This window comes from Macaca thibetana, chromosome X, assembly GCF_024542745.1.
Source record: "Macaca thibetana thibetana isolate TM-01 chromosome X, ASM2454274v1, whole genome shotgun sequence".
Classification (NCBI taxonomy): Eukaryota; Metazoa; Chordata; class Mammalia; order Primates; family Cercopithecidae; genus Macaca; species Macaca thibetana.
Genome location: NC_065598.1, coordinates 113957816 through 114029904, shown reverse-complemented (window position 1 = coordinate 114029904; position 72089 = coordinate 113957816). Strand labels below are relative to the sequence as shown.

Genomic DNA, 72089 nt, shown 5'->3' with positions numbered 1-72089 from the left:
ACCAGGGCATGATCCAGGCATATTTATGAAATAGGCAAAGTTTGTACTCAGCATGCCCCCACTCCTCCTTTGGCACTTTCCTCCCCTTCTGGCCCACCTGTCTGAGTCCCAGCATCTCCTGCTGACACCTGGCTGGGCAGGATCATTCCCTGTCCCACCTCTTAATGTAAACTGGAGTTCCTATTTCTTAGCATTGAGCACCATTTCAGACCTTTCACACAGCTCAAATCAAAAGGTATCATTTTAATCCCACAGAGCCGAACTTCATCATAGAATGTCCTCATAAGTGACACATCTGCATTTTTAGGGAGGTCTTCTGGAATTCCTTAGTCCAGACAAATGATTCTGATGCTGGAAAGTTCAGACATGATTAAACTTTAGCAAGAGACATTTTGGGGTACTCAGGAGGGCAGTTTAAGAATTCCTTAAAATATGACTTCCTGAGGCAGTTGTACCTATTTTGTGTGTGTGTGTGTGTGTGTGTGTGTAGGACTGGCTCTAGAATCACATGGAGGCTCCTGGGCAAGAACCATATATATGTACAGAAGTCAGCTGGCTTCTTCTGTCCTGGAAGTTTCCCCAGTTGGTGAGAGAAGTGATCTGAGAATAGTTCAGGCAGCCCAAGATGCTGATTTCTGGTTTCAGAACTCTATAATGAGGGTGGAATAATACACATTGGAGAAGACTCCAAAAGGTAGGAGGGTGGGAGGTGGGTGAAGGATGAGAAAGTACCTATTGGGTACAATGTATACAATTCGGATGATAGGTACACTAAAAGCCCAGACTTCATCAACTATGCAGTATAACTGATAGAGTTTGTATATTTGTCCTCACCCAAATCTCATGTTGAAATCTAATCCCCAATGTTAGAGGTGGGGCCTGGTGGGATGTGTTTGGATCATGGGGACAGATCCCTTGTGAATGGCTTGGACCACCCCCTTGGTGATAAGTGGGCTCTCACTCTGAGTTCACATGAGATCTGGTCATTTAAAATTGTGTGGTGTCTCTCTCTCTCTCTCCACACACACATACACACTTCCCTCTCTCGGTCCTGGCCACTCCATTCTCACCATGTGATATGCCTGCTCCTGCTTTGCCTTCCACCATGATCAGAAGCTTCCTGAGGCCTCCCCAGAAGCAGATGCCACTATGCTTCCTGTACAGCCTGCAGAACCATGAGCCAATTAAATCTCTTTTCTTATAAATTACCCAGCCTCAGGTATTTCTTTATAGCAATGCAAAATTGACCCTGTCAAAAAACAAACCTCTCAAAACTCAAACAATCCAATTAGAAAATGAGCAAAACATATGAATAGATATTTCACCAGAAAGGATATATAGATTGCAAACACACATGACAAGATGCTCAATCAACATCATTAGCCATAAGGGAAATACAAATTAAAATCACAATGAGATATCACTAAACACCTATCAGAATAGCTAAAAGTAAAAAATAGTTAACAACACACATGCTGGCAAATAAGTAGAAAAACTGTATCATTCATACATTGTTGGCATTCTTCAACAGATTAATGATTAAACAAATTATAATTCATCCATGCCATGGAATACTATGCAGCAATAACAAGAAATCAGGGGCCAGACACAGTGGCTCAAGCTTATAATCCAAGCACTTTGGGAGGCTGAGGAAGGAGGATTGCTTGAGCCCAGGGGTTCGAGATGAGCCTGGGCAACATAGTGAGACCCTGTCTCTACAAAAAATTTAAAAATTAGCTGGGTGCGGTAGCACATGCTTGTAGTCCCAGCTAATCAGAAGGCTGAGGTGGGAGGATTGCTTGAGTGAGTTCAAAGCTGCAGTGAGCCATGATCACATCACTGCACTCCAGCTTGGGTGACAGAATGAGACTCTGTCTCAAAAAAAGAAAAAAAGAAATCAGGTATTGGTTCATGCAATAACTTGAATGAACTCCTGGGAATTTTGCTTAGTGAAACAAAAAAAAGCCAATCTTAAAAGGTTATAAACTGTATGATTATTTATATAACACTCTTGACAAAAATATAGAGATGGGGAACAGATTAGTGGGTACCAGGCATTAGGGAATGGATCATATAGGAGGTAGGCATGGCAGCCGGGTGCGGTGGCTCATGCCTGTAATCCCAGCACTTTGGGAGGCCGAGGGGGTGGATCACCTGAGATCAGGAGTTCCAGACCAGCCTGGCCAACATGGTGAACCCTGTCTCTACTAAAAATATAAAAATTAGCTGGTCATGTTGGCAGGTGCCTGTAATCCCAGCTACTCAGGAGGCTGAGGCAGGAGAATCGCTTGAACCTGGGAAGCAGAGGTTGTAGTGAGCCAAGACTGCACCACTGCACTCCAGCCTGGATGACAAGGGCAAAACTCCGTCTCAAAAAAAATGTAAGCATGGTTGCAAAAGCTTCCTTGTGGTGAAAGTACACCTCTGTATTGTGTTGGTGGATACATGAACCTACACGTGATACAACTGCATAAAACTTCTAGTGAAAAAGATCTGTTATTTTAAAAAATGCATATAACGAAATACATAGAACACATAAACAGAAACAAATGATTACAAGTAAAACTTGGGAAATCTGGACAAGAGTGATAGGTTGTAGCAATGTCCTGGTTGTGATACTATAGTACAGTTTTATAAGATGTCACCACTGAGAAAAACTGGATAAAGGGTACATAATATCTCAATGTGCTCTTTCTGACTGTTGCACGTGAACCTACAGTCATCTCTAAATAGAAAGTTTAATTTTTAAAAAAAGATAAAAACAAAAATTCGGGGCCTTGAACATTTTCTGGCTCATTGTGCAGGCATGAAACTCATTGGCCGTCTGGCTACCAGGTTGGATAGTTACAAAGAAGAATGACTCCCCAAACCTGAGTATGTAGCACATTAGGGCCCCTGGTAATCCAAAGAAGAATTGTTTGCCTTCTGGAATTTCTCAGTAACCAAGTTTAATTGAACATCACTTTAATGAAAAAAACAGGCCTTTGCTATATAAATCTTCATACCCGGGTACAGCACTAGGAAATCAAAATAGGGTGTCTTAATCTATCTCCACCCCAGAGGCAGGGTCGCCCAGGCTGGAGCGCAGTGGTACCTCCTGTCTCGACCTCCTGGGCTCAAGCAATTCTCCTGCCTCAGTCTCCTGAGTAGCTGGGACTACAGGCACGCGCCACCACACCCAGCTAATTTTTATATTTTTTTGTAGAGATTGTAGCTTGCCATGTTGCCCAGGCTGGTCTCCGACTCCTGGGTTCCAGTGATCTGCCTGCCTTGGCCTCCCAAAGTGCTGGGATTACAGGTATGATCCACCATGCCTGGCCCAAAAGTTCTTCATGTATCCTAGATACGAGTCCTTTGTTGGGTATGTGACTTGCAAATATTTTCTCTTAGTCTATAGCTTGTCTTTTCATTCTCTTAATAGGACCTTTCATAGATCAAAGCTTTTAATTTTTTATGAAGTCCAATTTAATGTATTTTTTCTTACATGGATAAACCTTAGTGTCAAGCCTAAGAACACTTTGCTAGGCCCTAAATCATGAAGATTTTCTCCTGTGTTTTTCTTTTTTTTCCCTCTAAAACGTTTTATAGCTGTATGCTTTACACTTAAGTCTGTGATCCATTTTGAGTTATTTTTGTATGAGGTGGGATGTTCAGGTAAAAAGTACACTTTTTTGGCCTATGGATGTCAATTGCTCCTGAACTGTTTGTTGGAAACGCTATCCTTCCTTCATTAAGTTGCTTTTATACCTTTGTCAAAAATCAGTTGAGCAAGTTTGCATTGGTATATTTCTGGGTTTTTTGTTCCATTGATCTATGTGTGTACTCTCTGCCATTACCACACTCTCTTTTCTTTTTATTTGTACAATATTGGTGTACATGTGCAATTTTATTATATGCATAGATTGCTCAGTGGCCAAGTTAGGGCTTTGAGTGTATCCATCACATGAATAACATACATTGTACCCATTAGCCAATTTCTCATCATCTTCCTCCCTTCTACCCTTCACCCTTCCAAGTATCCATGATCTATCATTTCCACTCTCTATATCCATGTACCACAGTATCTTGATTACTATAGCCATACATGGTAACCCTTTACATTGGGAAGAATGATTCCCCCCAATTTGTTCTTTATGAAAATCACTTTAACTACTCTAGGTCCTTTGCCTTTCCATGTAAATTTTAGAAGAAGCTTTTCTATGTCTATGAAAATCCTTGCTGAGATTTTGATAGGAATTTCATTTGCCTATAGATCAATTTGGAGATAATTGATATCTTTACTGTGTTGAGTCTTTTAACCCACAAACACAGTATGTCTCTGCAATTATTAAGGTCTTCTTTGAGTTCTTTCCTCAGTGTTTTATAATTTCCTACATACAGATCCTTGCATGTTTTGTTAAGTTTATACCTGCTCTTTGGCACAAGTATGAATGGTATTGTGTTCTTTATTTAGATTTCCACATCGTTAGTATATATATGTGATTGATTTTTATGTGTTTATCTGGTATCATATGACCTTACTGAATTCAGTGAATACTTCTACGAGGTTTCTTTTTTCTTTTTTTTTTTAAAGATTCCCTGTGATTTTCTACGTAGACAATTAAGTCTTCCACGAATCAAGACAGTTTCACTTGATCCTTTCCAATCCATATACCTTTTATTTCCTTTTCTTGCCTTGTTGTGCAAGAGCTACTTTCCCCCCTTTCTTGCCATTGTACTGGATAGAACTTACAGTACAATATTGAATAAAAGTAGTGAGAACAGCCAGGCGCGGTTGCTCATGCCTATAATCCCAGCACTCTGGGAGGCCAAGGCAGGTGGATAACCTGAGGTCACGAGTTCAAGACCAGCCTGGCCAACATGGCGAAACCCCATCTCTACTAAAAATACAAAAATTAGCTGGGTGTGGTGGTGGGCCCCTGTAGTCCCAGCTACTTGGGAGGCTGAGGCACAAGAATCGCTTGAACCCAGAAGGCAGAGGTTGCAGTGAGCCGAGATCGTGCCACTGCACCCCAGTCTGGGTGACAGAGTAAGACCCCACCTCAAGAAAAAAAAAAAAAAAAAAAGAAGTAGTGAAAACAAACATGCTTGCCTTGTTTTGACTTGAGAAAGAACTCAATCTTTCACCATTAAGTATAATGTTAGTTGTAGGTTTTTCGTAGATGTTCTTTATGAGATTAAGGAAGTTCTCCTCTATGCCTAGTGTACTGAGAGTTTTTAATCATGAATAAATGTTGAACTTTAGGCTGGGTGTGGTGGCTTATGCCTGTAATCCCAGCAATTTTGGGAGGCTGAGGTGGGCAGATTGCCTGAGCTCAGGAGATCGAGACCAATCTGGACAACACGGTGGAATCTTGTCTCCACAAAAAAATACATTAGCTAGGCATGATGGCACACACCTACAGTACCAGTTACTGGGGGGACTGAGGAGGGAGGATCACTTGGGCCCAGGAGGTTGAGGCTGCAGTGAACCATGTTTGTGCCACTGCACTCCAGCCTGAGTAACAAAGCGAGACCCTGTCTCAAAAAAAAAAAAAAAAAAAAAAAAAGTTGAATGTTACTATCAAATGCTTTTTCTGTGCCAGTTGATATGGTCAAATGATTTTAGTCTGCTGATATGGTGGATTACATTGATTAATTTTAAAATATTGAAATATGCATACATGGGAATAAACCCCAGAGTATAATTATTTTCTACATTGTTGGGTTCATCTGGCTATTATTTTGTGGCAGTTTCTGTGTCTAAGTCCATGAAAGATATTCATCTATAGTTTTCTTGCTTTGTACTGTCTTCGGTTTTGGTATCCTTCTGGGAATCTGATTATATGAATGTTGGATCTTTTGTTATTTCCAACAGGTCCCTGAGGCCCTATCCATCTTTTTTTTTCAGTCTATTTTCTCTCTGTTGTTCAAGCTGGGTAAATTCTATTGATCTATACACAAGTTTACTGATTTTGTCCTCTGCCATCTCCACTCCATAATTGATCCTATCCAGCAATTTTAAAAAATCTATTTTTCAGTTCTGTAATTTTCATTTGGTTCTTTAAAAAAATGTGAACAGGTGTTTTAATCATGTATAAAATGCCTGATTATGTATGAGTTTGAAGGAAGAAGAGATCAAAGGATTCCTGGAGGAAGGAGTGTCAGAAGGGGCCTTCAAGTAAAGAGGCACAGACTATCCCCGCCTAGGGCTGCTCTGAGCGTCTTCCCATTTCTTCCTCACAACAACCCAACAATGATTATAGCAATACTTACACCCATTTTACAGATGAGGAAACTGAGGTTTAGTCAGGTTAAGGTTTTTTCTTTTTCTTTTTTTTTTTTTTTTTTTTTTTTTTTAGGTTAATTTATTTAACCAAGGTCCCATTGCCAAGAAGCAAAGGAGTTGGGACTTGAATCCAAGTCTTCCTGATGCCAAAGCCCATGCTTTCACCAGTATTTGGAAGCTGAAGTTAAATACCCTGCCAAGGGGAAATCTTCCCAAACACTCCCATAATGTGGCCACTTGTTCCTTGGGATCCCCATGTTGTTCCATCCCAGGAACTTGCTTGCCCCCCACCTGCTGTGAGCTCTAGTCACGTGTGTCTATGAAGGGTGTCATCACAGTATCACTTATACCTGTATCTGGCACAGGGCTTTGTAACTGGTAGCTACCCCAGCTGTCTACTGAGGGAACTTTAACACAATTAAACCTGACATCTCAAAACTGCCCTCAGTGGATGGCTGCTGTGAGGATTCCATGAATGGATGCTTACAAAGAGATCTAGTTCAGTGTTTGGCACACAGTGAGTACTCACTGAAAGGAAGGGTTGCCATTGGGCTGTTGATTGTTATTTGTATTTGACCAGCCTCCCTTCCTGGATTCGAAGTAGTTCCTATTCTCAGAAAGAGGCAGATGAGAGATAGTCACACAGCCACACAAAGGTCAAAACCAAGTTTCCCAATTCCTGACTCCCCAGGAAGTGCTCAATGCCCCTCAGAAAACTACTCAGTCAAGGTTCAGGTCTGTGTCCTTTGACAACATAAGAGCCCCTTGTGATGAAATAATTCAGCTGCAGCTCCATCACAGAACCACACATGTATTTCCCATCTTATCCTGTCCTTGCCCTACTCCACGTTCCTAATCAGAGACTGAATGTGCCATGTCAGGCTGGCCTGGAGTATATTTGATTCTTTTGTATAACTTCTATTGCTATGCTAAGATTTTATATTTTTTCCATTTATTTCAAGAGACTTTGCAATTACTTATTAAAGCATTTTTGTGGTGGCTACATTAAAACCCTTGTCAGATAATTTCAACATCTAATTCATCTTGGTGTTGGCATTGGTTGATTGTTTTAGGGTGATTTTTATCATATTCTGGATATGTTGACTATTATGTTAGAAGACTCTAATTCCTACTTAAATATTTGACTTTAGCAGGCAGTCAGTTTGTTTAGGTTTAGCATAAAAATAGGTTTAGGTCCTGGCCTACTTTTGAAGGCTGTGATTCCAATGACAATTTAGTTTCAGAGCCTCTGTAGTGCTATTTTGGTCTGCTTGATTCATGTGGTGCTGATGGGTCCACTCTTCCCTGCTGGTGCTGCCTGAGGAAGCAGTGTTCCTCAGATAGGGTTGCCTGGTGCCTCTAGGTGGGGGAAGTGATTTTTCTAGTCTGTGGAAACAAAGAATCTTTCTTGTCTCTGCTGGTTCTGGTGGGACTCCCCTGACTTTGCTGCTTGCCTTCCTGGTATCTCTCAGAGGAAGAGAGAAGCCTCAAGACCATGAAGACAAACAGGCTTCCTGGGCCAGGCTACTTGTCATGGTCATGTTTCCCCTTGATGGTGTGCTTGCTTGGAGAGTATCTTTCAGTGGGGTAGGGGAGTCTCCGATCTTGGTGGGAAAGGACAGCACTTCTGCTGGCTACTTATTGTCAGTGGGGCGCCTTGCTAAATCCCACTTGCTGGAGTTTCTAGGCTTACCTGTTGATGTCCCATTCAATGCAGAGGAGAAAGGAACTCACAGGAACCATTTTCTGTTGCTAGGCTGGGGTTTAAGAAATGCTGGGCCTGGGTCACATTCTTTGGTTGGCTTGAGAGTCATAAGGTACCCTGCTACTATGGTGTTCCTCCAGTTCTGGGATTCCTAATCATTCTGCCTTCCCCTTTACACCTTTTAGAATTCTCCAGGATTTCTGGTTGGGCTTACCTGGGAGAAGCAGGGAGAAATGAGTCTGTGCCATCTTGTCCAGACTGAAAGTGGAAAACCAATTCTGCATTGGTATCTGCTGCTGCTTCTCCTAGGAATGATTCAGACTTTCATTTATCATCCTTTTTTGGGGGCAAAAAGAAGCTCAGAAGACTTTGCTTTGGTTAATATATGAAGCCCCCAGTTTTTTGTTGGTGGGTGCATCCATATCAGTGTGTGTGTGTGTGTGTGTGTGTGTGTGTGTGTGTATGTGTGTGTGTGTGTGTGTATGTGTGTGTGTGTGTGTGTTTGAGAAGAAAAGCTGGCAGAGATTAACCCTGAAATGACTGTATTACAGTAACCAAACACTCTGATAGGATATTGAGTTAGCTGTGGATTTGTCTTGCTGATAAGATACTCCTATACCACTATACTCACAGAATCATCATATTTTGAGAGTCAGAACAATCATATTTTGGTATTTCCATATAGGCCAAAGGCAGAAAATATGAGAAACACATTCACCCATCCAAACCCAAAGAATGGACTCAGAGGCACGAAGAACAGTGGAATCAAGACTTTTAAAGGCAGTATTACAAAATCGGGTGTCTGGTAGGCAGATAAATCTGGGGCAGTTACAGCAGGTAATTTATCTCTAGCATGCAAGTCCCTCCCCCAGTTCCTCATTGGTCAAGTACTATGGGGTTACAATTGTCCCAGACATCACCTAAGTTTCATTATCTTTTATAAGATGATACCCCAGTCCCCTACCCCACTTACATTTCGATTTCCCAATAACAAAACTTTCTTCCCTTTTATGGGCTGACCCCTGCTCTACATTCTGTTTCCTTATCATGACTTTCTAGGTACATGAGCCATGTGGTTTGTCATGTCCACAGGCTGGTTGCCAGTACTTAGATTTATCATACCTTGAAAATTGACCACATAAAATGTTTTCTCACAAATTCCTTCCTCTTTTTTATTTACTTCCTCTGGTCTCATTTTCATCTAAACCCTTTTGGTCTTTGAATCACTCTAGAAGTTGTCTACTTTCTTCCTTATAGGAGAGTGAGTTTAATTTGGTTTCTAACAGTAGCAGGTTATTTTGCTGGTAAGTCATTGGTATTTGTTTATTAATAGCTGTTTCAATTAATCTCTGTGCTACTCCCTTCACACAAGGGATAATACAACATCCTACTGCAGTTAAGACTCCTGCCACAATTATGAGAGATGTAAGGATTGAAGCTATAATGTCTTTCCATTTTCCAAACCAACCTTCTAGCTAGCCTGTAAATGGGTCATCAATTCCAGCATTTTCTGCCAGTTTGTTGGCTAGAGTTGCCAGTCCTTGTAAAACTTTGGTGATGGTCCCATCTGGGGCAATACTGTTGGGAATGAAAGTACAACATTTCCCATCCAACATAACACATACGCCCCCTTTTTCTGCTAGTATCATGTCTAGCACAAGTCTGTTTCCCAGGCCATTTGGCTGGTGGCATCTAACTCGCTAGCCACCTCTTTGAGGGCGTCCTGAGTAGAATTGATGAATCTCTGTTGATTATAACAGATGTAGTTAATCCAATCCACATTCTTATTAATAGTTGATCACCAAAAGAGTGCTGACTCAAACTCAGCAGCTATTTGGCTTCGGGCCTTAAATTCATTAGGCACCCCCTTAGGGACTCCTATCGAGTCAATATATACATTGGGATCAAAAGAATTTGTCAAATCTCTCTGGTTTTGGTGGCCATGTGTATTTTCGGGTATCTTATGAAATGCCAGGGTGAAAGGAATGGCCAATTGGACTAAAGCACAAGTCCTGGTCCAATTGGACAGTAACTAACAGGTTATGGAGGTCCCTTTTCCCACAATACCACCAGACATCAGCCCAGAGTATACGGAGAGCTGAGTAATTGCCATTGCCTGACTCACCAGTGATGATTAGGATGGGGGTACAAGTATGAGAGTTCTCCCACAGGCTTATTGAACTCTGCCCCCTGCCTAGAGAGACAAGAGGAGTGCCTAGGTTCATATTCCCTGTAGAGAATGAGGGGATTGCTCTGGGATCTGACCTCTACAATGCGGGAAAGAGCAATGACAGGCTCTTACAAGTCTCATTTCCCCATGCATCTTCGTCCTGGTATACAGCCACCATGCAATGCATGCCTTCAGGATCGGTATCCCATCCTCGGGGAAATGGAACCACCTGTGCTTGAGGTCGTCCCGCAGCACACACATAGCAATTACTTCTTTTTTTGTGTGACGGACTCTCGCTCTGTCACCCAGGCTGGAGTGCAGTGGCGTGATCTCGGCTCACTATAACCTCCGCCTCCCGGGTTCAAGCGATTCTCCTGCCTCAGCCTCAGCCTCCCGAGTAGCTAGGATTACAGGCACGTGCCACTATGCCTGGCTAATTTTTTGAATTTTTAGTAGGGACAGGGTTTCACCGTGTTAGCCAGGATGGTCTCGATCTCCTGACCTTGTGACCCGCCTATCTCGGCCTCCCAAAGTGTTGAGATTACAGGCATGAGCCACCGCGCCCAGCCAGCAATTAGTCTTGTTGAGGGCTTGTACCGAAAATTTGACCCATTTGACCCAGGCATTCACATCCCTGTATGCTGTCTCAATTTCTAAAGTTTGCCTTAAATCCTTTACCTCAATTATTTCTACGCTTTTAGAGTCATTATTTGGTTAACTAAAGTATTTATTTCCATCAATAACAGCATAACTATTATGTCTCTTGCCATTTGTCACTTGGGACGACCCATCCACAAACAGCCTTATCCCACCATATAGTGGAGCTTCCTTAAGGTCTGGTCTAACTTTGACTTGGTATTCTATGATATCTAAGCAGTTATGGTCTGATGTCTCTTTGTTCTCCTCTCCTTTCCATCGGAAACTGGCTGGATTCAGGCAAGTATCTGTTGTTACAACCAAATTATCTTTTTCTAGTGATATGGCTTCATATTTTAGAATCCAAGAATCCTTTAACCACCTCCCGGCTTTTTGATTTAATATATTCCTGACTTGATGTGGGGTGCTTACTATTAGGGCCCCACCAAAGGTTAGCTTTTGACTCTACCAGCAGAGCTGTGGCAGCTACTGCTTGCACACATTCAGGCCACCCCCGAGAGACAGGCTCAAGAAGCTTGGAGACAAAAGCAACAGGTTGTCTCTTCCCTCCCCAGGTTTGAGTGAGCACCCCAAGGCCACACCCTGGTCTACTGTTACAAACAGATGGAATGGTTTCTTTAAAGATGGGAGGGCCAGGACCGGGGCTGTAATGAGGGCCTGCTTTAGCTCTTTCACTGCCTGAATTTCCTCTGGGGACCATTGCATGCGATCAGGCTCCTATTCTAGTAACTTGAGATACAGAATTTTTGTCTTTTGAGCATATGAGTCAATTCATAACCTACAGTAGCCAGTTGAACCTAAAAATTTTCGGAGTTCTCTCTGTCTTAGGCAAAGGCAGGCCCATTATTCCAGATATTCTCTCTGGGTTTATTATCTGCTTCCCTTCACTAATCAGGTGTTCTAAATATTTAACTTCTTTTTCTACAAACTGCAATTTGTTCTTAGAGACTTGCAATCCCCTTTCTCCTAGGAAATTAAGAAAGCTTATGGTGGTTTCTAATACCTTGGCCCTCCTCTCACCAGAAATTAAAAGATTATCTACATATTTTAATGACTGCATTCCCCTGGAAGGTTGGAATTCCTCCAGGACTTTTTCTATGATTTGACCAAATGCGTTTGGGGCTTCCATGAAACCTTGTGGCAGCACAGTCTAGTGGTACTGTTGTTTTCTCCCAGTTATAGGATTTTCCCATTCAAAGGCAAAGAGGTCCCTATTCCTAAAATCTAGGGGACATGCCCAGAATGCATCTTTTAGACCCACCACACTGAACCACTTATGTTCATGGTATCTTATTAAGGAGGGTGTAGGGGTTAGGCGCCACAGGATGGTGGGTCTGGACAATTTGATTCATATCCCCTAGATCTTGCACCAATCTAGGGAACCCATCAGGCTTTTTGACTGGGAAAATTGGAGTATTGTATGGTGACATGCAGGATTCTAATAGTCCATCTTTAATCAATCCGTCTATTATCAGTTGGAGATCTTTTCTCCCTTCAACAGAAATGGGATATTGTTTTCTTTTTTTCTTTTTTTTTAAACGGAGTCTCACTCTGTCGCCAGGCTGGAGTGTAGTGGCATGATCTCGGCTCACTGCAACCTCCTGGGTTCAGGTGATTCTCCTGCCTCAGCCTCCTGAGCAGCTGAGACTACAGGTGCGTGCCACCATGCCGAGATAATTTTTGTATTTTTAGTAGAGACGGGCTTTCACCATGTTGGTCAGGATGGTCTTGATCTCTTGACCTCATGGTCCGCCCACCTCGGCCTCCCAAAATGCTGGGATTACAGGCGTGAGCCACTGCGCATGGCCTGTTTTCTGAAAACTACTTCTCCTGGTTGTTTTAGTTTAATCTGTAAGGGTGTGATTTTTAACCATCCCCTGTTGCCTTCCCTAATCCACACAAAAGGATTAATTTTTTTTCTCTTCCTTTGTTAGGAGGCCCATCAGTACTTTTATTTGTCCTTCCTCTATTCCTAATCCTAAACCCAATCTCACAATCAGGTCTCAACCAAGGAGGTTAGTTTCTGCTTCAGGAACATGTAAGAGTGACCCCTCAATTTGTTCAGGTCTCAATCTAATTAACATTTCCTTGAATATCTGAACCTGCAATCCCTCCCCTTTTGCCCCTGATACTGTCAATTTTTCCTTAGAGAGTTCTGTACCCCTTGGTTGGTGAATTAGGGAAGAGCAAGCCACCCCAGTATCAACAAAAAATGTCACTTCTTCTCCCTCGGGTCCCACCTTCACATTTATCAAGGGTTCCTGGAGGGTCCTACTCAGAAGGAACCCCTGACCCCTCTTGTCTTCATCAACGGTCATAAAGGGGATCACCTTTTCTTCTTTTTTCCCTTCAGGACATTCTCTCTTAAAAGGCCCTGGTTTTCCACACTTGTAACGTCCACTCATAGTCTTAGGAGCTTTTCCCTTCTTTCTCTGTGTCGAAATCTATTATTCCATTGTCTCCTTCAAGAGGGATATTGATCTAACCTTTTTCTGACTACCTCTTCCACAGCAGAAACCATGATTCTCACTTTTTGTTTCAGCTTCCCTTCCTCTCTCCTTACAAAGACCTTCTGAGCTTCCCTCAGTAATTCCTCAATTGGTTTCTCATCCCATTCATCACCCTTTTGTAATTTTTTTGTAATGTCTGGCCAGATCTTAGTTACAAAGTTAACCTTCAAAAGGCCTTGCCCGATCAGGAGCAAGGCGGCCGAATAGGAACAGCTCCAGTCTCCAGCTCCCAGCACAAGCAACACAGAAGACGGTTGATTTCTGCATTTTCAACTGAGGTGCTGGGTTCATCTCACTAGGGAGTGCTGCAGAATCGGTGCTGGTCAGCTGCTGCAGCCTGACCAGCAAGAGCTGAAGCAGGGCGAGGCATCACCTCATCTGGGAAGCACAAGGGGGAAGGGAATCCCTTTTCCTAGCCAGGGGAACTGAGACACACAACACCTGCAAAATTTGGTAACTCCCACCCCAATACTGCGCTTTACCAAGGGTCTTAGCAAACGGCACACCAGGAGATTATATCCCACACATGGCCGGGAGGGTCCCACGCCCGTGGAGCCTCCCTCATTGCTAGCACAGCAGTCTGCTATCTAACGGCAAGGCAGCAGCGAGGCTGGGGGAGGGGCACCCGCCATTGCTGAGGCTTCAGTAGGTAAGCAAAGCCACTGGGAAGCTCGAACTGGGTGGAGCCCACAGCAGCTCAAGGAGGCCTGCCTGTCTCTGTAGACTCCACCTCTGGGGAGAGGGCACAGCTAAACAAACAAACAAAAAAAAGCAGCAGAAACCTCTGCAGATGCAAACAACCCTGTCATTTTGAAGTCTTTGAAGCTTTGAAGACAGCAGTGGATCTCCCAACACGGAGATTGACATCTGAGAATGGACAGACTGCCTGCTCAAGTGGGTCCCTGAACCCTGAGTAGCCTAACTGGGAGACATCCCCCACTAGGGGAAGACTGACACCCCACACCTCACACAGCAGGGTACACCCCTGAGACGAAGCTTCCAAAGCAAGAATCAGACAGGTACACTCGCTGTTCAGCAATATTCTATCTTCTGCAGCCTCTGCTGCTGATACCCAGGCAAACAGGGTCTGGAGTGGACCTCAAGTAATCTCCAACAGACCTACAGCCAAGGGTCCTGACTGTTAGAAGGAAAACTAACAAACAGGAAGGACACCCACACCAAAACCCCATCAGTACGTCACCATCATCAAAGACCAAAGGCAGATAAAACGACAAAGATGGGGAAAAAGCAGGGCAGAAAAGCTGGAAATTAAAAAAATAAGAGCTCATCTCCCCCTCCAAAGGAACACAGGTCATCGCCAGCAACAAATCAAAGCTGGATAGAGAATGACTTTGATGAGTTGAGAGAAGGCTTCAGTCCATCAAACTTCTCAGAGCTAAAGGAGGAATTATGTACCCACTGCAAAGAAACTAAAAATCTTGAAAAACGAATGAAAGAATGGATAACTAGAATAATCAATGCAGAGAAGGCCATAAACGAACTGACAGAGATAAAAACTATGACACGAGAAATACGTGACAAATGCACAAGCTTCAGTAACCAACTCAATCAACTGGAAGAAAGAGTATCAGCGATTGAGGATCAAATGAATGAAATGGAGCGAGAAGAGAAGTCTAAAGAAAAAAGAGGAAAAAGAAATGAACAAAGCCTTCAAGAAGTATGGGATTATGTGAAAAGACCAAATCTACATCTGATTGGGGTGCCTGAAAGTGAGGGGGAGAAAGGAACCAAGTTGGAAAACACTCTGCAGGATATCATCCAGGAGAACGTCCCCAACCTAGTAAGGCAGGCCAACATTCAAATTCAGGAAATACAGAGAACACCACAAAGATACTCCTCGAGAAGAGCAACTCCAAGACACATAATTGTCAGATTCACCAAAGTTGAAATGAAGGAAAAACTGTTAAGGGCAGCCAGAGAGAAAGGTCGGGTTACCCACAAAGGGAAGCCCATCAGACTAACAGCAGATCTCTCGGCAGAAACTCTACAAGCCAGAAGAGAGTGGGGGCCAATATTCAACATTCTTAAAGAAAAGAATTTTCAACCCAGAATTTCATATCCAGCCAAACTAAGTTTCATAAGTGAAGGAGAAATAAAATCCTTTACAGATAAGCAAATGCTTAGAGATTTTGTCACCACCAGGCCTGCCCTACAAGAGACCCTGAAGGAAGCACTAAACATGGAAAGGAACAACCAGTACCAGCCATTGCAAAAACATACCAAAATGTAAAGACCATCGATGCTAGGAAGAAACTGCATCAACTAACGAGCAAAATAACCAGCTAATATCATAATGACAGGATCAAGTTCACACATAACAATATTAACCTTAAATGTAAATGGACTAAATGCTCCAATTAAAAGACACAGACTGGCAAACTGGATAAAGAGTCAAGACCCATCAGTTTGCTGTATTCAGGAGACCCATCTCACATGCAGAGACACACAGGCTCAAAATAAAGGGATGGAGGAAGATCTACCAAGCAAATGGAGAACAAAAAAAAGCAGGGGTTGCAATCCTAGTCTCTGATAAAACAGACTTTAAACCATCAAAGATCAAAAGAGACAAAGAAGGCCATTACATAATGGTAAAGGGATCAATTCATCAGGAAGAGCTAACTATCCTAAATATACATGCACCCAATACAGGAGCACCCAGATTCATAAAGCAAGTCCTTAGAGACTTACAAAGAGACTTAGACTCCCAAACAATAATAACGGGAGAATTCAACACTCCAGTGTCAACATTAGACAGATCAACAAGACAGAGTGTTAACAAGGATATCCAGGAATTGAACTCAGCTCTGCACCAAACAGACCTAATAGACATCTACAGAACTCTCCACCCCAAATCAACAGAATATACATTCTTCTCAGCACCACATTGCACTTATTCCAAAATTGACTGCACGATTGGAAGTAAAGTACTCCTCAGCAAATGTACAAGAGCAGAAATTATAACAAACTGTCTCGCAGACCACAGTGCAATCAAACTAGAACTCAGGACTAAGAAACTCAATCAAAACCACTCAACTACATGGAAACTGAACAATCTGCTCCTGAACGACTACTGGGTACATAATGAAATGAAGGCAGAAATAAAGATGTTCTTTGAAACCAATGAGAACAAAGATACAACATACAAGAATCTCTGGGACACATTTAAAGCAGTGTGTAGAGGAAAATTTATAGCACTAAATGCCCACAAGAGAAAGCTGGAAAGATCTAAAATTGACACTCTAACATCACAATTAAAAGAACTAGAGAAGCAAGAGCAAACACATTCAAAAGCTAGCAGAAGGGAAGAAATAACTAAGATCAGAGCAGAACTGAAGGAGATAGAGACACATAAAACCCTCCAAAAAATCAATGAATCCAGGAATTGGTTTTTTGAAAAGATCAACAAAATTGATAGACCACTAGCAAGACTAATAAAGAAGAAGAGAGAAAAGAATCAAATAGATGCAATAGAAAAATGATAAAGGGGATATCACCACCGACCCCACAGAAATACAAACTACCATCAGAGAATACTATAAACACCTCTACACAAATAAACTAGAAAATCTAGATGAAATGGATAATTTCCTGGACACTTACACTCTCCCAAGACTAAACCAGGAAGAAGTTGAATCCCTGAATAGACCAATAGCAGGCTCTGAAACTGAGGCAATAATTAATAGCCTACCAACCAAAAAAAGTCCAGGACCAGATGGATTCACAGCTGAATTCTACCAGAGGTACAAGGAGGAGCTGCTACCATTCCTTCTGAAACTATTCCAATCAATAGAAAAAGAGGGAATCCTCGCTAACTCATTTTATGAGGCCAACATCATCCTGATACCAAAGCCTGGCAGAGACACAACGAAAAAAGAGAATTTTAGACCAATATCCCTGATGAACATCAATGCAAACATTCTCAATAAAATACTGGCAAACCGAATCCAGCAGCACATCAAAAAGCTTATCCACCATGTTCAAGTGGGCTTCATCCCTGGGACGCAAGGCTGGTTCAACATACACAAATCAATAAATGTAATCCAGCATATAAACAGAACCAAAGACAAAAACCACATGATTATCTCAATAGATGCAGAAAAGGCCTTTGACAAAATTCAACAGCCCTTCATGCTAAAAACGCTCAATAAATTCGGTATTGATGGAACGTATCTCAAAATCATAAGAGCTATTTATGACAAACCCACAGCCAATATCATACTGAATGGGCAAAAACTGGAAAAATTCCCTTTGAAAACTGGCACAAGACAGGGATGCCCTCTCTCACCACTCCTATTCAACATAGTGTTGGAAGTTCTGGCCAGGGCAATCAGGCAAGAGAAAGAAATCAAGGGTATTCGGTTAGGAAAAGAAGAAGTCAAATTGTCCCTGTTTGCAGATGACATGATTGTATATTTAGAAAACCCCATCATCTCAGCCCAAAATCTCCTTAAGCTGATAAGCAACTTCAGCAAAGACTCAGGATACAAAAATAATGTGCAAAAATCACAAGCATTCTTATACACCAGTAATAGACAAACAGAAAGCCAAATCATGAATGAACTTCCATTCACAATAGCTTCAAAGAGAATAAAATACCTAGGAATCCAACTTACAAGGGATGTAAAGGAGAACTACAAACTCTTCAAGGAGAACTACAAACCACTGCTCAGTGAAATAAAAGAGGACACAAACAAATGGAAGAACATACCATGCTCATGGATAGGAAGAATCAATATCGTGAAAATGGCCATACTGCCCAAGGTAATTTACAGATTCAATGCCATCCCCATCAAGCTACCAATGAATTTCTTCACAGAATTGGAAAAAACTGCTTTAAAGTTCATATGGAACCAAAAAAGACCCCGCATTGCCAAGACAATCCTAAGTCAAAAGAACAAAGCTGGAGGCATCACGCTACCTGACTTCAAACTATACTACAAGGCTACAGTAACCAAAACAGCATGGTACTGGTACCAAAACAGAGATATAGACCAATGGAACAGAACAGAGTCCTCAGAAATAATACCACACATCTACAGCCATCTGATCTTTGACAAACCTGACAAAAACAAGAAATGGGGAAAGGATTCCCTATTTAATAAATGGTGCTGGGAAAACTGGCTAGCCATAAGTAGAAAGCTGAAACTGGATCATTTCCTTACTCCTTATACAAAAATTAATTCAAGATGGATTAGAGACTTAAATGTTAGACCTAATACCATAAAAACCCTAGCAGAAAACCTAGGTAATACCATTCAGGACATAGGCATGGGCAAGGACTTCATGTCTAAAACACCAAAAGCAACGGCAACAAAAGCCAAAATTGACAAATGGGATCTCATCAAACTAAAGAGCTTCTGCACAGCAAAAGAAACTACCATCAGAGTGAACAGGCAACCTACGGAATAGGAGAAAATTTTTGCAATCTACTCATCTGACAAAGGGCTAATATCCAGAACCTATAAAGAACTCAAACAAATTTACAAGAAAAAACCAAACGACCCCTTCAAAAAGTGGGCAAAGGATATGAACAGATATTTCTCAAAAGAAGACATTCATACAGCCAACAGACACATGAAAAAATGCTCATCATCACTCGCCATCAGAGAAATGCAAAGCAAAACCACAATGAGATACCATCTCACACCAGTTAGAATGGCAATCATTAAAAAATCAGGAGACAACAGGTGCTGGAGAGGATGTGGAGAAATAGAAACACTTTTACACTGTTGGTGGGATTGTAAACTAGTTCAACCATTATGGAAAACAGTGTGGCGATTCCTCAAGGATCTAGAACTAGATGTACCATATGACTCAGCCATCCCATTACTGGGTATATACCCAAAGGATTATAAATCTTGCTGCTATAAAGACACATGCGCACATATGTTCATTGTGGCACTATTCACAATAGCAGACTTGGAATCAACCCAAATGTCCATCAGTGACAGACTGGATTAAGAAAATGTGGCACATATACACCATGGAATACTATGCAACCATAAAAAATGATGAGTTCGTGTCCTTTGTAGGGACATGGATGCAGCTGGAAACCATCATTCTTAGCAAACTATCGCAGGAACAGAAAACCAAACACTGCATGTTCTCACTCATAGGTGGGAACTGAACAATGAAATCACTTGGACTCGGGAAGGGGAACATCACACACCGGGGCCTATTATGGAGAAGGGGGAGGGGGGAGGGATTGCATTGGGAGTTATACCTGATGTAAATGACAAGTTGATGGGTGCTGATGAGTGGATGGGTGCAGCACACCAACATGGCACAAGTATACATATGTAACAAACCTGCACGTTATGCACATGTACCCTAGAACTTAAAGTATAATAATAAAAAAAAAATAAATAATAATAATAATAAAAAATATAAAAAAGGCCTTGCCCTATGGAGTCCTCCAGATCTAATCTAGAGTATTTTCTCAGGAGCCTCTGCAGGAATGCAGAGGGAGTTTCCTCTTTTTCTTGTTGAATCTTGAATGCCTTTGAGACATTTTGTGTCCTAGGAGTGGACTCTTTGATCCCTTTAATTATTAGTTCCCTGAGGTCCTGCATTTGGGCCCAGTTCCTGGGATCATTATTATCCCATTTAGGATCGACATTTGGAAATTTTTGTTTGGTTGGCAAGACTCCTTGCCCGGGAGGGTGTTGCCTCTCCCAGATGGTCATGGCTGCTCTCCTAATCATTCCTTTTTTCTGCTGTGAACAGGATATTCATGATAGACATCATTTCAGCCCAGGTGTAAAAGCTGGGTCCTAGGAATTTGTCCAGCTAGTCTGTTAAACCGAGGGGCTCTTCTAGGAGTGGTTTCATCTCCTTCTTGAAATTCCTAACTTCAGTACTTGTAAGAGGAGCATTTACAAAGCCAGTCTCTCCCTGTCCCATGGGAACTTCCTTAAGAGGGAGCATGCTCGATGCCTGCTGTGTGGAAAGGATAGGGAAGTTCTCAATATCCCTCTCACACTGTTCTTTTCCTTAAATTTGGATAAGGACTTAAAGGAGCAATTGGTTCAGCTCCCCCATGGTCTCCAGGTTTTTCTTCCTCTAACCCTCCTGTTGCCCCCTTGATCCTCCTGTCCCCTATTTTGTGAGCTGTATGGAAGGGCAAGCATGATAGGGGGTCCCAGGGCTTTTCACTGGGCAAGGGCTTTTTACTGGACTCTTTTTCTTCTTCTTTGATGGGGAACATGGGGGTTAATTCTTTGACCCAGCAGAGAGCATAATGTATCTCTTCTTGTGAGGATTTTTTTTTTTTTTTTGAGTGGAGTCTTGCTCTGTCGCCCAGGCTGGAGTGCAGTGGCATGATCTCAGCTCACTGCAAGCTCCAACTCCCAGGTTCACATCATTCTCCTGCCTCAGCCTCCTGAGTAGCTGGGACTACCGGCGCCCGCCACCACATCTGGCTAATTTTTTGTATTTTTAGTAGAGACGGGGTTTCACCATGTTAGCCAGGATGGTCTCGATCTCCTGATGTCATGATCCACCTGCCTCAGCCTCCCAAAGTGCTGGCATTACTGGCATGAGCCACCGCACCTGGCCTAAGATGGGGTTTTATCATTCATATAGAGAATTAAAGCTTGGCACACCCAATCCTCATCTGAGCCAAACTTAAACCAAAAGACTGAAGGCTTATGAATGGGGTCTTTGGGACAGATAAAACAGCAATACTTTATCATCTTTTGCTTTTCCTTGAGCCTGGCTCAAGGGTTGTCCCTCCAAACCTGCAGCATTCTCCCCAAAGGACTATCTGGGGGAATGTCAGAGGGAGTCTCTTTGGCTCCCTCTTTCCATCGTCCCCTAGGCCTAGAATTTCTGTTTCCCATTTTCGTCAGTCTCTGTGTCTGAGCTTTTCCCTGTGTACTCAAGCCCCCCACTGGAGGTTTCTTGCACACACCGAGAATCATTCCATCCTTCTCTGGTTGTTTCCCTTGGCAGAGAACAGAACCGTAAATTGGGTCTCCACACTTGCTTCATACCTAGGACACATCTCAGTCACACACACTCAACCTCCAAAAATGCCCAACCACCAAGGCAATACTGACAGTCCAATTTTCCTACCTTGGCTCGTACATGAGGTTGCCTGGTTGCCACGGTGCCTGCTTTTCTTCCTGTGTCACCTCCACTGCCTCCTGAATAACAGTCTCTATGGCCTCTGCAGGAAGCCGGGCTTCCAGGAAGCCAGACAGAGCAGGCCACTTAAATCAGGTGGGATGCGTGTCCCCTCTCAGCCGGAGTCCAACTCCACGCAGGCACAGAGATCCCAGATGGGCCCCCAAGTTTGTGAGAAACACATTCATCTGTCCAAACCCAAAGAATGGACTCAGAGACACAAAGAACAGTGGAAGTGAGATTTTTAACGGTGATCTTGCAAGATTGGGTGTCTGGTAGGCAGGCACACCTGGGGCAGTTACAGCAGGTAATTTATCTCCTAGCACACAAGTCCCTCCCTCCCCCTGTTGCTCACTGGTCAAGTACTATGGGGTTACAATCTTCCTGGATGTCACCTAAGTTTCATTATCCCTTATAAGGTTATAACCCAGTCCCCTTCTCTGCCTAAGTTTCGATTTTCCAATAACTTTGGAAACTTTTTCTTCCCCTTTATAGGCTGACTCCTCCTCTACATTCTGTTTGCTTATTGTGACTTTCTAGGTGCATGAGCTGTGCAGTTTGTCACGTTTGCAGGCTGGCTGCCAGTACTTAGATTTATCAAACCTTGAAAATGGACCATTTAAAATGTTTTCTCACATAAAATAAGATTTTAAAACATTATTCTCCCTTTATATAAAACCTTGGGATATCATCATACTCTGTGCATCACTAGTCCTGGAAAATAAGGACCACTGGATCACTGTCCATCACGGGAAAACAAAATGCCACTGTAGAAAACTGTCTGTGGCAGGCTGAATAGTGGTCCTCACAACATACCGGTATAACATAATGGTAAAATGCTAAAAGGGACTTTGCAGGTGTTATTAAGTTAATAATCTTGAAATGAGGTGATTGCTCTGGATTAGTGAAGGGGACCTAATCTTTATTACAGACTCTTCATAAAAGAGGCAGGAAGGTCAGAGTCAGAGAAGGTCATGTGACTATGGAAGCAGAGGTCAGAGAGTCACAGAGAGACTTGAAGATGCTACACTGTAGGCTTTGAAGACGGAAGAAGGAGCTATGAACTAAGGAATGTAGGCAGCATCTAGAAGCTGGAAAATGGTTGATTTTGAACTTCAATCTCCAAAACTGTATTGCCTTAGTTGGTTTTGTGTGGCTATAAAGGAACACCTGAGACTGGGTAATTCATAAATAAAAGAGGTTTATTTGCCTCACAGTTCTGCAGGCTGTATAAGCAGCAAGCAGCATGATGCCAGCATCTGTTTCTGGTGAGAACCTCAGGAAGCTTCTATTCATGGCAGATGGCAAAGGGTGAGCAGGCATGTCACATGGGGAGAGGGGGAGTGAGAGAGAGAGGGGAGGCATGCTATGTACTTGTAAACAACCAGATCTCCTGTAAACTAATAAAGTGAGAACTCACTCATTACCATGGAGACGATACCAAGCTATTCAAGAGGGATCCACCCCCATAACCTAAATACCTCCCAATGGGCTCCACCTCCAACATTAGGGGTCACATTTCAACATGAGATTTGAAGGGGACAAATATCAAAACTATGTCATATATGATAATAAATTTATATTGTTTTAAGCCACTAAACTTGTGGTGATTTGTTATAGCAGCCATAGGAAATTAACACTAATAGAGGGCAAATGACAATGCTCAGGGGTTGGAAGTCAGAGAGTGTTGGAGAATAGTATGAGCATGGCTGCTTGTACAAGGATGCACTTAAACCATGAGACGCTAGTTTGGAAACAAGAAGCCTGAAAAGAGACTGGCTCAATGTCTAAACCATTGCTACTCTATAGAACTTTATTTGATGATGAAAATGTTCTACATCTGCACTCTCCAGTATGGTAGCCACTAGCCACATGTGACTACTAAGCACTTGAAATGTGGCTAGTACAATAAGGGAACTTTTTCTTTTTCTTTTTCTTTTTTTTTTTTTTTTTTGAGATGGAGTCTCGCTCTGTCACCCGGGTTGGAGTGCAGAGGTAGATTTCGACTCACTGCAAACCTCCACCTCCTGGGTTCAAGGAATTCTCCTGCCTCAGCCTCCTGAGTAGCTGGGATTATAGGTGTGTACCACCATGTCCAGCTAATTTTTGTATTTTTAGTGGAAATGGGGTTTCACCATGTTGGCCAGGCTGGTCTTGGACTCCTGACCTCAAATGATCCACTCGCCTCGGCCTTCTAAAGTGCTGGGATTACAGGGATAAGCCACCATGCCCAGCCTACTCTTAATTAATTTATATTTAAATTTTTTCATTATACTTTAAGTTCTAGGGTACATGTGCACAGCAGGTTTGTTACATATGTATACTTGTGCCATGTTGGTGTGCTGCACCCAACTCGTCAGCACCCATCAACTCGTCATTTACATCAGGTATAACTCCCAATGCAATCCCTCCCCCCTCCCCCCTCCCCATGATAGGCCCCAGTGTGTGACGTTCCCCTTCCCGAGTCCAAGTGATCTCATTGTTCAGTCCACATGTAGCTAATGGCTACTGTATTCGAGAGACTGTTTTCTACCATTAAAAAGAATGTGGATAGGGTGACTATGAACCTATTCATTAAATTGTTCAATGCTAGAAAACTAGCTTGCCAAAAATAGTCTATGCCAAATTAAAGAAGTATCAACACTTCTCTGGAGATCAGATTTCTTATAATCTCTGCCATTATATAACTAAAAACCTAGATGAGAAAAAAGCATCTAAGCAGCATGTAAAATTGCTGTCATAAAACGCATGAATTTTACTTCATAGGAGATGCACGGAGTCAGTCCTTAGTCAAACAGCTACACATTAGAAGAACCAAGAATACATTGATCTCAGAACTTCTTCAAAAGCACAAAAATCCAGAACACACTTAGGGAGAAGACATAAGGAAAGACATATTCCTACATGCCTCAGAGGTCCAGGGCAAAAGCAGATGATCATAATGGCCACGCTGAGTCACAAGACAAGGTTATATTATGTTCTGAATCATCTGTTTAAGAAGGCAAAGCGGCCGGGCGCGGTGGCTCAAGCCTGTAATCCCAGCACTTTGGGAGGCCGAGACGGGCGGATCACGAGGTCAGGAGATCGAAACCATCCTGGCTAACACTGTGAAACCCCGTCTCTACTAAGAAATACAAAAAACTAGCCGGGCGAGGTGGCGGGTGCTTGTAGTCCCAGCTACTCCGGAGGCTGAGGCAGGAGAATGGCGTAAACCCGGGAGGCGGAGCTTGCAGTGAGCTGAGATCATGCCACTGCACTCCAGCCTGGGCGACAGAGCGAGACTCCACCTCAAAAAAAAAAAAAAAAAAAAAAAAAAAAAAAAAAAAAAAGGCAAAGCAGGCCAGCCGCAGTAGCTCAAGCCCGTAATCCCAGCACTTTGGGAGGCTGAGGTGGGCGGGTTGCTTGAGGTCAGGAGTTCGAGATTAGCCTGGCCAACATGGTGAAATCCCATCTCTAATAAAAACACAAAAATTAGCTGGGTATGGTGGTGGGCATCTATAATCCCAGCTACTCAGAAGGTTGAGGAACAAGAATCACTGGAACCCAGGAGGTGGAGGCTGCAATGAGCCGAGATTGCCACTGTACTCCAGCCCGGGCAACAGAATGAGACTCTGTCTCAAAAAAACAGAGGGCAAAGTAGTGAATAACTCAGTATTAAAAACAAAAACAAAAACAAAAAACAAACAAAAAAACTCAACAGAGGGAATGGGTAAATGTAAAACAAAACAAAAAGCTATCTTTCCACTTTCATGTAAAACCCCTTCTTTTAGGGTTCTAGTCACTATGCTATGCCATCCACTCCAGTTCCTTGTTAGTCACTTACACACCAGGATTGATCTGCACCACATTGTTGATAAATTATTTCAAATCCTCTCTCACCATTACCATCCAAATCCTTCTCACCTGCCATGCAACTTCCAAATCTGGATCAATTGAATCGATCCACCACCATTGTTTCTATTTCCAGGCTGCTGAGCCCTGGTGGAAGAAATAACACAATGATATAGGCAGGAATATCTTGAAAAGCATGGTTTCTGTGGAACGTTACGCAGCAGTTAAATATGTAAGATATCAGCTGGGCATGGTGGCTCATGCCTGTAATCCTAGCACTCTGGGAGGCCCAGGTGGACGGATCACCCGAGGTCAGTAGTTTGAGACCAGCCTGGCCAACACGGTAGAACCCCATCTCTACTAAAAATACAAAAATTAGCCAGGCATGGTGGCAGGAGACTGTAATCCCAGCTACTCAGGAGGCTGAGGCAGGAGAATCACTTGAACCTGGGAGGCGGAGGTTGCAGTGAGCCGAGATCGTGCCACTGCATTTCAGCCTGGGCTATAGAGTGAGACTCTGTCACACACACACACACACACACACACACACACACACACACACACACAAACACATACACACACACAAAAGTAGGATATCTATATATACTGATACAGAAAAAAATCCATACACATTAAATAAAAAAGCAAGTGATATCACAGTCCCTAGTATGGCTATAATCAAAAGGACAGATACTAACAAGTGTTGGCAAAGATGTGGAGAAACTGGAAGTCTCATATACTGCTGGTGGGAACATAAAATTGATCAGCCACTTTGAAAAACAATCCAGTAGTTCCTCAAAATGTTAAATACAGAGTTACCATATGACCCAGCAATCCCACTCCTAGATACATACCCAAAAGACATGAAAATATATGTCCACACAAAAACTGAAACATGAATACTCATAGGCATGTTATTTATAATAGCCAAAATGTAGAAACTGGCTCAGTGCAGTGGCTCACGTCGGTAATCCCAAAACTTTGGAAGGCTGAGGCAGTTGGATCATGAGGTCAGGAGATTGAGACCATCCTGGCCAAAATGGTGAAACCTCGTCGCTACTTAAAAAAAAAAAAAAAAAAAAACATACAAAAATTAGCAACTGGGTGTGGTGGCGCATCTCCCACCATAAGTGGGTCTCTAATCCCAGCTACTCAGGAGGCTGAGGCAGGAGAATCACTTGAACCAGGGAGTCAGAGTTTGCAGTGAGCCGAGATAACACCACTGCACTCCAGCCTGGTGACAGAGTGAGACTCCATCTCAGAAAAAAAAATAAAAGTAGAAACTACCCAAATGTTCAAATGACGAATAGATAAACAAAATGTAGTATATCCACACAATGGATATGCCAAGAGCAAGTTGCAAGTTTTGGGGGTTTTTTTTGTTTGTTTTTTGTTTTTTTTTTGAGACAGGGTCTCACTCTGTTGCCCAGGCAGGAATGCCGTAGCACAATCATGACTCACTGCAGCCTTGGCCTCCCAGGCTCAAGCAATCCTCCCACCTCAGCCTCCTGGGTAGCTGTGACTAGAGGGACACACTACTACATCCAGCTAATTTTTTGTATTTTGCAGAGAGACAGGGTTTTGCCATGTTGCCCAGGCTGGTCTTGAACTCTTGAGCTCAAGTGATCCACCCGCCTCAGCCTCCCAAAGTGCTGAAATTACAGGCGTGCACCAACATGCCTGGCCTGCAAGAGCAATTTTATTCAGCAAAAAAAAGAATGAAGTTCTGATTCATGCTACAACATGGATGAACCTTGAAAACACTGTGCTAAGTAAAATAAGCCAGTCACAAAATATTACATATTCTTCCATTAATATCAAAGTCCAGAATAGGGAAATCTATAGAGACTGAAAGTGGATTAGTGGTTGCTAAGGGTTGGGGGATAAAGAGGTGATAGCTAAAGGATACAGGGTTTGTTTCTGAGGTGATGAAAATGTTCTAAAAATTGACTATGGCAGTGGTTGCACACATCCATGAATATACTAAAAACAATTGAACTGCACACTTTAAATGTGTGAATTGTGTAGTGTACGAATTATAGCTCAAAAAAGCTGTTTTTTTTAAAAAAAGCAAGTGATAGAATAATACATGTACTATGAGCTCATTTATATAAAAACCAAAACTACATATGCATATAATATAAACATTTGTGAATGTATGTAAATATATAGAACATGATTTGGAAGGATACCCACCCATCTGTTAGCATTGGTTGCTTTTGGGGAGAGAAGTAGGATTGCCTTCTGTAACATCACACTTTCCTGTTTCTCCTCCTACCACCCTGGTTGTTCCTCCAAATTGCTTTGTAGGCATTCTTTCCTCTGCTCCCTCCTTTATAATCTACATTTAACTCTTCAGGCTCTCCTTGAAGTGATCATATGATCACATATTTCCCATGGTTTCAACAACGCCGGTCCATATCCTGACTCATCTATTCAACAAATAATCCACTGAGCACCTGCTAAGTACTGAGCTAGTTGCTAGACATTCAGCAGGACAGAGGCAAATAAGATTGCCATTCTCATGAACTTTACATTCTAGTGGTGGTGAAGATATATAATAATAAGCAAACCAATAAATGGACAGACAATTTGAGATAATGTTAAGTGGTAGGGAGAAAATAAAACAGGGTGAGGGGCAGGCACCACGCCATGCTGAGCGCCGAGTCTCGCACCATGCCCCACGCTGCGGTCCACTGCGCAGGTCGCTCCCTGCCACCCGATGCCCGCATGCTAGCCATGTCCCGTCCACCGCCAACGCAGGCCGCCTTAGGCATCCTGGCCCGGCATGCCATGGTGCTAGGCACCATGGAGATGGGGGGCCACATGGACGCATCCGCCAGTGCCACGGCCATGCGCGCTTTCCTGGAGTGCAGCCACACCAAGCTGGACATGGCCTTCACGTACAGTGATGGCCAGTCCAAAACCATCCTGGGCGGCCTGGGGCTGGGGCTGGGCAGCGGCGACTACTGAGTGAAATTTGCCACCAAGGCCAACCCTTGGGAGGGAAAATCACTAAAGCCTGACAATGTCCGGTCCCAGCTGGAGACGTCATTGAAGAGGCTGCAGTGTCCCCAAGTGGACCTCTTCTACCTACATGCACCTGACCACAGCACCCCAGTGGAAGAGACACTGTGTGCCTGCCACCAGTTGCACCAGGAGGGAAAGTTCATGGAACTTGGCCTCTCCAACTATGCCGGCTGAGAAGTGGCGGAGATCTGTATGCTCTGCAAGAGCAAAGGCTGGGCCAGGCGCGGTGGCTCACGCCTGTAATCCCAGCACTTTGGGAGGCCGAGGTGGGCGGATCACGAGGTCAGGAGATCGAGACCATCCTGGCTAACATGATGAAACCCCGTCTCTATTAAAAATACAAAAAAAAAAAAAAAATAGCCAGGTGTGGTGGTGGGCACCTGTAGTCCCAGCTACTCGGGAGACTGAGGCAGGAGAATGGCGTGAACCCGGGAGGCAGAGCTTGCAGTGAGCCGAGATGGTGCCACTGCACTCCAGCCTGGGCGACAGAGTGAGACTCCGTCTCAGAAATAAATAAATAAATAAATAAATAAATAAATAAATCAAAGGCTGGATCCTGCCCACTGTGTACCAGGGCATGTACAATGCCACCACCTGGCAGGTGGAAATGGAGCTCTTCCCCTGCCTCAGGCACTTTGGACTGAGGTTCTATGCCTACACCCTCTGGCTGGGGGCCTGCTGACCGGCAAGTACGAGGCCAGGGCAAGAAACAGCCCGGGGGCCACTTCTTTGGGAATAGCTGGGCTGAGACCTACAGGAATCGCTTCTGGAAGGAGCACCACTTCAAGGCCATTGCCCTGGTGGAGAAGGCCATGCAGGCTGTGTATGGTGCCAGTGCCCCAGTATGACCTCGGCCACCCTCTGGTGGATGTACCACCACTTACAGCTGCAGGGTGCCCATGGAGACGCGGTCATCCTGGGCATGTCCAGCCTGGAGAAGCTGGAGCAGAACTTGGCAGCGATGGAGAAAGGGCCCATGGAACCGACTGCCATGGACACTTTTAATCAAACCTGGCATTTGGTTGCCCACGAATGTCCCAACTACTTCTGCTAGGCCCATCGTGGCTCAGGCTGCCCAAGGCTTTTCTGTCACCTTTTGTTCTCTCATGCCGACCAGTCTTGGCCTTGAGCTGACTTAGCAGGGTCTTTCTGGATCGTCTGGATCCATGCGTTATTTTTCTAGCTTCCTGCCTAGCTCCCTGCTCACTTTATATTGTGAAAGGTGGAGGCGAGTCCCACTTGGGCATTTCCCATTGAATAAAGCAGGCACTTGACCCAGCCATAGCCCAGGTCAACCCCCTAGCCCCGCCAAAAAAAAAAAAAAGAGAGAAAAAAAACCAAGGTGATGCGATGAGATACTGATCACAGTAGGGGGCTCCTGAGTTGGGATGACCAGGGAAAGCCTCTCCGAGGAGCTGACCCTAGAGCTGAGATGTGGATGATGAGAAAGATGGTGAGAGAACATTTTACGCAGGGTGCAAAGGCCCTAAAGAGAGAACAAATTATAGCTGGAAGCATCGCAAACAGCATAGTATGGGATAAGATCAGATATTTTGGTAAGGGCTACTATATCTTATTAGGTCAAAGTAAAGAGTTTGAATGTTATACAAAATGTAACTGGAAGTCCCTGGAGGGTTTTGAAATAGGCAGAGTGTCCTAGTCTGTTTTACATGGCTATAACAGAATATCACAGACTAGGTAATTTATAATAAACAGAAATTTATTTGGCTCATGGTACTGGAGGCTGGGAAGTCAACAGCATGGAGCCAGCATCTGATAAGGGCCTTCATGCTGTGTCATGCCATAATGGAAGGCAGAAGGACAAGAGAGGGTAAGAGCAAGGGAACAGGAAGAGTCAAACTTGTTTTTATAACACAGCCACTCTTGCAATAACTAACCCACTCCTGAGATAATGACATTAATCTATTAATGAGGGTAGAGCCCTCATGACGTAATCACTTCTTATTATGTCCCACCTCCCAACACTGTTCCATTGGGAATTAAGTTTCCAACACATGAACTTTATGAGACACATTCAAACCATGGCATTCTATTCTGGTCCCCAAAATTCATGTCCTCACAATGCAAAATACATTCATTCCATTGCAGTAGCCCGAAAATTCTTAACTTGTTTCAGTGTCAACTCAAAGATCCAAAGTCCAGTCCCATCTAAAGCAGATATGGGTGGGACTCAAGGCATAATTCACCTTGAGGCAAATTTTCCTCCAGCTGTGAGGAAACAGATTAAAATTAAACAAGTTATTTATTTACAAAATACAATGCTGGGTGATGTAGTTTGGATATGTGCCCCTGCCCAAATTTCATGTTGAATCGTAAACTCCAGTGTTAGAGGTGGGGCCTGGTGGGAGGTGATTGGACCATGGGGGTGGATCCTTTATGAATGGTTTAGCACCATCCCCTCTGTGCTGTTCTCATGATGGTGAGTTCTCATGAAATCTGGTTAAGTGTGTAGCACCTCCCCGCTCTCTTCCTCCTGCTCCAGTCATGTAAGACATGCCTGCTTCCCCTTCACCTTCTGCCACGATTGAAAGTTTCCCGAGGCCTCCACAGAAGCTGAGCAGATGCCAGTAGCATGTTTCCTGCAGAACCTGCAGAATCTGCATACAGCCTGCAGAACCAGGAGCCAATTAACCTCTTCTGTTTATAAATTACCCAATCTCTGGTATTTCTTTTTTTCTTTTTCTTTTTTTTGAGATGGAATCTTGCTCTGTTGCCAGGTTGGAGTGCAGTGGCGTGATCTCAGCTCACTGCAATCTCCACCTCCCAGGTTCAAGCGATTCCCCTGCCTCAGCCTCCCAAGTAGCTGGAACTACAGGCACGCACCACCACACCTGGCTAATTTTTTGTATTTTAGTAGAGATGGGGTTTCACCATGTTGGCCAGGATGGTCTTCATCTCCTGACCTCATGATCTGCACCCCTTGACCTCCCAAAGTGCTGGGATTACAGGCGTGAGCCACCGTGCCCAGCCTGGTATTTCTGTATAGCAGTGTAAGAATAGACTAATACAGTGGGACAGACATAGGATAGATATTCCCATTCCAAGGGGGAGAAATAGGCAAGAAGAAAGGGATCCCAAGAAAGTCCAAAACCCAACACAGAGAACCACATTAAGTCTCAAAGGTGTAGAATAATCTCCTTTGATTCCATGTCCTGCATCTTGGGCACACCAAGACAGGGGCTGGACCCCCAAGGTCTCAGGCAGCCCTGCCACTATCTATGGCTTTGTTGGGCTCAGCACATGTTTCAGCTGTCTCGGATTGGAGTCTCATGCCTGAAACTTTCCCAGGTTGGCGCTGTATGCTGGTAGCTCTACGGCTCTGGGGTCCCAGTAGTGGTTCCACGCCCATGGTTCCACTAGGCACTGCCCTAGTGGAGACTCTGCAGGATCCTGCTTCCCACAGCTCCACTAGGCATTGCCCTAGTAGGGGCTCTCTGCAGTGGCTCTGCCTCTGCAACAAGTCTCTGCCTGGGCCCCCAGACTGTCTGATACATCCTTTGAAATCCAGGTAGATTCCACCATGGTCCCACAATTCATGTGCTCAGCACTTTTCCAGAGTCAGCACCAGGTGCATGCTGCCAAGGCTTACATTTGTGCCCTCCAGAGCAGTGGAATGAACTGCACATGGGCTCATTTGAGCCATGGCTGGAGAAGCCAAGGAGCTCTGCACCAACACATGGGAAGCAGAGTCCTGAGGTGGCCCTGGGCAGTGAATGCTGAGGTCTGGTGGGCACCTTTCTGGAAACCCTGCCCTTAAGGCCCTGCTCTGAACTTGTAATGGGAGGGACAACCCACTCAATGATCTCTGAAATGTCTTTGGGATCTTTGTCCCATTGTTTTGGTGACTAGCAATATCACCCTTCCTATCTCCCTACTGCTCCCCTCACTTCTGCTGCTGCTTGTGATTCATCCTCATTCCCCATCCCAGTTGCCCCCTCCCCTCTCCAGTTCTGTCAATGCAGAGGTCCTAGTTGTCATTCATCCACATCCTACCTCCAACTCAGATGATTGGGTGGGGGACAGACACTTTACAACCACAAGTATGAATGGCTACTCTAGAAGTAGAGACTCCTGGCTGTTGCCTGCAGCCATGTCCTATCTCACCACCTGCTACCTGCCCAGCTCTTCAGAGGAAGGGTTCACTATAACCCTGGCCCAGCTGGCCTGAGATCAGCTAGTTGCTGAGGTACAGCCTCTTGTGGCCACTATGACTACAATATGATTTTTTTCTTTACATATATTTTATATTTGTATTTTTTTTAATCGAGATGGGATCTTGTTATGTAGTCCAGGCAGGTCTCAAACTCCCAGCCTCAAGTCATCCTCTCACCTTGGCCTCCTAAAGTGCTGGGATTACAGGTGTGAACCACTGTGCCCAGCTGGTACAACAATTTTGGAAAATAATTTAGCAATACTTTGTAAAGTTTAAAGTAAGCATACTACAGGACCCAACAATTCTAATTCTAGGTATTCATTGGTCTTGGAAAACTTTTTGCCCATATGCACTGGGAGACACATAAAAGGATGTACATTGCAGCACAGCTTGCAAAATACATAAATTGGAAATAAGCTGATGTCCATCAAAAAGATAATATATAAATAATCAGGGTATGTTTACAAGATGGAATGATACAAAGTAGTTGAAATGACTTATCATGAATTAGGCTTAGTCTTTCAGTCTGTGTTTTGCTACATATATACCTATCCGTAAACAAAAGATACTCTTGTTTGTGTATTAATCCAAGGTGGGAAAAATACTAGCATCCAGTATATATCTGTCTACAACTTGCTTAAAAAAAAATAACCTCATTGCTTCCTAATGTATATTGATTGATTGATTTTTTTTTTTTTTTTTTTTGAGACAGGGTCTCACTCTGTCACCCAGGCTGGAGTGCAGTGGCACAATCTCAGCTCACTGCAACCTCCCTCTCCCAGGTTCAAGTGATCCTCCCACCTTAGACTCCCAGGTAGCTGGGATTACAGGTGTGTGCCACCATGGCTGGCTATTTTTTTGTATTTTTTGTAGAGACGAGTTTTGCCATGTTGCCCAGACTTCAAATAGGACTTTGGAGCTGGTGGAAAGGACTTGGAACCTTTTTAAAAGCCCATGTTAGCACTTCCGGTTTGTTGAGACAGGGTCTTGCTTTGTTGTCCATGCTGTTGTGCAGTGGCATGATCACAGCTTACTGCAGCCTCAACCTCCCAGGCTCAAGTAGTCCTCCCGCCTGAGCTTCCCAAGTAGCTGGGACTACAGGCATGTGCCATCATGCCTGGCTATTTTTAATTAATTTATTTATTTTTTCATAGAGACGAGGTCTCGCTATGCTGCCCGAGTTGGTCTCTAACTCCTGGGTTCAAGTGATCCTCCTACCTTGGCCTTCCAAAGTGCTGGGATTACAGGGATGAGCTACCACACCTGGCCAGCACATTCAATATAAATGAAATTTGACAGGATTCTAGAAGGCAAGCTGGTTATAATCTTGTACACACAAGGACAAGTGAGGAAGAAAGGAGACACAGTGCCCAGGGATAGGGAAGCAAAATAAGATATACTCAGTTATCCATGGTCATGGAGAACAGACATGCCAGATTATTAAAACCAGTAGATAATCCAAAAGGCACTCTGGAATACATTATATGTCCTATCAACACCTTGCCTCTGAACCCCAGTAGATTTATTCCTCCAGTTAACTTTTCTCAGACTGACATTAAAACGAACATATATTTTCCAAGTTGCTTCCAGCTGATGGCTGGAGGGAGTGGGCAATAGCATGAAGATTGTGAAGGGTACGGAAGGCCTAAAATAATCCATTAGCCACAGAGAATCTCAGTGTGGGTATTGGAGAATCACCTGTACATGCCCAGCAAAGAGGTTCTGCTTGTCAAGGCAACTGAGTTGAGCCACCTAACTCTTCTCGGAGGCCCACTCCAAAGGTGTATAGTAAGTCAAGTCAGGAGTCTCAAGCTGAATGCCTCTCAGTCCATAATGCTACCAGTCGCATAACATGTGTGGCCAAACCAGAGATACTCTGTTGATTCCCAACATTCTTGTGCAGAAGCGACTTTAGTCCATATTATGCTATTTAGCAATGAATTGTAGTAGGGAAAGGAAAGGTAGGGAGGGTTCTGCCCCCCCCCCCTGCGATATGTGGGCCATAGTTGCTCTGAAAACCCAGCTACAGAATGGGGACAGTAAACAACAAGCAGAATTCTAGTTCAGTCATGAATCATTTTCGTATGGTTATAGCAGAGTGATAATGGAGCAGGGAAAGGACAAGAGGCCAAAACACAGAGTCAGTGCTCCTGAAAGCAAGATTACTCACTGGAGACATTTATTGGTTTCTGTTTTTCCTGTGAAGGGGAGAAAGTAGGTCAGCACACTCAAAGAACTGTGACCAGGAACAGTGGCTCTGAGAGGGAGTCATTTGCTGCACCCTGTGCCAAGATGAACGAGTAATAGACACGCCTCTCAATTGAGGGCATTTGACTGAGGTCACTGGGTTTGGGAAAAACTCAGGCTGTTGATCCCTTGGTGTGTATTCTTTGCAGGCCCTAGGAGGTAGGTACAAGGGAAGGCTCACAGTTTTAAAACCAACATCTAAATGGTTGGCTAGCATGAGCTGGCAAGCACAGGAATGTTTATGAGCAAACTGTGTGCCTACTTTGGCTTTCAGACAAGGTAGACAAGGCTCAGGGCAGCTTGGCTAAAAATAGATGGCACAGAGGGGCCTAGGAAGCAGGAGAGCTAGGTTTCATTCCCAGGTCTCTGAGTTAACCTTCAGGCAAACTTGCTGAGTGTCTTTCTTTCCTATACTGATTTAGCTCTTAGTAAGCAGGAGTATTGAATAAGTTTTCCTAGGCCTAGAGAAGGGTTCACGTGGAGTCTGCTACATTTTCTTGTCTCATCTTTCCTCAAAAGATCCAGGTTTGGGGAAAGACTGGTTGTGATCAGGTGGAAGGTGGAGTAGCTGACATAAGATGGAATGGTACCAAGCTATGATGACCCACTGGAAGCCACGAGTCCTTCTGGACTAACCAAGGTGGCTGCCCAGCCAGAGCCAAAAGGAGGCTCCCTGACCCTGGGTCTGGAGGCAGAGGTGGCAGAGAAGTAAACAAGAGGCACCAAATCAGAACTCCTGATGCATAACCCACAGCTATGAGGGGGACAGTGTGAAATGCGGGGCTTTAAGTAGGAAATTTAGCAGGAAATTCAGAAAGCAGGTAGTTCTGCCCTTTGTCACTGCTCCACATGCCATTCCCTTCCTCAGCAAGATTCTACTTGCTCAGAAGCAAGGGTCCAAACCAAGGCAGCCACGTTTCTAGTCTGTAGTTGGGAGGTCATGTTCTTAGGAAAAAATTGGACTATTCACAGAGAAGGGGAAGCTGAGCACAAGAAAACTATTTTGTGCCAGGCGCAGTGGCTCACACCTGTAATCCCAACACTTTGGGAGGCCAAGGCGGGTGGATCACCTGAGGTCAGGAGTTCAAGACCATCCTGGCCAACATGGCGAAACCCCATCTCTACTAAAACTACAAAAATTAGCTGGGCATGGTGGCGCATGCCTGTAATCCCAGCTACTCGGGAAGCTGAGGTGGGAGGATCGCTTGAACCAGGAGGTGGAGGTTGCAGTGAGCCGAGATAGTGTCACTGCACTCCAGCCTGGGCGACAGAGTGAGACTCTGTCTCAAAACAATAAAAAATGAAAATTAAACAGGCTGGCTGTGGTGGCTCACTCCTGTAATCCCAGCACTTTAGGAGGCCGAGGCCAGTTGGATCACGAGGTCAGGAAATTGAGACCATCCTGGCTAACATGGTGAAACCCTGTCTCTACAAAAACTACAAAAAATTAGCCGGGCATGGTGGCTCCTGCCTGTAATCCCAGCTACTTGGAAGGCTGAGGCAGCAGAATTGCTTGAACCTGGGAGGCAGAGGTTGCAGTGAGCTGAGATTGCACCACTGCACTCTAGCCTGGGTGACAGAGCTATTTTGTATTATTTCCTGCGTCAAGACCCTCGGCTCTACCCTCATCCCAGGACACTTTCTCCAGAAGTCAGCGCACCTCTGTGTGGCAAGAATATCTAGGAGGAGCTATTTTTTTTTTCTGATTACAAAAGTAATAAGTGGTTATTTTATAAAATTAAGATTTTCAAAATAACTAGAAAAGAGGATTCTAAATCCTCTCTCAACCCCCAAAAATGATACATGTTTGAGGTGATGAGTATGCTAATTACCATGACTTGATCATTTCACAATATATTCATGCGTCAAACAAAACATCACACTGTACCCCATAAATATATAGAATTATCATTTATGAATTAAAAAATAAAAAATTATAAGCATAAAGGGAAATATAGAGGCCAGGCACCGTGGCTCACACCTGTAATCCCAACACTTTGGGAGGCTGAGGTGGGAGGATCACTGGAGGTCAGGAGTTCGAGACCAGCCTGGCCAACATGGTGAAACCCCATCTTTAGTAAAAACACAAAAAATTGGCCAGGTGTGGTGGCACACACCTGTAGTACCAGCTACTCAGGAGGTTGAGGTGGGAGGGTTGCTTGAACCCGGAAGGTGGGGGTTGCAGTGAGCCAAGATCATGCCACTGCACTTTAGCCTGGGCAACAGAGCAACACTGTCTCAAAAATAAACAAATAAATAAAATATAAAGCAGAAAACAAAAATCACTATAATCCCATCACTTAAAGATTACTAGGGTTAACAATCGTTAAGTAAATTTGGAGTATTCAGCCTTACTTATTTACCTTGGGCAAGTTACTTAAACTTTCTGAGTCTCAGTTTTGTTATTTACAAAATGAGAATAATCGTAGTACCCACCTCACAGTATTATCTCAAGGATGAGAGAATTCATGTAAAGAGGTTTCATAGTCCCTGGAAAATAGTGAGTGATCAATAAATGTTGGTCATCACCATCATTATTATATTCTATGTGTACATATTCAAAACTACTCATATTGATGGCTGTATAATATTTTGTTTTGTGACTGTACCATTTCCCTAGGGTTAAACATTCATGTTGTTACAAAAATTTCACCATTACAAAACTACTGCAAGAAACATCCCTGTACATATATCTTCTTGTACACCTCTGACTGTTTCTTTAACATAAACTTCCTAGGATTGGGTTTACTGGATTAAAGTTTCCTAAAAATGAGCATTTTGGGCCCAGGTGTGGTGGCTCAGGCTTGTAATCCCAGCACTTTGGGAAGCCAAGGTGGGTGGATCACGAGGTCAGGAAATGGAGACCATCCTGGCCAACATAGTGAAACCCTGTCTCTACTAAAAATACAAAAATTATCTAGGCTTGGTGGTGCGTGCCTGTAGTCCCAGCTAGTTGGGAGGCTGAGGCAGGAGAATCACTTGAACCCAAGAGGCGGAGGTTGCAGTGAGCCAAGATTGTGCCACTGCACTCCAGCCTGGTGACAGAGCAAGACTCCATCTCAAAAGAAAAAAAAAAAAGAGCATTTTTAGGCCCTTGTTACAGACTTTGAAATGGCTTTATGAAAAGGTTGTAGTCGGCCGCGTGAGGTGGCTCACACCTGTAATTCCAGCACTTTGGGAGGCCGAGGCAGGTGAATCACCTGAGGTCAGGAGTTCAAGACCAGTCTGGCCAACATGGTGAAATCCCATCTCTACTGAAAAAAAAAAAATACAAAAATTAGCTGGGAATGGTGGCAGGCATCTGTAATCCCAGCTGCTCAGGAAGCTGAGCCAGGAGAATCATTTGAACCCAGGAGGCGGAGGTTGCAGTGGTCTAAGATTGCGCCACTGCACTCCAGCCTGGGCAACAGGCCAAGCCTCTGTCCAAAAAAAAAAAAAAAAGAGAGAGATTGTAGTCACTTACATTTCTTCCAGCAGGGCACATATAAGTATCCACTTCTCCAGAGTTTCATCAACATTTTATCAACACTGAGTAATAACACTTTTTAAAACGTCTTTGACAATTTCATGGGGAATAATGGTGTCTTGTTTTCACCTGTATAACTTTGATTATAAGGGATAATAAACTCTTTTTTTTTTCCAGGCTAGAGTGCAGTGATGTGATCTCGGCTCACTGCAACCTCTGCCTCCCGGGTTCGAGAGATTCTCCCGCCTCAGCCTCCCGAGTAACTGGGATTACAGGCATGTACCACCACACCTGGCTAATTTTTGCATTTTTAGTAGAGACAGGGTTTCACCATGTTGGCCAGGCTGGTCTCCAACTCCTGGCCTCAGATGATTGGCTTGCCTCTGCCTCCCAAAGTGCTGGGGTGACAGGCATGAGCCACCGCGCCCAGTCATAAGGGACAATAAACATTTTAAGTTAACTCTCCTGTTAAGCTCATACAGTAATTCACAAGTTCCCATAGACAAAAATCCATAAGAAAGTCCTCAGGGATCCTGAAATGAAAACATACAGGGGACATTTCCATAAAAATAATTCACATTTGAGTAGTTGATATACATATTTTTAACCATTTTAACTGTAAGATATAATAGAAAACTGCATATCTTAATAGAGTATTATAAAGTAAATACACTTTTAGATATTTACTTCTAGGTCAAGAAATAGAACTTTGCTAGCTACCTTAGAAGCCTGGCCCATGTCCCATCCCAATCCTAAAATTAACCACTATGCTGACTTCTATGGAAATCTCTTCCTCTCTTCCTTGATTTCATTATAGTTTTATCACTCAGGTTGTAACCTTAAATGTAATAGTTTAGTTTTGCCTTTTAAAGATATTTTAAGTGTTTTTCACTTAGTTGCCGATATACTTGTAATAAAAATTACACCAGGCTATAATAGCAATCAACTTAAAGAAGTAAATGCTTAAAAATGCTCATTTTTGACAATAGTGCTTTACAGATACATGAAAACATACACAATTTTTCCCATGGATGTGACTAAAGAAATTGCTTTGTCTCAAACTTAGCATGTCATTTTGATATGGTTATATGTTTTGGTTCCGTTTTGAAGTAATGCCTCCAACATCAGTATAATTTTAACACTTTCTATCAAAGTTAGATGTCAGTTACAAGTCATTATTCTGAAGTTCAACCTTGTTTTTCAACCTATTAGATAGGTCTGAGTTCTTAATTGCAAACTGCAAAATCCACTCTGACTAGTTTAAGCAGAAAGGAAATTTATTAAACAGTATTAGACCACCCGCAGGATCTTTGGAGACCCATAAAGCGAGGCCGTGAAGAGGCCAGAAACAAGATGCAGCCATACTGTGGGTGCTTCGCTGGCAAAAACTCCACTGCCACTACCCTAAAGAAGACATCAACTCTCCACGATCCTTGCTTTCCACATGAAATTTCCAAGCTTCTAGTATCTCTCTTCAAACAGCCCCCAGAAACCCCTGCCAGAGAGAATGCTGAACTGGACAGATTCCAGCTGTTTGATGTGGTCCCTCTGTTGCTTGTTGGTTTCTGCTGTCCAGAATGTTGATATGTCCTGTGTTGGATCCCGGACAACACAGAAAGGTTTTCCATCTCTTTTGGGTTTCTTTCCTACTCAACTCTTCAGTAGAACATAAACCTTTTAAGGGCAGAGGCCAGTTCCTCACTTTTAAGTAATCAAACATATTTATTAATAACCTATGATATTCATTAACAAATATTTATTGGAAGCCTACTCTAAATTTGGCATAGTGCTAGGTGCTGAAGATATCATTATGAATGAGAGACAAAGGTCTTCTCTCATGAGTTTATAGTCTAGTCAGTATAGAGTGACAACAAACACATAAAAAAACAATTATGATTTCAGGTGAGCAGAGGAGCAGGGCTACCTTAGATAGGGTGACCAGAAAAAGTCTCCATGAGGGGCTGACAGTGAAGGTGACACTTAAAGGAAAAGGATCCAGGCATTTAAAGCGTTAGAGGAAGAATAGTCCTGGAAGAAGGAATGCCATGTGAGAAGGAAACATACTCATTCACTGGGTCTCAGGCTAGAGCACAATAAGTGAGCAGGAGAGTAAAATGTTTCGGTTTTATTCCAAGCATATTAACAAGCAATTGGAGGTTGTGAGTAGCTGGAAGCGACATAGTCTGATGTACATTTTGAAGGATCACTCTTGGTGGTGAGTGGAGAACAGGCTATAGAGGAGACAAATTGAAACATTTAGGAGGCAAGTGGTCCAGATGAAAGATGATGATGGTTTACACCAGGGTGGCTGAGAGAATGAGAGATCACATTTGGGATATGCTTCAAAGTTAGAGTCAAAAGAAATTCCTGATTGGTTGTGGGAGGTGATGGGGAGAGGAGAATCAAGGAAAACACAAAGATTTGGGGGCTTGAGCAACAGGGTGAATGATGTTGACAGTTACTGAGATGGAGAAGAGTGGGGTAAGGGGGGAAATCTAGTTCATATTTGTACATGTTGAGGTGCTGATGTCTATGGGCATGAACACGAGAAGAGATAGTGAAATATATGAGTCTTGGGCTTAGAGAAGAGGACCTGTCTTTGCTAAGCACTCTGAGGGGATGCATGAAATGTCTAAGACACAGCGTTGAAGAAAGGGTTAACACAGAAGCTCTAATTGATCAGTCCTTGCACGTCTCCAGGGGAGCCTAGAATTATGATTGCCCCTAGGTCTACCTCTGGGAATACAGCCCTCAGATGTTCTTTATGTCACCAATTGATGATGTCTTGATGTCATTTTATACATCCAGAGCAATGGGGTATGCTGTATCTACTTGTCAGGACTTCTCTGGATTGTTTTTGCAAGATTCATGATGTACCTGGTTTTGATGTTGGGATCCTGAGTGTCATTTCGCAAAAGTCCTCAGAGACTCTGAGACTTGGGTGGGCTTTCCTAGACAGAGACATTTCACAGGTGTCCCTGTAGTTTGCTGTTAATTTGTTAGGTATTCCTGTGCAGCCCTGGATAAGAAAGGACTTGAAAACCTGTGCCTACTCTATGCATATTTTTCCTGCAGCTTTTGTTCTGTATCCTTTGGTGTAATAAACCTTAGCTGTAAGTAAAACCTGCTATTGAGTCTTATGAGTCTTTCTAGTAAATCACCCAACTTGGGGTGATTGCGGGACCCCTCAAAACACAATTTGTCCTCCAAGAGCTTACAGTTTAGCTGCAGAGGAAAAAGAAACATACATGAAGCAACAGTGACCCAAGCAGGACAATATATTACTGTCAGCCCGAGGCCAGGCACTAAGTTTTTATTCATCTTTGTATCCTTAAAAGAGGGCTGGGTCTTAAAATTGGGTGGTCCTCAATAAAGGTCTGCTGAACTTAAATAGAAGAGGTGGAGTTTGCTGGATGGGTAGGACTTTGAATAAGCTAGGAGGAAAAGGAGGGCATGCCAATTGGAGAAAACTTGATATAGGCCCAAAAGCAAGAACAGGCAGGGTTTGTTTGTAGAAAGTTGTCCTTAGTCTCCCTGCCCCACAATGCCTGGCTCATTTGCCAAACAGTGGGCATTTCATAAAGTCTGCCACTTGTCTGGTATCCTTGTCCAAGTTTGCTACCACACCCTTTTCAGTCTTTCCCCTGCTTTTTCTGGGCAGTGCTAATGATGGGAGGTGATGGGATAGCATATTCCTTCTGCTCCCACCCCAGTCACTTGCAGGAGAGAACTGAGGCTGAGATGTCTAGTTCCAAATCTAACTGCATCATGGATGGTTAGCTTGGCTGCTCTCCCTGTGATTCAGTGATTAAAATTCCAGATGGGACTACAATAACTCTATTAATCTTGAATTCCATACATCGGTTTCAAAATAAAAACTCCTAGACCCTAGGCACCTCTATGCAATCTTTCCATATTCCCAGGGCAGCTTTAAAATGAAATAGATGAATAACTGCTTCACCAAAAGAGAGGTTCTGGTGAAAAGAGACATGGATACAGAGAAAAAGAGAAGATATTCTAGGAAATGAACCAAAACATTTCTGTCTGTATGAACAGGAAAGAAAATGGAAGATTTAATGCTTAGATCTCAGAGATTGACTAGTATAACCATTGTCCCCTTGCCCCTCCAGCAGATGAGGAAGAGATTTGTCCAAGATCACACAGCAATCCACAGCTGACTCAGGACCAGAATCTGATTAGAATCAGGACCAGGCTTCCTGATTCTAAGTCCAGTACTCTACCACATTTTAGAGCCCTATTTTGTAGTTCTATAGCCACAACAATCATCCTCAAAGAAGGATGCACTAAATTTCCCAATTAGCAACTACCTCTCGGTGAAGCATGTTAAGGGCCAGGGCAGGGAAGGGTGGCAAAAGGCCAAGCCAAGACATCACAATTACAAGGGCTAAGTGAGACATGTTTCTGACTGCTTTATGGGCTCTGCAGTCTTGCTGCTTCTTTGCTTTGAGCCAAGTCAATCATACTCTCTGTCATGGAGTGGGATTGGGGGGAGGATCAGTGAGAGGAGTGAATAAAACAGACTTTCCTGCTGGCAAAGATGTGTGGCCAAACTATGAATCTACAAGCAAAAGAAGGGAGGTAATTGTAGAAGCATATGACAGCACCAGAAAGCTCTGGCACAACCAGCATCACCTCCCGCCCAGCGCCTGCCAGTTCACAGCAGCTGGTCAGAAAGCTTATGGCCTTGCGAACAGGACAGACCACAAGAGTAGAATCTGTATACCAGCCTCTGTGCCCTGCCCAGGCTTGACTCAGAAGCAGTGACGAATGCACTGGGCTAGTTAGTTCATTGGTACACTGATCGTGAATCCAGGTGACAACAAGGCAATGACTTTCCTGAAGATTGAAGTCACTTCCTGTTTGGGACCTCCAGTCCTGAGATGCACTCCCCCACAGCTCAGGCTTCCATGAAGGATCAAAGGCAACTCCTGGGCCGATGAAAGAAACGTGAGGAAAAGCCTAAGGGCGGTTGAGAGAGCCTTGAATGAAGGCTGAAATGTGACACTTTTTTTTTTTTTTTTTTTTTTTTTTTTTGAGACGGAGTCTCGCTCTGTCGCCCAGGCTGGAGTGCAGTGGCCGGATCTCAGCTCACTGCAAGCTCCGCCTCCCGGGTTCACGCCATTCTCCGGCCTCAGCCTCCCGAGTAGCTGGGACTACAGGCGCCCGCCACCTCGCCCGGCTAGTTTTTTGTATTTCTTAATAGAGACGGGGTTTCACCGTGTTAGCCAGGATGGTTTTGTTCTCCTGACCTCGTGATCCGCCCGTCTCGGCCTCCCAAAGTGCTGGGATTACAGGCTTGAGCCACCGCGCCCGGCCTTTTTTTTTTTTTTTGACTCAGAGTTTTGCTGTGTCACCCAGGCTGGAGTGCAGTGGTGCGATCTCAGCTCACTACAACCTCTCTGCCTCTCAGGGTCAAGCGATTCTCGTGCCTCAGCCTCCTGAGTAGCTGGGACTACAGGCGTGCACCACCACACCCAGGTAATTTTTTGTATTTTAGTAGAGACGGAGTTTCACCATGTTGCCCAGGCTGGTCTTGAACTCCTGAGTGCAGGCAATCCGCCCAATTTGGCCTCCCAAAGTGCTAGGATTACAGGCATGAGCCACTGCACCTGGCTAACACTTCTATATGAGTACCAAATCAGGGAATGAATGAATTCAGCATTTCAATCACATTCTTACCCAATGCCTGAATCACACTCACAAAACCAGGGCTTCAAATCCTTAGTATAAAAAAGCATTATATTGTTGCTATAGGAAATACTCATAATTCTGGTTTCGGTGGGTTATGGCAGACTTAGAAACAATTGGATTTGTACAGATAAGGGAAACTTATCCCTTAAATGCCAAAAATTTTAAACAGTATTATCATGACTTGTGAAATATACATGTTTACATAACATGTTTGCCAGATTTCTCAGCCCACTCGAACCTTTTTCCAGCTTACTCAGGGTAATCACAATCACATCCTTCATTACGTTATGCTATTTTGTTTTCCGGTCTCCTCCCAGGATTTCAGGCCTTCAGCAAGCACTTCCTCCATCAGTTTGTCTGAGCTTCTTCCCTCCCTCTCCCACTGCAATATATCTGCCTGTTGCTTCTAATCTGTGCACCTAGGTAACCAGATTACAGGACTCTTTAGAGCTATGTTATAAACAAGGCACTAGAAAAGGTCTGGAGAATAACAGACCTGTAACGCTGTAAGGCTACCTCTGTGTGTTTGAGGGAGTTTGTGACTGTTTCTTCCATTCAGATTTGGAGCAGATTTTCAGAGAGCAGAGGGTGCCAGAGGCCTGACCTGGGGATAATGCTGTGCTATGGAATATAAACCTGGAATCAGGCCATGCCTCATGCTCCCCTGTCCTCTACTCAACTCCCTAGAGCTCAGAGGGCTTTGAATGACAGAAAATTGGGAAGAACAATTAGGAATAAATATGAAGCCACGCCAGATTCTTCTTTCAGAAAAAGAAATAAGTGCTGACAAAGCAGGGGTAACACTAGCCTGGGGAATTTGCTCTAACCTCCACAGAGGAGCATCTCTGCATTGCACCTAGGGGAACTATAAGCGTTGAGGAAATTGAAAATGTGATTTTGGTTGGGCGCGGTGGCTCACACTTGTACTCCCAGGGCTTTGGGAGGCCGAGGCTGGTGGATCACCTGAGGTCAGGAGTTAGAGACCAGCCTGGCCAACCTGACAAATCCCTGTCTCTACTAAAAATACAAAAATTAGCTAGACCTGGTGGCGGGCACCTGTAATCCCAGATACTCAGGAGGCTGAGCTCATGATTGTAGCAATACTTGAGATCTCTGTGGTCTTCCTTACAAACATTGGGGGGAAAACAACACATGTAATTTATAATGTCACAGCAATAACCATCGTGTGTTCCATATTTTTACTACTTAGAAACCACTTTCATAGTCACTAACTCATTTGGTAAGCTATAGAGAAGGCTATTCTCCCTCCCATCCTAAGCTGTCACTTGCTACTTTAGGAAGGAACACTTGAAACTTCTCTATTTCTATTGTCTATAACATTCTTGGCAGCTAAATACTTACTGCATCCCCATACTCTGTAGGCAAGGATTACCACAGGGTTCCGCTGGGAGGGCTGGGCCAGATGCCAAAAGCCCAGCCAGACACAGGATATCAAAGGAGGATCGTTTAGATGCTGGGGTCCCTGCCTTTTAGGGACGCCTAACTACAGAGTTCTGCCTCTGCCAGATTATTCACCCCCATACAATGCACAGCAATCTCCCTCAGCCTGTCCCAGTGTCAGTTTTAGTCAAGGAGGTAATAATGCAGAATTCACAGGTCATCATTTCACCACTTTGGTCTGGACATCAAAGAACCAGCAGGATAATAATGATGGAAAAGTTATTTATCATCTCTGAATCTCGATTTGTCCATTCTTAAAATAGGAAGGGTAAAAGTCGCCCCTACTTAGTCTCCAGATATCTGAAGATGATAAATGAAGTACTACAGTAGAATAGTTTAATTTTTAAGGTGAATTTCTTTGAACTCCTTGGAAGGATCACATAAGTCTAAGGAATTCTAACTGGCTCAGAGTTATATATCTTGAGTCACTTAAAAGTTTTGCTAGAAATTGCACAAAATGACTGAAATTAAATATACAGAAAAGGGAATAAAACTTAGAATTTGATGTTGGGAAAGGAAAGAAAACTTAGCAAAGAAAGTGGCAACCAACAGCAGGGATCAAAAGAGGAAGAGGAAGACAGGAAAATGTGAAATTGAAGAATTAAAATTTTGTTACTGGGAAAGAAAGCAGAAATACAGGTATACCTTGAAGGTATTGTGGGTTGGGTTCCAGACCACTGTAATAAAGTGAATATCGTAATAAAGTGAGTCACACAATTTTTTTGGTTTCCTAGTGCATATAAAAGTCATGTTTACACTATACTATAGTGTAGTAATTGTGCAATAGCATTGTGCCTATAAAAACAATAAACATGCCTTAACTTAAGATACTTTATTGCTAAAAAATACTAATGGTCATTTGAGCCTTCAGCAAGTCATAATCTTTTTGCTGATGTTGATGGCCCCTGCCTGATCAGGGTGGTGGTTGCTGAAGGTTAGGGTGGCTGGGGCAATTTCTTAAAATAAGACAACAATGAGGTTTGCCACATCAATTGACTCTCCCTTTCCAAAAGATTTCTTTCCTTCTTTTTTTTTTTTTTTTTTTTTTTTTTTTTTTTTTTTTTTTTTTTGAGATAGAGTTTCACAGGCTGGAGCACAGTGGCAGGATCTCAGCTCCCTGCAACTTCCACCTCCTCGGTTCACACAATTCTTATGCCTCAGCCTCCTGAATAGCTGGGATTACAGGCGCCCGCCACCACACCCAGCTGATTTTTGTATTTTAATAGAGATGGGGTTTCGCTGTGTTGCCCAGGCTGGTCTGGAACTCCTGAGCTCAGGCAATCTGCCCATCTCAACCTCCCAGAGTGCTAGGATTACAGGCATGAGCCACCACGACTGGCCCAAAAGATTATTTATTTTATTTTATTTTATTTTATTTTATTTTATTTTTTTAGACAGAATCTCACTCTGTCACTAGGCTAGGGTGCAATGGTGCAATCTTGGCTCACTGCAGCCTCCATCTCCCGGGTTCAATTGATTCTCCTGCCTCAGCTGGGACTAGAGGCATGCGCCACCATGCCCAGTTAATCTTTTTGTATTTTTAACAGAGACAGGGTTTCACCATGTTAGCCAGGATGGTCTCGATCTCTTGACCTCGTGATCTGCCCACCTCGGCTTCCCAAAGTGTTGGGATTACAGGCGTGAGCCACCGCACCCAGCCCAAAAGATTTCTTTATAGCATGCAATGCTATTTGATAGCATTTTACTCACAGTGAAACTTCTTTCAAAATTGGAGTCAGTCCTCTCAAACCCTGCCACTGCTTTATCAACTAAGTTTATGTCATTTCAACAGTGTTCGCAGCAACTGTTGTTGTCATTTCAACAGTGTTCACAGCATCTTCACCAGGAGTAAATTCCATCTCAAAAATCCACTTTCTTTGCTCATCCATAAGAAGCAATACCTCATCTGTTCAAGTTTTATTATAAGATTGCAGCAATTCAATCATATCTTCAGGCTTCACTTCTAATTCTAGTTCTCTTGCTATTTCCACCACATCTACAGTGACTTCCTCCACTGAAGTCTTGAACCCCTCAAAGTCATCCATGAAGGTTGGAATCAACTTTGTATTAGTCCATTCTTGCATTGCTATAAAGAAATGCCTGAGACTGGGTAATTTATAAAGAAAAGAGGTTTATTTGGCTCACAGTACTGCAGGCTGTGTAGGAAGCATGGCAGCATCAGCCTCTGGGGAGGCCTCAGGAAGCTTCCAATCATGGCAGAAGGCGAAGGAAGAGCAAGTAATTTCAGATGGCCAGAGTAGGAGAAAGAGAGCAGGGAAGAAGTGATACACACTTTTAAACAACCAGATCTCACGAGAATGTGATGACAGCAACTAAGGGGGATGGTGTTAAGCCATGAGAAACCACCCCCGTTATCCAACCACCTTCCTCCAGGCCCCAGCTCCAACACTGGGGATTACAATTTGACATGAGATTTGGGTGGGGACACAGATCTGAACCATATCAAACTTATTCCCAATTCCTGTTAATGTGGGGGTTTTTTTGGTTTGTTTTTTGCTCTGTCTTTTGTTTTGTTTTGTTTTTTTGAGATGGAGTCTCACTCCGTCATCCAGGCTGGAGTGCAGTGGCACAATCCCAGCTCACTGCAACTTCCACCTTCTGGGTTCAAGAGATTCTCCTGCCTCAGTCTTCCAAGTAACTGGGATTACAAGCGCCCACCACCACACCCGGTTAATTTTTTATATTTTTAATAGAGACAGGATTTCAGCATGTTGGCCAGGCTGGTCTTGAACTCCTGACCTCAAGTGACTCACCCGCCTTGGCCTCCCAAAGTGCTGGGATTACAGGCCATGTTGGTATTTTGACCTCCTCCTGTTTATCACGAGTGTTCTTAATGGCATTTAGAATGGTGAATCCTTTCCATAAGGTTTTCAATTTCCTTTGCCCAGATCTGTCAAAGGAATAGCTCTATGGTAGCCTTACAAAATGTATTTTTTAAAAAAATAGGACTTGAAAGTCTAAATTACTCCTTAATTCATCTGCTACAGAATGGATGCTGTGTTAGCAGACATGAAAACAACGTTAATTTCCTTGTACATAGCCATCAGAGCTCTTGGGTGACTAAGTGCATTGTTAATGAGCAGTAATATTTTGAAAGGAATCTTTTTTTCTGAGCAGTAGGTCTCTACAGTGGGCTTAACATATTCAGAAAACCATGCTGTAAACAGATGTGCTGTCATCCAGGCTTTGTTGTTCCATTTATAGAACACAAGCAGAATTTGGCATAATTCTTAAGGACCCTAGAATTTTCAGAATGATAAATGAATATTGGCTTCAATTTAAAGTCACCAGCTGCATTAGCTCCTAAAGAAGAGACAGCCTGTCCTTTGAAGCTTTGAAGCCAGGCACTGACTTCTCCTCTCCAGCTATTAAAATCCTAGATGCTGGCTGGGCACGGTGGCTCACGCCTGTAATCCCGGCACTTTGGGAGGCTGAGGCAGGCAGATCACTTGAGGTCAGGAGTTCAAGACCAGCCTGGCCAACATGGTAAAACCCCATCTCTGCTAAAAAATACAAAACATAGCTGGGCGTGGTGGTGGGCACCTGTAATCCCAGCTACTCGGGGAGAATTGCTTGAACCCAGGAGGCAGAGGTTGCAGTGAGCTGAGATCGCCCCACTGTACTCCAGCCTAGGCGACAGAACGAGACTCTGTCTCAAAAAAAAAAACACCTAGATGTCATCTTCTTCTAATATAAGGCTGTTTTGTCTACATGGAAAATCTGTTGTTTAGTGCAGCTATTCTTATCAATTATCTTAGTTAATCTTCTGGATAACTTGCTGCAGCTTCTCCATCAGCACTTGCAGATCTTTGCACTTTTGTATTATGGAGACAGCTTCTTTCCTTAAAGCTCATGAACCAACCTCTGCTAGCTTCACAATTTTCTTCTGCAGTTTCCTCATCTCTCTCAGCCTTTATAGAATTGAAGAAAGTTAGGGCCTAGTTCTGGATTAGGCAGGCTTTGGTTTAAGGGAATATCGTGACTTAAGAAAACATTTGATCTTCTATCCAGACCACTAAAACTTTCTCCATATCGGCAATAAGGCTGTTTGCTTTCTTATCATTCACATGCTCATTGGAATAGCACTTTAATTTCTTCAACAACTTTTCCTTTGCATTCACAACTTGGCTAACTGGCACAAGAGGCCTCGCTGGGCTTTTGACGTGCCTTCCTCACCTAGCTTAGTCATTTCTAGCTTTTGATTTAAGGTGAAAGATATGTGTCTCTCCTTTCACTTAAACACTTAGAAATCATTGTAGGGCTATTACTTGGCTTAATATCAATATTGTTATATTTCAGGGAATAGGGAGGCCCAAGGAGAGGGAGAGAGTTTGGAGAAGGGCCAGTCAGTGGAACAGTCTGAACACATAAAACATTTATCAATTAAGTTCACTGTCTTATCTGGGCACAGTTTGTGGCACACCAAAACAAGTATAATGGTAACATCAAAGATCACTGATCACAGCTCCACATAACAGATATAATCATAATGAAAAAGTTTGAAACATTGAGAGAATTACCAAAATGTGAGACAGAGACAAAGTTAGCACATGCTGTTGAGAAAATGATGCCAACAGACTTGCTCAATACAGAGTTGCCACAAACCTTCCATTTGTGAAAAACACAGTATCTGCAAAGTACAATAAAGCCAGGCACAATAAAACGAGGCATGCCTGTATAAACAGCAACTGTCAAGTGATGTTTTCCAACTAGAATTAAAAGATTACATAAGGAATTTTTCAAAGGAATTCAATCTGGAAGAACCGAGCAACAATTAAGAATGCATTATAAAGGATATGATACTTACATATGTGAAATAAATTTAAATGGCCAATTCCAACCAGAGTGAATGCTGCAGCTGGGTGTTAAAAATCTTTTAACCATACTGAGTTTGGCAGTGATTCTGTACAAGGATATGATTTACATTCAAGGACTGACTATTTGGGTATCGCATCCAGTCTCAAGATATCAAGACCCACATGGAATATAGCAATGAAGCCAAAGGAAGGAAAGGGAGAACTAATCATCATGGCCCTATTTCAGATGCAGCCCTCCTTTACCCATCTTACATTTCTGCCCCTTTCATGCTTCTAAGCCAAGCCAGACAGTTATGCACAGAGTGGATAACTTACCTATGTCTGGCTTAACAGCCTACCCTTCAGAAAGGTACACATGTTGGAGGTAAGGAAGCTGAGCTGCAATTCTGGCAGATTTGCACTACTTGGGTTGATCTACACTGACTCCAGCCACTCCTTTTCTAAGGAAGACACTAAAGGCAGTAAGATGATAGTATTTCTTTAGTTTGCTCACCCCTGAGATTCAAAGGAAAAAGAATGACAGCAGGAAATTGTTACAAGAGCTGGGCATCCAAAGTCACCAAATACCATAGGATTGTGTGTGAATGTGTGTGTGCATGTACATACACACACACTAGTATACACTAGTAGTATGGTTCAGTTAAACACTATGAGTCAGGTCAGGAGCAGCCAACCACTTTTTATCTCCCAGGTTCCTTCTGGAAATTTGGTCTTTACTTCTAGTGAGAAATCTGGAAAAGGATCCACTGGTTATCCTCTTCTTGGGAGAAAGACCACATTAACTTTCCTTCTCTCAGGACACTGGGGAATTCTGTTCACTTAGCCTTGTTAGAGGGTTAATCATTAATTAATTTATGGTGACACAACCATGAGACATTAGGGTCCCTACATAATTAGGCACAACCTGCCTCAGCCTTATAAGGTCAACCTCATAAAGAAGAAATATCTCACTTTCTATTCAAGCACTCCTGTTTGATCTGGGGGCACTTCTTATGTTCTTATGAGTGTGACGCTTGGGACAGAAGTAGAAGGGACAATGTGTGTTTTACGGTGAGTAATGAGAGAGGGAAAGGAAAAGGACTGTAACTGACAAACAAGTGAGTACTGCCTGTGCTGCCTCCTTGCCTTAGGTAAAACAAGCACTGTCTGTTAGACTGAAGAGGTGGTCTAATATTCACAATCCAGTCTCTTACTGAATTCGAAAAATTAGCAGCAGCTATACATTCCTGGTGAGTGGGGTGGGAAGTTAGTGGTCAGTTGGTACTGAGGGGGTATAGCAGAGACTGTTAATAGACATGAAATCTACTAGGTATGCCTCTACATATCCCAGTCTTCCTTGTGGTTAAATTGGGGCTAGGTGATTAGTTCCTGCCAATGAAATGTATGCAGAAGTTCTGTGTTACCTCTGGGATGAGGCGATTAAGGCACATGGGCTTCCGGTTCTCTTTTTCTTTGCTACGGTGTCCTTGGAAGTCATCTGTTCCAGACGGCATAGCTACAAGATAGAAGAAGGCCAACCAGTCTATATCAAACATTATGTGAGCAACAAATAAACCTCTGTTATTTTCTGTATCGGTCTTGCCTATCCTGACTAATACAGGCACCAAAGCAGTGTTCATTTAGGATGCCAAAGACTTTAGTGCAAGAAATTAAGCTACTCACACCCACAATGTATAGTTCCTTTTAGAGACACAAACTCTACCAGGATGATCAGATTTCATGTTTCCCAAGACTCTCTTCAACAAAACGTTGTCTTTGAAGGAGAATGGTTTGCCATGAATTAGTAACTTCAAGTGTAGAGGCCATCTCTCCTAAGGACACACATCTTCCAAATATCAAAAAGCATCCAAAACTTATTGAATAGCTCATGAAATCTCTTCCTAGGTACCTATCATCTCCTTCTGCCACTTCCCATTTTACTGACGGCACTGGACACAAATGCTAGCTTATAGCCTTTATACACAGAACTCCCTCATATATTAGGTTCCCATTTAAAAAAACAAACAAAAAAGGAGACACAACTAAGTTTCTGCTTATCAAAGACATCTGATAGTGGCAAGCACCTGTAGTCCCAGCTACCTGGGAGGCTGAAGCAGGAGGATTGCTTGAGCCCAGAAATTCAAGTCCAGCTTCCGTGACATGGCAAGATTCCATCTCAAAAAAAAAAAAAAAAAAAAAAAAAAAGTCTCAATTTCTTGTAGGCCCTGGCTCAGTGTATTTTTAAAGTTTAGAATAGGAGGGAGAGGAACCTCCTTCATTCACTGTCTCTAAAATGTCTAATATTTGCCTCTCTCTATGTCTCGGTGAGCCAGCAGGTCCAGTATAAGATAGGAAGCACAACACTTCATTTATTTTTTTATTTTTATTTGTTGAGACAGAGTCTCACTCTGTCACCCAGGCTGGAGTACAGTGGCACGATCTCCATTCACTGTAATCTCCATCCCCTGGGCTCAAGAGATTTTCCTGCCTTAGCTTCCCCAGTAGCTGGGATTACAGGTGCGCACCACCATGCCTGGCTAATTTTTTTTTTTGTATTTTTGGTAGAGACAGGGTTTCGCCATGTTGTCCAGGCTGGACTCGAACTCCTGACCTCAAATGATCCACCTGCCTCAGCCTCCCAAAGCTCTGGGATTACAGGTGTGAGCCACTGTACCTGGCCAGGAAGCACAACACTTAAAACCTTGAAAACGAAAGGGCTGGGACCACTTCCACTTGGCACTCTTCACCAATGAGGGAAGACTTCTTTTAAATGTTTTTCACTACAACCAGTTGAAGGCTCTACCTTTCAGAGCATCTACTTACTGAGCTGACAGTGACCCCATATACAACTGCTTATTGGAAAAGACCAAACTATGTCTTTAAAAATGTTTCTTTAAAAAGCAGGTCACATCACCAATGAAAATTTGTAAACTTACATACACAGAGAAATATTTTTCTTGGGTTACTGACTTGATAGAAATTTTGATATATTCTCCCCCTAAAGAAACCAGTGAAAAGGCCTGTCTGCTGATAAGGGGCTATCCAAAAGCCATGGCTTGGGTCCTGTGTACAAGCTTGCCTCTTGCTCCGCAGCTGGAATCTAGTTCTGTTGGGAGAAGACAGTCAGAGAAGTCCTTACATCTCTGACCCCGAAAACCTCTTCTGAGCATTGCCCAACACTCCTGTTATACAACATGCAAAACAAATAATCAACCTTAAAAGTCAGGCAGCCAAAGCTCTACTCGAATAATAAGCCCTTTTACAAACCGCTTGTCATCTGCCAAAATCAGCTCCAAAGGAACACCAGGAACTCAAAATTCTATTGTTCTCATTAACTACTTGGGGGAACTAGACAAGCTTCAATGGCTTTATTGGTTTTCTGAGAGACAAAAGACATTAAGATTTTTATCTATCTGCACCCTGTCTTTGATCTCAATAATTTAATTGTAGCTCCAGTCCCACCATCTCTGAGAGGCCTCTATTAAAAGGGCGAGCTAGAAAGGGGACCCCGGCCTTTGCTTAGAACATATGCTATTTTCTCTACTTCTTTCCTGCCTGATTGTTAGGGTGGGAAAAGAATCTAAATGCCAACTTTTCCTGAAAATTTATTGAGAGGGAGGGAGAGGGCAAGACAGAAGCATCTGAAATTTAGTCTTCTGCCTGTGAGGGCTCTCTGGCTGAAGTTCAAAAGGAAAGAGGAGCTTTGTCCAAGGAAAACTATTCAAAACTATGTTTGGTGCACTTGGGAAAGGCTGGTGGTGCATTGTTGGCCCAGAACAGGTTCTCTGGGATTCAAAATGCAGGGTGAGACTTTTTTTTTTTTTTTTTTTTTTTAAGATGGAGTCTTGCTTTGTCGCCCAGGCTGGAGTGCAGTGGCGTGATCTCGGCTCACTGCAACCTCCGCCTCCCGTGTTCAAGCACTTCTCTACTTCAGCCTCCCGAGTAGCTGGGATTACAAGTGCCCACCACCACGCCTGGCTAATTTTTTTTTTGTATTTTTAGTAGAGATGGGGTTTCACCATCTTGGCCAGGCTGGTCTTGAACTCCTGACCTTGTGATTCACCCACCTCGGCCTCCCAAAGTACTGGGAATACAGGCGTGAGCCTCCGCTCCAGGCCAGGGTGAGGCTTTCTTTTTTAGGCATCAGACAAGATTTATTCACATGATAATTCCATATTTTCTGAGAAGGATTAAAAGTTTTCTTAGGTCCCCTAACTAGAAGGCAATATCCATACTGGTCTTGGTTATATGCATTTATCATAATATTCATTTAAATAGCAGATTGGGGGTCCCTGAAACAATTAGCCCTGTTTCTGTTCCCATGCAAACAGGACAGACAGAAGTCATTCAAAAATTCTTTTTCAAACCAGATATGAACACAGAACTCTCAAGTCTGGATGCAATGTTGAATCCAGTAATCATGCTCCTACAACCAGCCAGATCTCTCAGAAGGCAAGGTGAGAACGAGGAGCCGCACGGCAGTACAGTCACCGTGTTTCCAAGTGAGGACAGGGGATCATCACTGTCTGGAGGGTTGTTAAGTGGTCCTATTAAGAACATCTTCCAGGTAAATGCTTTCAGTGAAACAAAAACAAACAAACAAAAAAGAAAATCTGATGGGAGAAATCTGTTATGAAACTCATCTCTGATGAACCATAAAAGAGATTTCAATGTGTACTTGACATTAATATCCCAGGCCTGCCAACTCACAGATACGAAGCTCTGGATTTCCCTCCTCTATAAAGTCTTACTACCCTGCCTTTTCCTGTTCCTGTTCCTGTTCCCGCCTGTTAAATTGATCCCTTCTTCTGCTAGGCTGCATACATACTGATTTGATCGCATTTCTTTCCTTCACTAGCTTATAGGATTTCTGAGAGCAGGGACCAAGCCTTTTTCATCTCTGCATCCCCGTTGTTAGCACAATGACTGGAACATTGTAGGTGTTCATTAAGTTGTTTAATTGCTGATAAGATGAATAATACTGATAGTTAACTTTTGAGTGTTCAGAAACTCTATGTTTAATATCCTGTATTTCTCCTCATTTTCCAGGTGAGAGAGCTGAGGCACTGAGATGTTAAATATCATGCCTAACCTCATCCAGCCAATAACTGGCAAAGCAACAATACAAACTAGGTGATCAGGCTCCAGAACCTCCATTCTTAACTACTACACAGAGTGGCACACAGGAATGAATGAGTGATCTCATAAAAGGGCTATATACCTATGAAACTATTAAATAAGAACTGAAATTGGTTTCATTTAGAAACCTGGTTTATTCACACAAAAATTGATTAAGTAGATATCCAGTACTCTCTGCCAAGCCCAGTGCTAAGCATTAGTGGTACAAAGAGAAAAAATATGGTCCTATTCCTCAATAAGAAGAGAAACAATGAACGGTCACTAAGCACTCACTGTTAAGTAAGTGCTTAATAGTAAGCTGGGCACTGTTCTAAGTACTTCACATTGTTAGTCTCGTTAATCTTTACAAAATCCCTATTATGAGACCCCAGTCATATTGTTATTATTAAACTGAGATGAGACAGATAAGAAACTGAGACTCAGGAAGGTTAATCAAGTTGCAAGAGCCACCATTTGAATATAAGCAGCCTAGCTCCAGAACCCATGCTCTCATCATTATACTCTACTGCCTCATCAGTTTATAACCACACAACCATAACACAATGTGATATGTGCTAAGAGAAAGCAAGAGAAAAAAATACTATAGATGCAGAGAGGAAATGATGACTTTTGCCAGAGGGAGCTCAAAGAAGGCTCTGTAGAGCAGGTAACATATGATCTGGGCCTTGAAGTATGAGAATAGGAAAGAAATTCAGGCCAGGCACAGTGGCTCATGCCTGTAATCCCAGCACTTTGGGAGGCTGAGGCAGGCAGGTCACTTGAGGTCAGGAGTTCGAGACCAGCCTGGCCAACATGGTGAAATCCCGTCTCTACTAAAAATACAAAATTTAGCCAGGCGTGGTAGCAGGTGCCTGTAGTCCCAGCTACTCGGGAAGCTGAGGCAGGAGAACTGCTTGAACCCAGGAGGGGGAGGTTGCAGCGAGCCAAGATCACACCACTGCATTCCAGCCTGGGTGACAGAGCGACACTGTATCTCAAAAACATAAAAATAATTTTAAAAAATTCAAACCAAAACGCTACATGGAGACCAGTAAAACTTGTATGTGTCTCCAAAGCCACCACTACTAAAGTACAAAGCTAAGAAGCAAGCCCAGCACTAAACTGTCTTCTACTGCTGAGGCCACTTCTCACCAAGGAACAGGGAAATGACCAGTGAATCTGTGGCCAGAAAATTTATGTCAAGTTTCTCACTTAGTTGAAACGCTCCCTGGAGTTTTAGTCAGCTTCACAGCACCTGTAAGAACTTCTTTTCCCCTCCCTTCCATACAATAGATAATGTTTCTGGAAGGAGACCCTCAGACTCTCTTTAGTGTAACTTGAGGCCAGATCTTTCAAGGTTGGCAAAGGAGGCTGGAATCACCATGTGGGTGAGAGGGATAGCTGGACCTCACAGCCCCAATTTTTCCATACATGAAGATACTCTCTGCTCTGTTAACTGCAGAGGTTCTGAATTCAGTTGTATTAAAGGGCATCCATGGGTTCCCCTTAGAGTTCATTCCACTCAAACCTATTGGCAACATCCCGTCCTGTGATTGCTACCTTCCCCGAGGATTACTGGGTGCTATCCCCAAGAAATGCAGGTGAATAAGTACAAGTGAACTCAACTCTCGCTAAGTACTCCTGGAGCAAATCTGCAATTATTTCTCCCACTCAAAACACCCTCTCTTGACCCCACATACTATTTGAGTTACTGACTCATTTCTCTGCTCACCTTTAAAACAAAAATCTTCAAAAGATTTGTCTATACTCCCTGTCTACAATGTTTCTCTTCTCTTTCCCTTTTGAACCATTCTAATCAAGCTTTTGTCCACTGAAACAGCTTTTATCAAGGCTACTAGTGACCTCTATGTTGTTAAATTCTACCAAAAATTCCCAGACCTAATCTTACTTGGCCAACCAGAAGTATTTTTCACAGTTGATCATTCTCTCTTCCTTGAAGTACCTTCTTCACTTGGCTTCCAGGATACCACTGTCTTCTGGTTTGCCTTCTACCTTCTGGCCAGTTTTTCTTAGCCTCCATTGTTTGTTCCTCTTTACGTTCCTAAACTCTAAATGTTGAGATGCCTCAGGGCTTGGTCCTCGGTCTCCTTCTCTTTAACTCTTCTCACTCCTTGGTGATTTCATCTGTATCATACCTTAAATACTATGTAGATGTCTATGACTCAAAAATTTTTATCTCTGGCCCGGGCCACTCCCCTGAAGGCCAGGCTCATACATCCCACAGCTTATGCAACACCCTCACTTAGATGTCTAATTGGCAGCTCAAATTAAACATATCCAAAATTGAGCTTCCAATACACACTCCCAACCCTGTTCATCTGACAGTCTTCACCATTACAGTTAGTGGCAACTCTATCTTTCCGACCATTCAGGCCAAAAGCCTTGGCATCATCTTGGACAGAGATGCTATATTACAGAACTCCAGGGGGCACTAGACACTTTTTTGTCACTGCTATTAGTGTTATGCCATATGGTGACCCTGCTTTCCTTGATTCCTCTTACATCCTACATCTGATCTGTTAGCAAATCCAGTTGGCTGTACCTTCAAAATGTATCCAAAATTCAACAACTTCTCCCCAAGTCCACTGTCCTCCCCTGACCCAAGCTTGCCCCCTTAAATTTACTTTCCACAAAGCAATCACAGCAATCCTTATAAAATATAAGTCAGATCACATCACTCCCCTACTCAAAATTTCCCAGTGCTTCCCATCACATTCAAAATTCTTACACTAGCCTACAAGATGCTGGATTGCTTTTTTCTTTTATATTTATCCCTATCTAATAGACTGTATATTTTCTTTATTCATCTCACTTATTGTCCGCTGCCCATATGTGAATATAAGCTCCATAAAGTCAGGGACTTGGTCTGTTTTATTCACAGATGAAGCCCCAGCATCTACAGCAATACCTGACACAAAGTACGCACTCAATATGTATTTGTAAATGGAATGAATGAAGTAGATTGAGTAGGGGGAAATCTTGACACATGGGCCAGAATTATACCAAAACGCAATATGACAAGTGAAATGGCATTTGAGGAGCAAGCTAGTGCTGAGACCTAGTCAAGCCCCAGGAGATGTTTTTAGTTTCTACTTCCTACCATTGTTTTGACATTTTGTCTGAGGAAGTCTCCATTCTTTTGTCTCCTAAAGAGAAAGAAATTGACTATATAGCAAAGTAAGGAGCTCCCCCTAGTGGAAGTAACTCCACCAAAGCAATGGAATAGAAAATCAAAGCCTGGTGCTTGAAATTACAAAGATCACTGGGGACAAAGGAAGTGACTCCAGCATTTCACAGGAAAAATCCTCAGTGGAAACACTGGAGAACTAAAGATTAGATCTGAAGTACATGGGGGAACTTACCAATTTATTTTATTGTTGAACCTCTTTTATTTATTTAAAGTTGAACAACAGGCCAGGCACAGTGGCTCACGCCTGTAATCCCAGCATCTTGGGAGGCCGAGGCGGGCAGATCACTTGAGGTCATGAGTTGGAGACCAGCCTGGCCAACATGAAGAAACTGCTATAAAAAAAAAAAAATTAGCCAGGTGTGGTGACATGTACCCATAATCCCAGCTACTCGGGAGGCTGAGGCATGAGAATTGCTTGAACCCGGGGAGTGAAGGTTGCAGTGAGCTGAGATCGTGCACTGCACTCCAGCCTGGGCAACAGAACGAGAATCTGTCTCAAAAAAAAAAGTTGAACAACATAGGTACCTACCCTCAAGGAATTTAAAATCTGGTAGAGAATGTAACTCACGAATACAAATAAGCACAAAGCAATGAGTATGGATGTAAATCAGTGAATATGAGCCAAACAAGACGAATAAACTAAAAGATATGACTCACTCAGGAAAAAGAGGGATTAGGCCGGGCGCGGTGGCTCAAGCCTGTAATCCCAGCACTTTGGGAGGCCGAGACGGGCGGATCACAAGGTCAGGAGATCGAGACCAGCCTGGCTAATACGGTGAAACCCCGTCTCTACTAAAAAATACAAAAAACTAGCCGGGTGAGGTGGCGGGCGCCTGTAGTCCCAGCTACTCGTGAGGCTGAGGCAGGAGAATGGCGTAGACCCGGGAGGCGGAGCTTGCAGTGAGCTGAGATGCGGCCACTGCACTCCAGCCTGGGGACAGAGCGAGACTCCATCTCAAAAAAAAAAAAAAAAAAAAAAAAGAGGGATTACTTTAGGCTGAGGAAATCCAGGAAAGCATCTTGGAGGGAGTGGTTCTTAAGCGGCACCTTGAAAGACAAATAAAATTTAAATAAGCGAGTACTATATGTAAAGACCTAAATCTAGAGAAGGGCACATCATGTGAAATTCCAAGCAGACCAGTGGGGCTTTATAAAGGTCACAATTTGGGTGATAACACAGAACCTGAAACCCTCCTTGAAAAGAGCAGAGAGGGATTCCTGAGAGAAAGGTCCTTGGCAAAGGTGAACACAGGCAGGGACCAAAGAAAGTCCCTTTCTTCATTTTCCCTTGGATGAAAGGAACACTACTTAAATGTATAGGAAAAAAAAAGAAAATAATATAACTGCAAGTGGTTATTCTCTTCCATGGTAATGCCTACTGAGGCAGTTTTCTGGTGAATCTAGAGGAGGGGTCCACAAACTTTTTATTTAAAGGGCCATATAGGCTGGGCATGGTGGCTCATGCCTGTAATCCCAGCACTTTGGGAGGCTGAGGCGGGTGGATCGCTTGAGCCCAGGAGTTCAAGACCGACCTGGGCAACACAGTAAGACCCCATCCCTACAAAATATTTAAAAATTAGCTGAGCATGGGGGGGTGCACTTGTAGTCCCAGCTACTTGGGAGGATGAGGTGGGTAGATTGCTTGAGCCCAGGAGTTCGAGGCTGCAGTGAGCCGTGATCACTCCACTGCACTCCAGCCTGGGTGATAGAGTGAGACCTTGTCTCATTAATGAATAAATGAATGAATGAATGAATGAATGGACAGATAGTAAATATTTGTGGCTTTGTAGGTCATATACAGTATCTGTCACAACTACTCAACTCTTCCATCACAGGGTAATAGCAGTGATAGACAATATATAAACAAATAAACAATAAAACTTTATTTACAAAAATAGATGGCAGACCAGATTTGGTCCACATGCTGAAGTTTGCTGACTCCTGGCCTACCAATAAGAGAAGCAGTTACATGATTCAAATGCTTAATCACATCGGGCTTTGGTAGCCCAATGTGTTCATGGATGCAACAGAGATACACCTACCTCCAGTATCAGATTGGGCAAGTTCTTGGGTTGGGTTCCTTCTTTTCTGACCAGTGCTTAGATGTATACTGCCAATATTTGCCTCTCTAGTACTTCTTTTTAATTGCTGGTCACCCTAAAAACAAAACCCATCTCATTTGAAATCCTCCATTATTAGAAAGCTATTGATAGGACTATCGATAGGGCTCACAAGGCAGCGTTTATCTTGATACATTTTCTTTTTCAGGGTCTGGACTTCACCTTGGCTTTGCAAGATAAGAAATCCAATATAGGCCAGGTGCAGTGGCTCATATCTGTAATTCCAACACTTTGGGAGGCCAAGGCAGGCGGATCACCTGAGGTCAGGAGTTCAAGACCAGCCTGGCCAACATGGTGAAACCCCATCTCTACTAAAAATACAAAAATTATCCGGGCACGATGGTGGGTGCCTATAATCCCAGCTACTCGGGAGGCTGAGGCAGGAGAATCGCTTGAACCCAGGAAGTGGAGGTTGTAGTGAGCCGAGATCGTGCCACTGCACTCTAGCTTGGGTGACAGAGCAAGACTCTGTCAAAAACAAGAAAAAAGAAAAGAAAGAAAGAAAGAAGGAAGGAAGGAAGGAAGGAAGGAAGGAAGGAAGGAAGGAAGGAAGGAATTAATTCAATCTCGAGTTGTCTGAAATTGGGAAGACTATGAAAGCTCTACTTATCAGTAAAAGTCCCAGAGGAAGGCAAGTAGCATCAGTTTACATTCAGTAGCTGTTTTACAGAGATCACCCTGATGCTTTGTTACCTGCGAGGGAAGGGGGAGCCTCCATTCTTAGATGTTTTCCTGCCCTGAAAAAAAAAAAAGTGACAAATTGGCAATATGAATACTTACAGGAGGCATTAGCTATAAGCTTTGTGAAAAGAGAGATTATTTTTTAAATTAGAAATAATCTTTTATTTTTACAAAAACAGTATATATTCATTGTGAAAAATTCGAAAGCAAAAATAACTAAATAGAACATTGTGTTCCCATCACACAGAAATCACCACTGTTAACAGCTTAGTATATAGCTTTTCAGATATTCTAAGTATATGTAATACATATATGCATTTTCTTCCAAAAATGAAATACTGTACAAAATGTTTTACAACTGCCCTTTTCAGTTAATGACCTCCACCATTTCATCTTAATAAGTTTTCACATCATCTAATAACCATCCATATACAAATTTCCCTAATTTTCCCAAAAATGTCCCATTAAGCAAGTTTGTTTAAATCATGATCCAGTCTCAGACCACACGCTGCATCTTAAGTCTCTTTTCATTGAAAACAGTGTCTTCTTTCAGGACAAAAATTTTGTTTCATGCTGTATCCCCAATGCATTTAACAGTTCTTGGTACATAACAGTAACTCAATAAATATTTGTATAATTAATTAATAAAAAATTTAGGGGGTGGGGGATTCATGGTAGAGTTTATCTCATCAACCCATTACCCTTTAGCTCAATTTTATAGAAAATAAAAATAAAGACCAGAGACATAAAGTGACTTCCCAAGGTCACACAGCAAGTATATGTCAATTGTTTTCCATCCTTTTTTTTTTTTTTTTTTTTTTTTTTTTTTTTTTTTTTTTTTTTTGAGATGGAGTCTTGTTCTGTCGCCAGGCTGGAGTAGAGTGGTGTGATCTCAGCTCAACTGCACTCAGAGGTGCAACCTCTGCCTCCCGGGTTCAAGCAATTCTTCTGCCTCACTCTCCCAAGTAGCTGGGACTACAGTTGCACGCCACCATGCCCAGCTAATTTTTGTATTTTTAGTAGAGACAGGGTTTCACCATGTTGGCCAGGACGGTCTCAATCTCTTGACCTCGTGATCTGCCCACCTCGGCCTCCCAAAGTGCTGGGATTAAAGGCGTGAGCCACTGCGCCCAGCCCTTTTTTTGTTTGTTTGTTTGTTTGTTTTGAGACGGAGTCGCCCAGGCTGGAGTGCAGTGGCGTGATCTCGGCTCACTGCAAGCTCTGCCTCCTGGGTTCAGGCCATTCTCCTGCCTCAGTCTCCTGAGTAGCTGGGACTACAGGTGCCCGCCACCACGTCCAGCTAATTTTTTGTATTTTTAGTAGAGATGGGGTTTCACCACGTTAGCCAGGACTCGATCTCCTGACCTCATGATCCGTCCACCTCGACCTCCCAAAGTGCTGGGATTACAGGCGTGAGCCACCACGTCCAGCCCAACTTTTTATTCTATTAAGCCAGGAGTTGGCAAGCTTTTCTGTGAAGGTCAGAGAGTTAATAATTTAGAATTTACGAACCAAGAAGCAAGATCGAGGATACTATATAAGTATTTACATAATGAGAGAAAACAAAATTGTACAAATTTTTAATTAATGAAATTTAAAATGTAATAACAATTGACTATAAGGTTTCATAATACAGTTCTACTAATGAAAAGATTAGAATAGAAAAATAACATTTTGCTTCATTGGGGTTGAAAATTAGTGTTCCCTATCATCAAATTTGTTGTCACTTTTCATCTGAAAACACATTCTTAGCTCACAAGTCATAGATTGCCAATTCCTATACTACATCATGCAGCTTGTTTGTGGTTTGCTTTTCTTTTAAAGTTTAAGTGAAAATAACATTCCTCATAATTGACAGTTACATTTGGGTGCTGGCTTATTGGAGCTATATGATAGTAAAGCACCAATGAGGAAAACAATTCCTCAGTCACTCTTTATTTTATTTTATTTTATCTTATTTTATTTTATTTTATCGCCCAGGCTGGAGTGCAGTGGTGTGATCTCAGCTCACTGCAACCTCTGCCTCCCAGGTTCAAGCGATTCTCCTGCCTCAGCCTCCCAAGTAGCTGGGACTACAGGCACACACCTGGCTAATTTTTGTGTTTTTAGTGGAGATGGGGTTTCGCCTGTGGTCTCGAAACTGGTCTCCGAACTCCTGACCTCAGGTGATCCACCCACCTCGGCCTCCCAAAGTGCTGGGATTATAGGCATGAACCACCGCGCCTAGCCCACATTTTTAAAAAGTATGTATTGTGTTACTTCAGTTATTCTAGTAGCTAGCTGTTGAGCATGCCTGTCTTCTTTCATTTAGATGGACAGAAGGTAGGCTGCATTGTGACGGTCACTTTCATAATTAACCATGTGTTAATATTTAATAAGGCTGACCAATTTAAAAATCAGTGCAAGTGAGGATAGTAATTGGCCTATGTTGGGGCTTCCTTTTCTCAAATAAAAATATGCTCTTTAAAGATATATAGGTAAATATTCAAAGAGTTAAAAGAACAGAAAGTGGTTGCTTTTGGGGGCAACATGGAACGGGAAGGAAAGCAAATGATTCCTTTTTTAAAAAAGCAAATCTTGTAGAACTATTTGATTTTTTTAAAACTACAGTATGATACCTGTAATCCCAGCACTTTGGGAGGCTGAGGTGGGAGGATTGCTTGAGCCTAGGAGTTCAAGATCAACCTGGGCAACATGGCAAAAGCCTGTCTTTTTTTTTTTTTTTTTTTTTTTTGAGATGGAGTCTTGCTCTGTCACCCAGGCTGGAATGCAGTGACGTGATCTCAGCTCACTGCAACCTCCACCTCCTGAGTTCAAACAATTCTCCTGCCTCAGCCTCCTGAGTAGCTGGGATTACAGGTGCACACCGCCACACCTAGCTAATTTTTGTATTTTTAGCAGAGATGAGGTTTCGCCATGTTTGCCAGGCTGGTCTCGAGCTCCTGACCTCAGGGGATCCATCCACCTCGGCCTCCCAAAGTGCTGGGATTACAGGTGTGAGCCACTGCACCCAGCCGTGAAACCCTGTCTCTACACAACATTTAAAAATTAGCCAGCCGTGGTGGTGTGCACCTGTAGTCCCAGGTATTTGGGAGGCTGAGGTGAGAGGATTGCTTGAACCCAAAAGGTTGAGTCTACAGTGAGCTATGATTGCACGTGCCACTGTACTCCAACCTGGGTGACAGAGCGAGATGCTGTTTCAAAACAAACAAAAAACCTACAGTATGTACTTGTATAATTTTGATTAAAATAAGCAAAAGAAAACCAGAGGCACATTAAGACCCCTTCTGGAAAAGGTTTCCTTAATACTTTCCTCCACCTGCCTTCAAGCAGGGTTAAGTGTTCTCTTCTCTGCTCCCCAGAGCATCTTGTCCTCAACTCCCTTCAGAGCACTTAACAAGCTGTACTGTCATTGTGCTCCTTGCAAGGAAGGACTATGTATTATTCATTTCAGCTCCTATTTTTTACAACACTAAAAAAGGCATTCGTTAAATGAAGTGAAACTAGCTAAACCAAATACAACCAAAAATCACTCAATCTAGGCAAATTAACATCACAATGAGACACCAATCAAAAAGACAGACAAGAAAGTATTGGTAAGGATGTGGAGAAATAGAAATCCTCATACATTTACCAGTGAGGAGAGAAAACAGTGCAGCCACTTTGGAAAACAGTCCAGAAGTTCCTAAAAATTTAAACATACGGTTACTTTATAAAACCCAGCAATTCCATTCCTAGGTACATACCCAAGAGAACCCAAAACATACGTCCACACAAAAACTTGTATACGAATATTCACAGAATTATTCATAACAACCAAAAAGTGGAAACAACTCAAATGTTTATTAACTGATGAGTGGAAAAACAATATGGTATATCCATCAATGTAATATTATTTAGCTAGAAAAAGGAAGGGAGTACTGATAATGTTACAAAATGGATGAACCTTGAAAACATCATGTTAAGTGAAAGAACAGAGACACAAAACGCCACATATTGCATGAATCCATTCATATGAAATGTCCAGAAAAAGCAACTATATACAGACAGAAAGCAGACAAATGATTGCCTAGGGCTAAATATGAGAGAGGAGATTAACTGCAAACAGCTTCTGGGAATTCATGGGGGATAGGGGAAATGTTCTAAAACTGTATTTTGGTGATGGTTGCATAACTCCATAAATTTATTTTTATTTATTTGTTTAGTTTTGAGACAGGGTCTTGATCTGTCACCCAGACTGGAGTGCAGTGGCACAATCACAGCTCACTGCAGCCTTGACCTCCCTGACTCAAGTGATCCTCCCACCTCAGCCTCCAAGTAGCTGGGACTACAGGTGTGCGCTACCACTTCTGGCTAAATTTATTTTTTAAATTGTACACTTAAAATCAGTGGATTTGATGGTATATAAAGAACAAGGCTGGGAAAAAAATTCCTCAATCTATTACATTATTCAGTTTCTTTACAAATTAACCGTTTTTCCTCAAATAGACTACTTCTATTAAGAACCGTGGTGAGGCTGGTGGTAGTGGTTCACACCTGTAATCCCAGCACTTTGGGAGGCCGAGGCGGGTAGATCACCTGAGGTCAGGAGTTCGAGACCAGCCTAGCCAACATCTTGAAACCCCGTCTCTACTAAAAATACAAAAATTAGCCGGGCGTGGTGGTGGCATGCCTGTAATTTCAGCTACTCAGGAGGTGGAGACAGGAGAACTGATTGAACCCGGGAGGCAGAGGTTGCAGTGAGCCGAGATCGTGCCACTGCACTCCAGACTCTGTCTCAAAAAAAAAAAAAAAATCGTGGTGAGGCCGGGCGCGGTGGCTCACGCCTGTAATCCCAACACTTTGAGAGGCCCAGGTGGGCTGATTACTTGAGGTCAGGAGTTCAAGACTAGCCTGGTGAATATGGTGAAACCCCATCTCTACTAAAAAATACAAAAACTAGCCGGGTCTTGTGGCCAGCTACTCAGGAGGCTGAGGCGGGAGAATTGCTTGAACCCAGGAGGCGGAGGTTGCAGTGAGCTGAGATCGCGCCATTGCACTCCAGCCTGGGCCACAGAACAAGACTCTGTCTCAAAAAAAAAAAAAAAAGAAAAAAAGAACCGTGGTGAATTAAGTTTCTGAGCCATTTCTGTCGGTTGGGACTTGGGGCTGTGCTGCATAGACATCACAGCCAGCATCTCAGTTTGTGAAATTGTAGGATGTCTTGAGGTGTAAAACATGTTTCCAGTTGAGTGACGCCAGTGTGTAGTCTAGATAGTCCCTAGCCTCTCTGCCAGTTTAAGTGTGAGAGTGCCTAAGGCCTCTACACCAAGCAAGAAACTAGTCAGTTAACAAACTCAGGTCTTGAAACTGCCCAGCCCAGTTCACAACCAGGTGAATTGTTCTATTACAGCATATCTATGAAAATGATCGATCAAATTACTGATTTGATTTTTCTCCTTTTTTTGGAGGGTGGGCAACTGGGTAAGTTCTTATTGGGCAAGGATGTTTGGGCAAGGATGTCCGACCAGATCAGCCAAGAGATACAAAGTCCATCCCGTCGACCTGTCCCCTGGGGTACTACAGGGGAAAGCTCATCTCTCCAAGGCCAGTGGGGAGGCACAATGGGATTTAACAGCACCTCTCCTGGCTAGGGGAAAGGCTGGAACAAAGTCCTTCCTTTGTTGCATTGCGGGAAGGGCCAAACCTGCCACAATGTCAGGGTGAGGTGTCTGTTCCCGGGGCCTCCTGGTAACCGGTAAGCTCATGCGACTGCTCCGGAACTTCAGTCGCTTTCGCCGCTGCAGCCCCACCGTCCGGCCCGCGCACGACGAAACGAGCAGGCGGTGGAGGGAGGAAAGCAGCCCAAGCCGGCTCGGCACTTTGCCGCTCACTCCTGGCAGCCGTCCGGGAATCCCCAGGCGGTCCCCCACGACCCTGCGCGTGACCCCCCTGTCACGTGGCCGCCGTCCCTTTCGGGACACGCCATTGCTTCTGGCGCCCCCTGGTGACCAGAAGAGAATAGAGCTGGCGCCGCGAGCGCGAGCCTGCCGGTCAGCTGGACCCTTCGCGAGCCGGCGGCGCTGTCTCGGCCTCCGCGGCGGAAATGGCCCCGTCGGTGGCACCGGGGCGCGCTCCGCGACACCTAGGGAGCTGACCCAAGCCCGAACTGTAGTGGGTGGAAGCGGCTTCCACCCTTTCCTCCCTTCCCCCGAAATGGAAAAGAACCCCTGCGAAGACAGAATGGCCAGATAATTATCTTGAACCTGGATTCCAGCTCCCTTGTGCAAAAACAGAAGAATAAGGCAGGGTTTTGGAGTTTACGTTTGTTTGTTTGATTAAGAGGGTTTTGCTGATGTTCCTGAAAACATGTATTTGTAGCCCCGAGATTGTGAACTAATTATTACTTCTGAGTCTCATTGTCCTCTTCTATAAAATAGGGACAATAATGGTGAAGTATTTGTGAGGATTCACAGGTGTTTGTGAGGATCAAATGAAATAATCCACCTGAAGGTTTTAGCAGACAGGTTAAAGCTACTTGTTTAGCTTTAAACTAGCTAGTTTAGCAACTAACTCAGGTCTCAAACACCTTCGAGAAATGAAAGGATTTTGACACTATAAAATAAACACGTGCCTAAGGTGCACTGTCCATTAAAAAATGTATGTATATGGAAATTAAAACTGTCTATCCCCAAACTCGGTCTGGACACTGAGAATCAAAAACCCCACGTTAGCATCTACATAAAAGGACTTTGCTAGTCCACTGTCTTCATTCGCATTACTTTTCCAGAACGTTCTCTGCAGGCAAATGGTTTCTGCATTACAGGATCTTCCGCAAAGACCCATCAACTTGTCAATGGACAGCACCAACAGTTTGCACTCTAAAATTTTTTGAATGCCTCTCATTAAAATCCTCCTCTTGCTGTTAACACCAATCCTAGAATGTTGGTATCTCGTGGTTCTTACCCAATCCCAGTCAAATCCCGACATTGAAAGACTCACCGCCTTAAGCCCATTTTTCATTTCTCAGTAAATTCTGATCTTTCTTTTCCTGTCTGAAGCACTGCTAAAGCTTCACGAAGTGGTGTTCTCACATAGTGAGGGAAGCAATAAATGCAGCTTCATCATATCATTAGGTGCATTGGTGATATATGGGGAGCCAGCATTTGATTTGTATTTTTTTAGAGATGGGGTCTTGCTCTATTGCTCAGGTTGGTCTCCAACTACTGGCCTCAAGCGATCCTCCCACTAATTCAATTAATGGTGTTGGAATAATTAGCTAAGCATTTGCACGGCTGTCACCCAGGCTGGATTGCAGTGGCATGATCTTGGCTAACTGCAACCTCCGCCTCCCAGGTTCAAGCAATTCTCCTGCCTCAGCCTCCCAAGTACTTGGGATTACAGACACATGCCACCACACCTGGCTACGTTTTGTATTTTTAGTGGAGACGAGGTCTCACCATGTTGTCCAGGCTGGGCTTGAACTCGTGACCTCAAGTGATCCACCTGCCTCGGCCTCCCAAAGTGCTGGGATTACAGGCGCGAGCCACCAAGCTGGGCCTCACACTTGTTTCATTCCCAGTGAACTACTTCACATACTGAGCAAAAGGTCACTGCACTGTAATGGTGAGGTTAGCCTATGATATGGTTGGGGCCTGGATGATTTCATGGTGATATCTTCCTCTTTGCCCCAGCCACCAGGCCCACCACCCTCCAGTTAAGCTTAAGTTTTCTCCATTCATTCAAATCTTCTAACAGGTGCACTCAAAAGAGTGGTATCATTTTCTTCTCCTAAGTCGTTCACTTTTATGTTATTGTCCCTCATTGTTTTATTTTCAGCTGTGTTTCCATCAATTCTCTTGCTTTTTCTAGGAAAAGAGTCATATTTATTACAATTTATGATGGGTATTTGTCAGCCAGTAACAACACAGTGTTTATTATAGTTTTTTATTAGTATGTTTTTATATTTGCTCTGGCTTTACCCCCTTACTCCTCTTTTTTGACAAATAATCTTTAATTTTGCTCTCAATATTATCACATTTGTCATTAGAAAAAGAACAAAAACAATTTTATAAATACTTTGTATGTAAAACTCCCTTTTTAGAGAGTACAATCCCAGTAAAGTAAATTATACATGTATCTACATTCACAGGGTTAGAAAAAAGATTTAAAAGAAATATGCCAGGCTAGGCATGGTGGCTCACACCTGTAATCTCAGCACTTTGGGAGGCTGAGGTGGGAGGATCTCTTGAGTCCAGGAGTTTAAGATTAGCTTGGGCAACATGGCAAAACCCCATCTCTACTAAAACTGCAAAAATTAACCAGGTGTGGTGGCACATGCCTGTAGCCCCAGCTACTTGGGAGGCTGAGTTGGGAGGATGGCTTGAGCCCAGGAGGCAGAGGTTGCAGTGAGCTGAGACGGTGCCACTACACTCCAGCCTGGGTGAGAGAGCCAGACTCTGTCTTCAAAAAATAACAAAGAAATAAAAAGAAATAAAAGAAACATGCCAAATATTCAGTGTTTACCTATGATTTATTTTTTTACTATATACTTTTATGATTATTTAAATATTAACGATATTTTGCATACTTTTGTGACATTCTAAATATTCAACTTTTATAACAAACCTAAAACTACTTAATAAACAAAATAGTTTTACAAACATTCTGGCAAACAGAGAAGGAAAACGTTTACATGTCTTTTATTTTCTTTTTTTTTTTTTTTAGAGATAGTCTCATTCTGTTGCCCAGGTTCAGACGTCACAATTCACTGCAACCACGAACTCCTGGCCTCATGTAATTCTCCTGCCTGGGCCTCCCAAAGTGTTGAGATTACAAGCATGAGCCACCGCACTTGGCCAAGATTCTTTTTTTTTTTTTTTTTTTTTTTTTTTTTTTTGAGACATTGGTCCCATTCTGTTGCCCAGACCAAAGTGCAGTGGCATGATCTTGGCTCACTGTAGCCTTGACCTCCTGGGCTCAATCTATTCTCCTGCTTCAGCCCCTACAAGTAGCTGAGACCACAGGCATGCATCGCCATGCTGGGCTAATTTTTTTTTTTTTTTTTTTTTTTTTTTTTTTTTTTTTTTTGAGACGGAGTCTCACTTTATCGCCCAGGTTGGAGTGCAGTGGCATGATCTCAGCTCACTGCAAGCTCCACCTCCCGGGTTCACACCATTCTCCTGCCTCAGCCTCCTGAGTAGCTAGGACTATAGGCACCCGCCACCATGCCTGGCTAATTTTTTTTGTATTTTTAGTAGAGACGAGGTTTCACCGCGTTAGCCAGGATGGTCTCGATCTCCTGACCTAGCGATCCGCCTGCCTCGGCCTCTCAAAGTGCTGGGATTACAGGCGTGAGCCACCGTGCCCGGCCCATGCCGGGCTAATTTTTAAGTTTTTTTGTAGAGATGGTGTCTCACTGTATTTCACAGGCTGGCCTTGAACTCCTGGGCTCAAGCAATCCTCCTGCCTCAGCCTCCCAAAGTGCTGGGATTATAGGCATGAGCCACCATAACCAGCCCCAAGATTCTATCTTAAGTTATATTTTCCTGAGCCAAAATTAGATCTTGGTCCACCCAGGATATTTAAAACCAACCTCTGGCCAGGCGCAGTGACTCACGCCTGTAATTCCAGCACTTTGGGAGACCGAGGCAGGCGTATCACGAGGTCAGGAAATAGAGACCATCCTGGCTAACACGGTGAAACCCCAACCCTATTAAAAATACAAAAGATTAGCCATGCGTGGTGGCGGGCGCCAGTAGTCCCAACTACTGGGGAGGCTGAGGCAGGAGAATGACGTGAACCCGGGAGGCAGAGCTTGCAGTGAGCCAAGATCGTGCCACTGCACTCCAGCCTGGGCGACACAGCAAGACGATCTCAAAAAACAAAGAAACAAACAACAAAAAAAACCTCTACCATGTTCCCACTAGTAAAATTTAAGTTCCTTTACTTACAGTTTTTCAAACAGCTTTGCCCTGTGCTTGATGAATAGGAAATTGGTCAAATATTCATATCTGCTTATTTCTCCTGCCCCAAAAACTAATCTTCCATTATGATTCAGTTTTTCTAAGCAATGTCAGTATTTTCCTTAAAATATGTGATGGAAAGCTCACAGGCTTTGGAGCTGCCCAACTTACCATTCACTTACTGACTGTATGACCTTAGTCCTGTTACTATCTTTTGCTGAGACTCATTGATCTTCTCTTAAATGGGATTAAGAATTCTTACTATATTATTGACCTGTTCAATACATAGTGATTGAAAATCATATTTATTGTTATCTTTTTTTTTTTTAAATTGAGACGGGGTCTTAGGCTGTCACCCAGGCTGGAGTGCAGTGGTGCGATCTCAGCTCACTGCAACCTCTGCCTCCCAGGTTCAATTTATTCTCCTGCCTCAGCCTCCCAAGTAGCTAGGATTACAGGCGTACATTACCATGCCCTACTAATTTTTTTTTTTTAATAGAGACAGGATTTCACCATGTTGGCCAGACTGGTCTCAAACTCCTGACCTCAAGTGATCTGTGTGCCTTGGCCTCCCAAATTGATGGGATTACAGGCCTGAGCCAGCCCGGTCCTATTCTCTCTCTTGTTTGTTCCTTAATAGAAGGAAAATAGCACAAAGTACCCAAAACCCTCATATTTTTCAAGACAGTTATTTTCTTTTAAATTTTTCACGTAATTTTTACAACACTATGTGATTGAGACTATTATTTCCATTTGAAGAAGTTGCTAGTCCCACTATATGGATCTGATGACATCTAGAATACTCTGTATAGTACTGCT

The 72089-nt window shown here is 43.3% G+C and overlaps 2 long non-coding RNA genes and 1 pseudogene across 2 annotated transcripts; 1 reads left to right on the top strand and 2 right to left on the bottom strand.

The window, feature by feature from the left end:
- The first annotated feature begins 27941 nt into the window (after positions 1–27941).
- LOC126945877 (aflatoxin B1 aldehyde reductase member 2-like) lies at positions 27942–29373 on the top strand (annotated as a pseudogene).
- A 7764-nt stretch (positions 29374–37137) lies between these two features.
- On the bottom strand, positions 37138–58829 carry LOC126946143 (uncharacterized). The gene is made up of 3 exons (XR_007722591.1): positions 58698–58829; positions 51621–51712; positions 37138–37230 (listed from the first exon to the last, which is right to left on the bottom strand). It is a non-coding gene; the product is annotated as an uncharacterized LOC126946143 (long non-coding RNA).
- Positions 58830–59500: 671 nt separating this feature from the next.
- On the bottom strand, positions 59501–61485 carry LOC126946141 (uncharacterized). The gene is made up of 3 exons (XR_007722589.1): positions 61339–61485; positions 60568–60682; positions 59501–59572 (listed from the first exon to the last, which is right to left on the bottom strand). It is a non-coding gene; the product is annotated as an uncharacterized LOC126946141 (long non-coding RNA).
- Between the last annotated feature and the right edge of the window lie 10604 nt (positions 61486–72089).